A 72,089-nucleotide genomic window follows, 5' to 3' on the forward strand; every position below is an offset into this window, starting at 1 on the left:
ACACACGGCCCGTTCACACACACACACACACACACACACACACACACAATGTAGACAAACACACACGGCCCGTTCACTTACTCACACACACACACACACACACACACACACACACACACGCAAACACAAACACACACACACACACACCCACTCAAGTGTCCCCTGGGAGGGGGACTGCGTCTGTACAGGCCTCTGTGACTCACTCCAGCTAAAATAAACTGGGCAGCTGTGAGAACAAGGCCTGGGAACCATGAAATGTGGGGGTGGTGGAGGGGAGGGGAAGGAGGATGGGGAGGGCACTGGGGGGCTCGCAATCTCCAGCGTAGGGGACCACTCTCATTGGCCTTCCTCTGGTGGGCAACAGTGGACCGGAGGACCACGAAGCTGAAGGGAGGGGCGGGTTGCGAGGGGGGGGTTAATCGGGGGTCTGTAGAGGAAAGAAGGTCACCAGGGCTCCCACAACCCTATAATGCATCAGCGGGAACCTCAGCCCCCCCCCCCGGTCCAGTCCAGCATGTTTCCTATTAAACAAGTGTCCAGACCGGCAGCATGTTATGGAGGGCCACAAGAAGACAGACTAGGAAAAACAAAGGGGATAATCATTGTTTCAGCGCTCAGGATTCACATCCTGCTGACTCGCGCTCTGGAGTCAATCACTGTAGAGCGATCGGGTTCAACAGCCGACCCTCGATGAGTGGCCCTGAGTCATGGCCTGAGGGGGTACGCCTAACTCCTGAGGCCCTGGGCTTCTCACGCTGGGCCCACTGGGTGTCTACGGACCCCAGTCACCTCACCTGGCGGACATATTAGTTCCTCGGTGTGGAAAAAAACGTCTGGGATCTTTGGGGAGACCATGACGACTCAATCGCAATGCATTCTCAACGCTACCCGGATGGGGAAATGGAACCCCGTCGTGAATAGAGTCGTCGTGGTTACGAAAGATTCTAGAAGGTTTTCCCCAATATGGACGCCGGGTGACTCAGGTGTAAAGGGGTAGTGCGTATACTGTAGTGTGCTCAGGGTGAACCCTGCCTGACCTAAAAGGTGCGGCCAGGGAGGCCACCCAGTCTCAAGCTCGGTTGACGAGCATTAACAAGTGATACTAGAAACACAGCGAGGTCCACGGACCCATCGTGTCTCCTCTCTACCTCTCATTTCTAATCTGTTAGCCCATGTGCTCAGCAAGCAGCTCCCAGGCCTCTTATCTCTGCAGCTCTGACCTTTTATTTACATGCTCTTTAGCTTTCGGATTCAGACGGACGTGTTCCCTCGCACTCGTCTATTGAAATGTTCTTCTGTTTGTTTTAGAGACAGTCCAGACAAAGTAAAGATATGTGGTTGTGGAGCCTGATATGGGGGGCTGTGTTGGCTGCACTTATAAATACAGATATAAAAGCACATTTTGTTAAGCACGGAGCTCCAACTGCAAGGAGACTGGGGACAAAGAGAGCCTCCTGTTAAATGTAATATATGTAGTACGCTCAATGCAGATGCTATGCAGGCTGTAAGTGCTTCCTCAATGGAAAGTTTGTAACTGTCAAACAAACTTTCAAAACAGTAGAAATCGTATTTAATGAATGTAATTCTTACCCTACTCGCTGTGTGTGTGTGTGTGTGTGTGTGTGTGTGTGTGTGTGTGTGTGTGTGTGTGTGTGTGTGTGTGTGTGTGTGTGTGTGTGTGTGTGTGTGTGTATATATATATATATATATAGCTATATATAAACATATACAATTATGTTAAAACTCTCTTTGACACAATACAAGATAAAAAACAAAAGTTATGAAAAAGTGTGCAGGTTTATAGCAACAAACAAACCATAAAAAATCGTTTGTGCATTTCAACATGGTCCATTTACAATACGTCATCAAAAACAACAACAAAATACACACACACACACACACACACACACCCACCCATCCTCAACATCTTCAGAGTACCCACTCCATCTCTGCCATGGAAAGGATGCTGTATAGCTGTGATCACCATGAGGCAAAACTTTTGCCATGTCATCTCCTGCCTCGGGTAGCCGGGATCAGCTTCCTACACACGTTTTTTATGTCCATCTGTTGTACTCGCACACTAGCACTTATCACTCCATAAAAACAGTGAGCGGTGTTCGCTTATGTTCAAGGAGGAAAGACTTACAGACTGAGGGACAGAGACGGAGAGAGGGAGAGACAGAAACAGAGAGACAGAGAGAGAGAAAAAGAGAAACAGAGACAGAGAGAAAGAGACAGAGAGAGAAACAGAGACAGAGAGAAAGAGACAGAGAGAGAGAAAGAGACAGAGAAAGAGACAGAGAGAGAAACAGAGAGAGAGAGAAAGAGACAGAGAGAAAGAGACAGAGAGAGAGAAACAGAGACAGAGAGAAAGAGACAGAGAAAGAACAGAGAGAGAAACAGAGAGAAAGACAGAGAGAGAAACAGAGAGACAGAAAGAAAGAGACAGAGAGAGAGAAACAGAGTGACAGAGAGAAAGAGACAGAGAGAGAGAAACAGAGACAGAGAGAAAGAGACAGAGAGAAAGAGACAGAGAGAGAAACAGAGAGAAAGACAGAGAGAGAAACAGAGAGACAGAAAGAAAGAGAGAGAGAGAGAAACAGAGTGACAGAGAGAAAGAGACAGAGACAGAGAGAAAGAGACAGAGAGCCAGAGAGTCAGAGAGACAGCCAGAGTCAAAGAGACAGCCAGAGACAGAGAGAGAGCCAGAGGAAGAGGGACTGCCAGAGACAGAGCACCTGATTTGTATTTACCCCTGCAGACGGTGGGGGTCTCCACGTCAAGGCAGGCCATGGAGGACGGTGGCGGTTTGCTTGGCGGCCAGACCTGCAGTCCCATGGATCGACGCGATGCCGGTAAGAAAGGAAAAAGAAAACTTAACAAAGTATCGCTGATAAAAAAGAAACAGGAAAAGGTCCCGGTTAGGAGTCACAGAAGTTTGTACGCAGTTATCTCCCCTTTCTCTCTCTCTCTCCCAATCCGTCTCTATATCTCTCTCCGGCTCTGTGTGTGTGTGTATGACTGGTGGAAACGTGCGCGCTGCACACAGCCGCTGTGGCTCCAGCCTGTAGTCATCAAGGAGGAGGGAGCGCAGAGGCGAGTGTTAACCCTCCCAAGTTCAGCATGCCGGGGGTTCGTCCCGGTGCTCTTCAAGAAACAATACCAACATGACCTGAGGAAATGTTTGTACATCGAGAACCTCTAGCTTGCTGTTGTTCATCAAGAGGAGGTCACACTGACACGTTGTAAAAGGAAAAACAGGCTGGTTGTAATTTTGAGTCGTATATCTGTATGATACCAGAACATGAAAGCCTACTTTAGAAACATAAAAGTATTGGAACCAACTCTTAATAATAGGACTCATAAACTTTAATTATGTGCAGGTTTTACTTTCTGTATATTAAGCTATTAATAATCCCCGTAACAGCCTAAAGTGATCAGAGTAGGAACATATGTAGAGCTTTGTATAAACCGCTTTGCTCAGCAGACAATAGAAAAGCACTTACAGGAAATGAGGTAACCGGAAATGACACTAATGACTGTGATATGGATATGTGTCATACTGGGCTGCTTTGTAGAACAATGCCCAAAACAAACTTTACAAAAAATAGTTTGTTTTGTAAAGGCTGTGAATAGATAAGGTGCAAGGTTGAAATGCAAGTCACATTTTTGGTAGGCCGGGCTGCTCTTAGAGACAGACACAATGTTTTATTGCAGGTTAGATTAGGCAGATTATATTAACAGATAACATATAATAGGGAGAAGACTGCGTCTCATGTGTGTCCAAACTATTTGACTCCTAATAAAAGGTAATTTGTACTGTTGGTGTGGATAAGGAAGAGGCGCTTTTGTATTGAAACTGAATAATTTACAGAACTGTCCGCATTGGTATTTGGAATGGGCTTTTCTCCAACCGAATACTTTGTTATCCATTATCAGCAGACAACGCATAATTGACAGCTTTTTCAGAATGATACTTTCAAGTACTGTCATGACATAATTAAAGAAATATTTATATGTTTTTTTCATTCTTTTTGATAATTCAAGAAGCAGCTTATTCCACTTGACTGGTCACCTTTGGGAAGGTTTGTGGCAGGTGAGCGATCTTCTTGAATGACCTACCACTTGAGTTCGGAGTTGGCAGTTTACGTGTTTTTTTGTTATATCTTAATCCTGGCACCTATTCCAAGAATGCAAACTGAATCCCATGTTTCCTTTTGGGAATAATGCAGGAGTGGAATGATATGATATGATGGATTTGACTTTCGTCTAGAAATTCAACTGCTACAAATATTTAAATGGCAAATCTAGATTTATTACATAACCATCACACAGCTTGTTTTTAGGGAAATGTCATGCAGACATACATCACTGGAAACCATTGACAGCCACAAGGCCTGAATGTGCATATTTTGATATTTAGTAATTTAGCAGACACTTTTTGGACACAGTGCATTTCAGATACACGTGATGAAAGAGCAGGTAGGGCATGAACATGTTTAAACATTCCTCAAGGTTTTTCCACACTAGAGTTTGTGTCAAGGACCATTCAGCAGGGAGCCAAACATTTTTACCACTGACTAGACTATGCTGGCACCATATAGATGCTTTAGATGTTCAATCCATACTGTACAGCCATCTGGCACACGACATTTAAATCAAACAAAATCGGTTTTAGTTTTAGTTCCCAAATTGTCAGAACAAACATGAGGGTTGAAAATGTAATGACACATGTTTGATCAATGCAATCTAGCGACATCCATACTGTATCAAGCTCCTCTCCTGAGAGGGGATTCCGGAATACTTTGGCAGTGTGATGTGTGATAGTGACCTGGTCAGTTGCATGTCCAGGATTACTGCATCTCAGAGACTGACATGCCTGGGAAAGTGCTGCAGATCCTGGCTTGCCTTGTGAGAACCAAATCAGATAGAGATGCGAGATGTTTTCCTTAATGTTCCATAAACGACGATAACAGAATGCCTTTATTCCACTGATATGCATCCAAGTAACTGTGTGCATGGTAGTGGTACTACAAAAAAATACTACGATGGTCCACAAAGGGATGGTAAACAAAGCCCTCCTTCCCGTCCTCCTAATTCACTAATGACTTAAGCAACTACTTAAACTTTGGTTATGTGTCCTGGCACAGCGCTATATAATTCCCATCTCATTCCTCACTTCTTTCCACAAACAAATTGGGAACTCAGGGTTTGTTTTGCCAGTGTGAGAGTGGCCTTGGTCTGAAATAGATGTTGCATGTATAAACCAGCAGGGTAAATGTTTTGTTTTCGGTCACTTCAGAAGGGTGCGGTTTAGGTTCCCTATTTTAATGCCTACGCTGTTAGAGTGGTGATGGACATGAACTTGGCTTGAGGGTTGGTGCCCTTAACCCAAGTTGAGGCGGTGGTCCTCACAACCAACCAAATCCTGTCTAATGTTTGGCTGATGGGGCCCCTTCTATGTGAAGCCTCACCAATACCATTGTAAATAATGGTCAATGGTTATTATTGATCAAGCGTACGCTTGATCAGTTCAAACCTCATATTGCGGTATGTTACGAGAATACAATATCACTGAATATATCACTGAATATTACATAATGAATATTATCGTGCAAAACAGAGCGAAACATGTTAATATGTAAAATAAACAACCATTTTATATAATATGATAAACGATAAGTCAGTGAGTGTGAGTGTAGAGTTCAAGAGAGGCTTAGCTCATTGCAAAACCACTGGTGATACGCGGAAGGTGATAAGAAAATGGCTGCAAATGATGAGTCATGCGAGACATTTAGACCAGACGCCTGATAGCAATCTCTGGCCAAAACATGCTAAGGCGCTTACGGCAGTGACAAGGGTGGGTGCTCAACACTCCAGTCCTGCACACTGAAAGTAGCAGAAGTTTTGCTAGTATTAGTTCTAGTAGTAGTGGTAGGTAGTTGTAGTCAAAGTATTAAGGGTAATAGTAGCGGTGTTCGTAAAAGTAGTGGAAGTATTACTACTATTGGTTGTAGTAGTTGTTTTTGATGCAGTAGTGGTTATAGTTGTAGCAGTAGTAGAGAAAAGAACTAGAAGTTAAAGTAGTAGTAGTTGCTGTTGTAGCAGTGGTAGTAGATGTGAATGTTGTAGTTGTCTGGTAGTAAGCAGTAGAAGAGGTGGTATTAATAGGGCTTTGTGAAGATTCCAAGTTCCGCTTAATATGTTGGAAAGAGACCTTTCTACTAATAGCGGATTAGATTAGGGCGGAATTCCCCCTTAGTAGGTTCATGGATTCTGAGAAAACCTCACCCACGACGTCTTACTCATCCTGCACTCATCCAACTACCCTCTCTATGAAAGCCAAGCTGCTTAACGCAGTTGTTGCACCTCATCCATGCTGTTTGATTCCAGATCTCTTTATGAATCTTCATGAAGAGTCAGATCGGGCTTAGAAAGGAGTACATTGTATGAGCGTACAACATAGATAAGCAATGAATAGTTTTCGGTAATGGCTGCACAGCCTGAACAGAAGACAGAGACTTAACATAGGAAGCGATTCACTATGAAGTCACTCAGCCACTATGGATAGCACCATGATATGTGCGAATGCAATGCGCACATATTTGTTGTCGTACAGTAACAAACGTTCAAAATCTTGTGCTACCTAAACCCATACCCTAACAAACGTGATAATAACATAGTGGAAATATTGCTATAAATATATTCTAAATAGTATATACAACAATTACTCACCATAAAGAACGGTTGGTTCTTTTTTAATGAATTCACCATACAGTTATGTAGAGCAGAATATTTGTAACCAGACTCCATAAATGTCAGCCAACTGTAATGCTTGTAGCCTGTGGTTTATTTATTTTCCATGTATAATTCCAAAGACCCTTTTCAGTTTGCTGTTATGTCACTTTTAAGCCGCCTACATTGAGGTGTGCTTGATAGTCATTATTTAGAGGTTTAATGTAAAAGTTAGGAAAATATTTAGAATGTTTGAAATAGCAATTCAATCATGTTTACTCATGACTATTGTTTTACTTATTAAGGAGGTCTCGACCTACCTTTTGAAACGATTGCATGCTTTTGCATAAAAGTAAATCACAATAAGATAAAATTAAAAAATGTGTGCATCTTTCGAAGGGTAAATAGATATTGCATGGAGTCAATAGCCTACTAATAACCTTACAGAATCAATAGGTGTTCAGGCTTTGCCAGTAATTCTCTATTTGCAAATTTTGGTGTAACTTTATATAAATCTATGAAATACAAACAGTGCTCATTCTATGAACTCAATATATACGTTTCCCCCTCTGAGGGACAGGGAGGCTCACCAAATCATATGCCAGCATGTGCTGTAAACAAAATACATCATACTTTTCCTTCCTGGTTTGCTTCCTGTGTTGTTTGTCTTCAAAGACGTCTGAGACTCAATGTTTATGTTGGAGGAGAACAGAGTGAAAATGACCGCTGAAAAGTCACAGTGTCAACTCGGCGAAAAGTTAAACAGTGAGAGCTTGACCGCAATCACATCAACCCAATCAGATTCTTTATTGCAGATAGTTTTCCCCAGCAGCCAAAATCAACAAGTTTTTTATTTTGCCCTTTAGAGAATGTTTCAGAATACCGAAAGGGCTTTGCATCGAACACGTGCATGGAACAGAAAAGCACAAACAGTTACCCACATTTTTGTGAAGTATCCTTGGCTGGAAGTATAAGGTCAAACTCAACATCTTAACAGCAAAGTTGGATTCCTTGCAGACTCTATGAACGTCTCCAGATTTAGCCCAGTGAAAAGAAAAGACCATTCGATTCTGAATCCCTAAATCGTGATCAGCTCCGCTAAGCTTACTTGTGTTTTAGTCTTTTTTTAAACCAAGACCCTAAACCCTCTCCCCATTTCCATTGGGGTTTAGTCCCCCAGATTTATCTTCCATTCTGCCTAAGGCACACAAATGTGGTTGAAGTCGTCATGCTGCAGAATTTGGGATGTGTGTGGATTGGACGCCGCTCGACCCACAACAATGGCGTATATTCTTAAAGGCGGTTAAGACAGTCAAAGTGATTGACGAATTTTGGCTGACGAGCCACTGGCTGCTGTATCCAAGCAAGACGTGCCATTGGAGAACATCATGACAGCCCAATGAATAATTATTATAAATACAAAACAGAAGTACAGCTTTTCCCAAGTATTAGGCAGGAGGTTCAAGGACATTGGTTGGGAGGTTATACATCAATGGAATGACATGCTTTTTGGAATTGCACTGGCATGCAGTTTTTGGGGATTGTTTTAACATAGAATTGGTACATAATCAATTGGGTTCCACAATGGTATGCTCATAAAATCGAAAAGTACTTTTAACAAAGAACAGAGGCTTTGTTTTAAATATTTATAAGAGGCCGATTTATATTCCGATTGCTTTCACTCTGTCACTTATCATATTTGTGAGGCTCTGCTACTCACACATTTATTAATATTTTTTTATTTTATTAGAGAAAATAGTTGACCGAGAAGTTTCTGAAGAGATGAGACAAGGCCATCCTATAGAAAATGCTAATAATGCGGAAATCGCACAGCCAAAACAATGTTCTTGATAAACCCTTTCAAACATGGCTCCTTAAACAAATGCAATGTATACCTACTGCTTAATCTGAAAAGGGTTGCGTGTGGTTTTGCACTGAAATTGCCTGCTACAAATTTTTGCAAAGGGGAGCTGCTCATACCCTCAAGACTGTGCTCCTGGTTCCTGATTCAGCGGCCTCCCAAGCCTATCTGAGCTAAGCAGGGCTCTGCAGATGGTGGGAAAGCCAGTTGGAAGTCCCTGCTGGCCTAGGGGCTCTTTGAAGCTATGCTTCACACAGCTGCCATGGGAGGGGGACCCTGCAAAGGCTAATGCCTTAAGAACAGCCCTGTCTTATTAGCAAAACGCACGCACGCACACATAAACACGCTTGCATGCACGCACATGCGCACAAACACATGTCGTCTAATGTAAACCAACATGTAAACAGACTGATGGCCACAGATGTGATGCACACATGCATTTGATTGTAATTGGTCTACTTGGCTTACTGTAAAGCGGTCTGGCCGTTCATATGGCTTGTATTCCAGCATACACTGCAGTGTAATGGACTGCAACTGACATGTGCTGCCAAAAATGATAATGTAATCCCTGTTTGGTAGCACTTGACAACGTTAGCCTATTGTTCAGCCCTAAATGCCCTATTGAAAGCCGCTATGCACTTCTAATGTTGTTTCATTTGGGATTCATCGTATTTGAGTCAGTTGTTGAAATTCAACCCATGGCTTGAGCAGCCTTGTCGAAGTGATATCCCAACACTTTTAATAGTGACATTTTTTTTTGTATAGCAATGACAGCCATCAAACAGGCCAACTCACAGCAGTATATAAAAGGCAGTTCGAAAGGAACTGGGTAATGAAAAACACAACAATTCAAACGTCAACAATTTAAGCCCCCCCCCTCAGAGAAGGAGCATAAATCTATGCCTTAGCTGTTGTTATCCATGTCACCGCCACCGGGAACACATAAGAAAACAGTGCGATGCAGTTATAGTCGGGGAATGTAAAAAAAGTGCCTCACACTTCCCCGCTGAAATGCCCTGATTGCAACCACCGTGACTTTCCCCTATGTCTAATAAACCCTATGGGGACCATTACTAAGACCTTCACACGTAACAACTCCAGCCCCCCTCCCCCCCTCCCCCTCTCTCTCTCTCTCTGTGTTCGGACCCAGCCAGCGCTGCACTCGGCAGGGGGGCTGTAGAGCAGGAGGAGGAGGAGGGGGCGGCCACAGCCCAAAATAACCTCTTGTGTTTGCTCTATTGGCACACTGCTGCGACGCAGCTTTGGGAGCCAGAGAGGGGGAGAGAGAGTGTTTTCAGGATGGCTGCTGCTGCTGCCGCTGCCGGAGTGGAGCAGAGCGGAGCAGGGTTAGGGGTTAGGAGACTGCACTCTATGGTGTAGAGATAACTGTGTTGAAAAGGAGGAAGGGAGGGAGGAAAGGAAGGAAAGGGAGGGAGGAAGGAAGGAAGGGATTAGGAACAAAAAAAAAAAGGCTGCGCACGAAGCGAGAAAGAAAATGAGTTTGAACGGGACAGTACAGCAGTACTTATGGTCCCCTTCTTTTTTGTGAAATATTATTAATATGATATGGAGGCTAATTCGCAACTTTTAAGTGACAGTTATGTGATAATGTAGCATGTTTCAGGGTGTAATATAAGAAGCAATTGAGCGGGAGAATAGTAATAAAGTGGGTCAGTAAAGGAGTTTGCAGCTTCATGTTCAAGGAGGGAATTCAGCAAGACCGTTCCCTCCTCAATACCCTCTAATCCATTTTCCTCCACTTTACCTACTTCCTGAATCCGATGGAAAAAAAACCCTAGTTACGGTAAATGGACTGCTATTTTATAAGCTAATACAACATCAAATGGACCAAATGCGTTTTTGACACTAGGATATGAAACGTCTTAGGGCCTGTCACGCAGTCATTATTTTAGCCGCTCCAGAAGAGAAAAAAGGGGAAAAAAAGAGAAAACGATGGCAAGGACATTAAACCCCATCATTTTTCAGTGACATCGGATACACTCGTCTTCCAGGGCCGCGTCTGCAGTGGTTTGGGGGAAACGCTGAGCTGTGTTGCCTTTAGCGTAATCCAATCACCTTGCAAGTGGCCACGCTGACGCGAAGGGATAGACCTTTTTCCTCCTCTTCAGTATAGAAAACTCTAACGTGCCCAATGTATATGTGAACTTATTCCTCTGTTGATATTTCCTTAAAATACACTTAAAGGGATTATAAACCGAGCCGTGGTGGGCAGTGGTTGGTGAGGCTGGCATGTTATTAGAAGAATGACATGCACTGGATGGTGGCATTCTAACCCCCTCCACCATTTTGACGGAGCTGGTCCATTGGATTGCGTGGCAGGGAGGTGAATAAACAAGCATGGACTTGGAGCGGGCTGAGGCTTGGTGATGTATTCCAAGTCTCTGGTACATGAACACATAATAACACAGAATTGTTCAGGCCTTATTGTGCAAGTTTTAGTCCGCTGCTATTTGGTGACGATTGATGTACAAAAGCACAATAAAAACAGACTTTTACAGATGGAGAGATGTGGTTGGTTTTACGACCAGCTGTAACACTTGATGAAGAGAGCTCACGGTTTGAGGGTCTTCATTCATGAGAAAGAGGGGTTGACTTGACACTATGAGAGGAAGCTTCTCTGCTGCTCAACAACACACATAACTTATATTAGGCGTGGAAACAATTGTAAACTACCTTCTAATCTAGATCGTCAACTTTTATTCAACTTCAAACCCCGTAGAATGTCTGTGCTTTCCAGAGGATTTGAGGCAACTTGACTCACGGTTTCAAAAAGGACATAATTTATGTATGCCATTACTGGAATGTTTGCTTATTATTTATGATAGGCTGGAGAATGATGATCTTCAAATCGTGCTTCTCTCTGGTTGAAATTTGTACCCTAAAGACTGCCGTTCTCCTCTCTACCTGTGATGGGCCTACTGTTCGCAGTTGAGGATTGTTTGTCTGTCTGATTGCCTCCTGGCTGTCTTACTATGGCACTTGTGATGCAGGAAAATCTTCTCAACGAATCAGACAGTTAATTGATATCTTATATTGCCGTAACTGACTAACTCAAAGCTCCAGAACCCTCTTAAACACACTTCCAAACCCTAGCTATGACTCCTTTTACAAGATCAATCAAATTGGCATGTTTGCTAAAGGTCATCCTTAACGTGAATATGTTGGATAGAAATTTCGAGATAATCCCAGCAAGGCAATTGCTTTAAATGTTTTCTTTTGTTCTTTTATACGATGATGAAAATGTGACCTACCGATTGTCAAACTTCTCTTTCCTTCAGTCAGTCTGACCACGTCCCGCTGGGGCAAAACAAAAAATACACGAATAGCATCAGTCAGAGATTAACAGGTAAGCATAACAGTTGTAACTTAAGTTTCCAGGCCTCACAGCAGACAGACAGAACAGTTGGCTGTGAAAACAAAAGCCGGGAACACAGCCATAAATCTCATGCGTTGGCTAGTATAATTGCCCATACTCTGAGGATTTTCAAAATAGAAGTGACCAGTATAGAGTCTAACGTTGTCGCCTCACAATTTCAACACATCAGGAAGAAAAATGACAAAATCGATGAACAAGCAAACATTGTGGCACAATAGTAGGCAAGCACGTGCTTGTCAGATTTATCCTTTTTTAGGACAAAGCAAATGCCTGCTACCTGCCACTAATTTCCACTACATGCCATATCCATGTAGGCAACAAGTTCAGTTTCTTTCTTTCTGTTTCCTTCTGGTCCTTCTATCCACATAGTTGTCATATACCACGGATTGATTTACTTCCTGCTTGCACTATGGGAAACAAGTTAGGCTGATTGCAGACATTTCCTTCCTCCATCGTTCACAGAAATGCCTGGAATGGGTGCCATATTTACTCAGCCCCGCAGGGGTACCGTCTGCATCCCACACCCACACTGCATGTGCATCACAGGCCACGCGGGTTAAAGGTTGCCGTCCGGCGTGAAGGGAATCTTACCAACGTCACACAGCTCTGCCTGTGACAGTTGTAAGGGAGCTGCTAAAACTTTCGCCTCACTATATCTTTATAAATGAGCTAACAAGGGACACACCGGAAACAGGGGGTACCCATGACATGCGAGCCTACACAGCAACCAGTTTTTTCGTGTGGTTCACACTTGACATGTTCCTCTAGTAAAATTCGGGAGGAAACATGGTTTATATTATAGGCTACGTCCTGCGTCAGAATTATGTAATCGAAGCTTAGCATCAAATTTTAAATTATATGAGGTTGTTGATCCTCATTCTCATGTCTCACGCGGAAACGTTTGAGTTGAATCCAGAACACAAATAATAACAAGTCATTTCGCAGGAGGAAACCGGGGATGCAATGCAATTACGTGATTTCACAAGTAGATACGTTTTCCCTTAGTCCTCGCTCGACTTCTACCAAAGTTTACTGCGCCACTTACCATGTATTTATATAATTAATGGTCATTCACGCCGGTAAATCATAGGAGTTACGTCTGGCTCCATATGACGTCATTCGAAGCCAGGTGACATAATTTCACAGGTAGGTAGGCCTATTACCTACTAGGTAATTATGTCAATTATTCACGAGCAAACAATGCCATATTGTAGTTGGTTCACTATTTTGGAACCAATGGCCGACTAACATGTTCTATAGAGACTGAAAGTGCTTTTCAAAAGGAATATAAGAAGTCTTTAAGACCAACGTAAACTTGGAGACACAGCCTAGTTCATTTAATTATAACATAGGCTACTTAAAAATAAAAAATATCAAAACTGATAAATAGGTCTGAAGATGAACTTCTAAACTAAACTAAACTGTAAGTGACCTGTATAAATATATACACAACACTGCCATCTAGTGCACTTTCAGCCCACTTTCCCAGCTTCTCAAAAAGGTAAATGTTTGCTTAGTCAGACTTCATGGTAGGTGTGGGTTCCAATTACACATACACTTTGCCCCCTCATGTGGGCAGATGTTTGTACCTCATCGCTGTCCAACAATTACATTAGCCAAAGTAGTGGCGAAGTAAGCTCTACAAGTAGTCCTTTATAAATAATGACCGAAGTAGTGTGTATCTGGGCACAAGTTGTGTGTAAAAGACAAAAGCCTTAAGTTATTATTAAATATATTTGTACTATTAATGAGTGAAAGGTTCAGCGTGTGAATGCTTTAAAGGATTGCCATGTGTTGTTATTCCATACGTGTGACGGCTGAGCCAATCAAACATCTCAAGTATTCCAGAGGGAGAACCTTGAGGTTAATATGGACCAATGCTGTCTCAGTATTTAGGTCACTATAAATGAAGCCTCTAGTGTTTGAATAGAGCTTGGTTTGAAAAGAGCATTTCACAAGCACATCTACACACCTCTAGGTTTTCCATCAGGCACAAACGACACACACACACACACACACACACACACACACACACACACACACACACACACACACACACACACACACACACACACACACACACACACACACACACACACACACACACACACACACACACAGGTTGTCCTTTTGATATATGGAACAATCCTGAAATGTGGTCAGCTTTATTGTCAATTCCAAAATATGTGTAATCGAGGAATCGAAATTGTGTTACAAAACGGTATATCTAAATAAAGTAAATGGTCCAGGGTTCTTGGAGGCAAATGGGAGGGGGTTTCAGAGTTCAGAGTTCGTTGGGGCAGAGGGAAGGGAAGGAAGAGAGGGGAGAGGGTTGAGCTTCCTGACAGCCTGGTAGACAAAAACTGATTACCAGTCTTGTGGAGCCGGCCTGGAGGCTGCGGTACCGTCTCCCAGATAGCAGGAGGCTGAAGAGGCTGTGTGCAACGTTGCTGTTTGAGGTGTGGCTGGGAGGGGAGTGACCCCAGCTTTGAGGGTGAGGCGGGTTCCATTATTTTCCACTATTCTATATAGGCCTATGGAACCTTTTTATTGCACATTTGTGAATTAAAAAATGTACTGACTCAATGTTGCCTGCTGTCGGGATTTTACACAGGGCACATACATAGCGTTGTTGATACTATTCATGTTATTATGGTTTTACTAATATTGAACATCAGTTTTACATCAAAGCCACAAGGTGGCAGCAGTCACTTCTGTCTTATTAAAGCCCATATTTCAACTTGAAGACCCCTGTGATGAACGTGTAGATAAATAATGTAGGAACTCGATTTGCGTGAAAGAATAAATCATAAATGTGCACTTAAAAAGTTTTTGAAAGAAATTGTGAGTAAATTACTTAAAAGTGACGCAACGACAGGTAAACATCATATCTTCGTAATGGAGTCAGACAGTGAAGAGATTGCAGTAGGGGCTAATGTCAGCTCTTACGATGGGCCATTGCCATACAATTATGAGCCGCCTAGGCGAGAGAGAGATCAGGCAGAGGTAATGGGAAGGGTCAATGGACAGAGGAGAGAGATAGAGTTGTGGTGGGAGGAGAATCGGTGGAGAATTGGGCAGGTGTCTTGGTGAGTGTCCACGGGCTATAGCTAATGGTGGCTAACGTTGTCTTCATGTTTATCCCATTGCACTATTTGTAATATTTTTAGCAATATTGCTGTCGGCTGTTGTTTTTTAAGCATCCATGTAGATAGTCACCAGCAACATGTGCCCTAATTTTTTTATTTGAGATCCCAGATGTTAAATGAATGCTGTAGGTCAGGGCTATTCAATTGGCGGCCCCCGGGCCGGACCCGGCCCGCAAAGGAATCTTTACTAGCCCTTTTAGTAAAAACTTTTTACATTTTTTATTTTTAAAAAAATAAATAAAGAAAATCTCCCACTACGCTCTTCTTCGTGTTCTTTTGCATTGCTCCTCTCAACTGCTTGGCGCGCTCAGCCTCGAAGTTCGCGCCTAAAGTTGTTTTGATGATCGTTCCGCCTGGTTGAATCAGCACAATGTCGCTTTCTGCTCTGAAAAAGTGAAAAAAAAGAAGCTTTTTTTTTTGTTCTGTTTTAATTTTAGGAAGACAAGTGCAGATTGCACCATGTCTCTCTTTTTTTTCATAATTCACACACAGCAAATGCCAAAGTGTTAAGAGTTTTGATTACCAGAGTAGAATTGTATACAGTTTGGTGTTGAATAGGCACTAAGTACATTTTTCGGGGTGTACCAGAAACGCTCTTGGGTGTTGTCTCTAAGTATAATGCTGGTGTAGAGTAATTAAAAGGCCCACTATGCAAGATCGGGCATTTCTTCGCTGTTTTCTTGGTTTGGCACACACTTTTCTCTACACAGCAACCCCTACAGCTTCGTAGTAGATATTTTACATCACTGTCGTAAAAACTTGTTGACGACCCTTCCCCATGCACTTCTACGCTAGCCATGTGCATTTGTTTTCAAAGAAGCCGGCGAATGCGTGGAGCCATGTCCAAAGTAGATGATCATGAAGTGTAGACAAGGTTATACATTTTTAAAACTGTGTATTTGTATTGCAATAAACATAAATCCATCCTTTTTTATAGTTGACTGGGAGAATTTATACCCTGGATTATAATTGTTTTATTTTAGGTTGAACAGAACAATCAGTGTAAGTGTGTTGCCCAACATAATAATCTAAATAAACAAGAACCTGGATTTGGGGATTCAGCCTGTATCTGGGGGACGAGACAGACGAACAGCAAAACACCCATGGAAACAAAGGAAAGGAAACATACAGGGCTCACAACAAAACGGTCGAGAAAGCACATTTTTACAGGGCTCACAACAAAATGGTTCAGCAAAAACATTTGTACAGAGACTATCAACATCAAGAATACCACAAAGACAAAGTTCACCAAAGGGTACTTTCTATTTCAAAAGCAACACGGCCAAGTCGGCGTCTGATTTGCAGTCTTTTTCTTTCAGTTCACGCTATTCCTGAAAAGCTTGCCCAACGTTTACTCGTGTCTGGCCTCTCTGTTGGTCAGTCTCCCTTTTATCTTCTTCTGTTCCTCCGACATTGGGTTTCTCTGTTCTTCTAGTTACTTTTGTTTATATGTTTATATCGAGCCGGTTCCATGTTTGGGGGTCTGTGCCGTATAGCAATTCGTTACTTCGCGAGACCTGAGACTCTCGCGAGAGTGGGCGGCGGGAAACCTATTCCCTTTCTCCGCCAAGATGCGCAAGGGGGAGTCGAAACAACGAACAATCGAACAAAAATGTATAATAGAACCATCGCAATGACTCTTAGCCTGTTATATTAAGGTAAATCAAGCCAAAAAAGTTGCATAGTTCCCCTTTCACTCGTTTCTGGTCTCTTTTCTGGTCCAACTTCTTTTTATTCTTCTTTTGTTCCACCGACAGTCGCCTCTTGGGTCCCTTATCAGTCGATTGATCCATGATGAATGCAACAATTGCCTCGCAACTGGCTGTTTATATCTAGCCGGTGCCATGTTTGGGGGTGTGTCTGTGCCGTCAAGCATTTTCGAAACTACAATCTGACTACATTTTCGAGGCGCGATTGGATACTTCCGCTGCGTCACATCCGGATGTGTTGGTCCGAACAGAGCGAGTTGCTATGCGCTTTTTCCTTGGAGAGGCGAAATGGGGCAATGACACACCCACCAAACGACCCAGAAATGGTTGCAGAACAATCGGAATAACTCTCAACCTGCATAATTAATGTAATTTTGGCAAAAAAAGTTGCATAGTGGGCCTTTAAGATGACGCAATATGACGATTTTTGCGTAGAAGTAAATAGGAAGCGTAAGAGGGGAGGATTCTCGTAAGACTACAAGTACTAGGGGGTGGGACCCACTGATCTAGATCAGCGGGAGTGGCCAGCGAAGCTGTGCATCGTGGTGCATCCGTGGGAGTTGTTGTCTTCAATCCACAAGCGCCAAAAAGTCACTTTCTGCCTTTTCTCGGTCAAGACGGCACCAAATTAGAATTTAATTTTATTATTCGACTACATAGAGGACCCAATTTCAATACATTTTCATGCCTCCACCGGTGAAATGCGCTTTTAACTTTAAGTATAAATTATATAAGAACATAATATAATTTATATTCACAAAGGTGCCAAATGTTAAAATACTTGGCCTTCCTGTGACAAAAGAAATGCTTGCATTCCGATGAACCCCCGAAGCCCCATGTTAATGACCTCTTACAGAGACCCCCTATGGTTCCTTGTCTGTGGTCTTAGAATGTGTATTCTGTAGGCTTGAATTAGAATTAAGGTAACTAATTCATACCCCGGTTAAAATCAGACACTACCAGCTTTAGGATTATGACTGTATATGCCACAGACAAACAAAGTGGCATTAACTATTACAAATATATATATATTACTTATATATATATTACTTATATAATATTCCTTTCACAGGGCTCATCTCTTAAACCCATGTGGTAAGTCATGGTGATTTAAGAAAAGGTTAATAAACAAGGCGATGAATGGATTTTATTCAAAGACCTCACTTCATATAACTGCAATGCATAATATGTAAAATTCATGTAACTAATGTTTAATATGTAACTCTTTGTATCTAATGCTTAAATGTATGAATGTATCTTTCCATGTGGGAAGTAAAGTTAAATGGTAGTGGGGGGGGGGGGGGGGGGTAGGGTCCTACTCCTTGTGTGTGGGGTAGGCCCAATAGATTAGAAGCTCTGATTAGTCTAGAAAATCACAGCTTTAGTTACCGCTGAGATCCCGAGCCGAATAGCTCAGTTCTTTTGCAAACAAACTCAGGTGATGTTGTTAGTATCTGTGGTGACAATAAAGCCTTGATCATTCAAACCTAGTCCTTCTCGACCTCTCGTCATTTGTTAGAGTATTAGATTGTGGGTTTTATCCACGATACTCTCAGGCTCGTGTGGTGTATGGGCCACAAGAGTTGCAAACTCTGATAACATGGGCACCTGTCTGGTCATTCCTGGGCTGCTCTGTGTATACCGGGCTGCTCATTATTATTAAAACAATATTTTTTTCCATAAATTTGTTATCCCAATATTACTGGGGTTTTTGGGAGGGGGGGCTTTGAAGAGGCTCAGCACTTTTCAGGGGGAGCTAACTACAGGGCTACAACTCAATAACAAGTAGGTAACAGTAATTTAAGCAGTAAAATTATGCTTTAAGACACATATCTTCAGCAAGAAAGGCTCCACTTTGAGGGTGAACATGGGAAATATAATGCTGTCATGTTATCGTTTTCATATTCTTCTTTGAAACCAGATAAATAGTAACATTCTAAGCATCTAAATAATAACAGGTTAACAAAGGAGTGAGAATTGTGAGTATATGTTTGACAACCGACAATGGCTGATACATCACAAATGCTAGCCTGTAATCTGTATTTCTACATATATATTATACTATATTTCTAATAACCAAACAGACAAAAAATAATGTTTTTGGACAGGAGGAGCTCACTGAGCACTCATCCTCGGCCATCTAGCGGCCAATATTGGTCAACAATTTTTAAACAGACTAACCAATCTTACAACTGCAGCGGCAGACAGATAGACAGACAGACAGACAGACAGACAGACAGACAGACAGACAGACAGACAGACAGACAGACAGACAGACAGACAGACATACAGACAGACAGACAGACAGACAGACAGACAGACAGACAGACAGACAGACAGACGCAAACACACACACACACACACACACACACACACACACACACACACACACACACACACACACACACACACACACACACACACACACACACACACACACACACACACACAAACACACGAGAGAGATATAGAGACACACACACAAGAGAGAGAGATATATACACACGCAGCAAAATTGTAACACTATTCCAGATACGTTCTCTTTCTACAAAGCAAAAAGTAACATTTGCCGTATCGTTCAATTTTGAGAGTTACTACACTCTGATAGAGATAATATTTGTGACAATACAACACTGAAAAGTGTTACTGAAGTTATACACTTTGATGAAAATAACACTGATGAGTGTTATTAGTAACATTTGACCCTAGGGTTTTTCTAATGAACGCTACTATTGTGTTCATCAGAATTAACCCCTGATGAGTGCTATACCTAGCCTGGCACCGCCCACCTACCTAATTCCTCTAAATTTTCATTTCACTTCAGTACTAGGTCTGGGTCTGCTTAATATCAAATGTTTTTTACACTACTTCTAAAAAAAAAAAAAATTGTTTTAAATGTTTATGGTTGTTGCCGTCGGAAAAAGAGAAACGGCTATTTAATTAATTTGGGCATCGGAGTAATAACGCGGCTCTCTCGCGCGAGGCGTCGCTCTCTTGCTTTTGAACCATCCAGAGCCGGTGAACTACCCCCGTCCATATTTTTCTCACACTCGCGCCCGCTTTCATTCATTCTTTTTTAACACTCACTCGCGGTAAAACGATTTCTCACTGTCAAATACTCATCAATCCTAAAATTATGGGCTTGTACACAATGTCTGTGTCAAGAAAATATGTGTTTGCCCTACGGTGTTTGCAGATGCATTGATTGAAATAAAACTTATTACCGCTGCATCAGCTGTTCTTTCCCAAATCATTTAGGCCTACCCTAAACCGAGATTATGTCTTGGAAGGCTGGGATATAGCCTACTTTGCTCGAGTTGATTATTGTCATTATTATTATTTGAACGCATGGCATAGCCTACTACAGCAGTGTTTCCCATACATAGAACAATATTTGGCGCAGAGCCACAGAATCGACATCGAGCACCAAAAAATGTATGTTGCTTTTATTTATTTATTTATTTATTTTTACGCCATTTTGAAACATAAATATCGTTCTCTTCATTCATATCCGCATTGCACTCTTTCTCCCTGTCATTCTCGTTCACACACGCACACGCACACAGAGACAAGCGCGCATAGGCTAAATGCCAATGGTGCGCGGCCGGGTACACTACAACTTATTGGATAAACCAGCGTATCACTGATATATGCACACTGACGGATTCGCCCGCTCCTCCTCTCAACGCGCCTACAAAGGAAAACCCGAAACAGCGGGATATCTACGATCGCAAGTCCCGTCAGGACTTCACCTCTAATGTTGTTGCCACTTTCTGTCATTCATTCCTTTCAACTCATCATTTCAATCCGATACATTTTGTGGCATGAATAAAAGCTCCCAAAATTGTCTTTCATCCATCCATGGGACAAGATGCTCAGGACAATCGATCATACAGGATGAAACGACGCAACATACTGTCTGGGCCAAGTACATCAAGTGCTGGCAGCTCCACATCCCAAATCCCATCAGCACACCTGGTCTACCTTGATGTTTGTATCCTCTGCAATAAGGGCATCAATGTTGTAATGCTTGAAAAATACCCTTGTAAGTTACCTGTATTCTATGTTCTCATGAATAGTTTGAAAGGTCTTTCTTTTTTTTCAAAATAAAACTTTTTCAAATAAATATATTTGGCTATAACCCAGACAGAGGCCGGAAGTTGTATCGTGCACCTGACAATCGACGAACAAAGTTTCTTGACAACAAGAACAACAAGGCCCAGCTCATTCTGCTCCTTGCTGAGACCTTCCAAAGAGGTAGGATCAGTGTTCAACTATGTTCTGATGATGCTGACGCCTCCATCGTGTCTGCAGCCCTAAATGAGGCAACAGAGTCCTCTGTTGAGGTGAGGGCTGAGGACAAATTCGTCCTGGTTATGCTGGTCCATCATAAGGCAAACCACCCGGTCTTCCTCACGACAGCTAAAGATACATCTTATGATGTCGGAAAGATTCGAGAGGCACTCCTGGAGAGGTACCGTCATACCTTATATTCCTACATAGCTTCTCTGGCTGTGATACCGTATCAGCAATTTCTGGGTTTAGCAAACCAACTTTGCTCAGCAAGCTCAGAGCGGGCCATGGATGTGTTCAGTGACATCAGAGCCAAGATAAGTGACAATGCCAAAGCTGCCTATGAACTGTGCAAGATCATATTCCGCGGAAATCCATTGGAAGATTTGGAAGACTGAAGATTTGATATCTTTGATAGCAAGCGGGCCGCAGCTGGGAGCATCAAGCCTGAGAAACTGCCTCCTATTACAGGAGCTGCAGCACAGCACTCTCTGCGGGCATATCTCCGGACCAGAGATTGGCTACTGCTACAAAGTCCATCACTGGACGTCCTTGAGTATGGATGGAAACAAGGAAAACAAGGTTATGCGCCAGTCCCTACAACAGATCCCTTTGCATCGGACCACCTTCTGAAGTTAGTCAGCTGCAACTGTGCAGGTGACTGTGGCACTCTCAGATGCTGCTGTAAAAAGCAAGGAATAGATTCAGCACCCCTAAAAACCCCTAGTTAGCCATCTCAAAAGCACTTTTTGGTATATATTTTTTTCACTATTTTTAACCAGGCCCTCTGGGCACCCCGACTTTGATTGGCTCTCAAGGCGATTCCCAGAGGATTTGGCCGTGGATAAATTGGGAAATGTTACTCGACACATATACGAATACATGGTCAAAAAAGCTATTGGTAATAAATTATTTCAGGAAATGCCCAAAAAAATACATAACTTTCCCTAACTACTTATCATGTCCAGCAGACACTTAAAATAGTCAAAAATAAGAATGTCTGCAGGAGAAAAGCAAAACAACAATATATCCATGTCTTACAGTAATACAAATGTATTAAAAATAAATGAATCGTTAACCCTTGGTTTTACAGAGAATGTACATTCAGATGAATAAACATTGTTTTTAAGAGAGATGTTTAACAATCTGCACTTCCTAAAATTCAAACATTGCAAATTATCCTACAAACGGCAGCAATCCATAACAATCAATGTTAAAGGGAAAGAACCAATTATTTGACAGGGCCTAATTTTTGAAATACCCAGTCCTATGGTGCATAGGACTGGGGCATTCTTCTCCCCTTCATTTACTGCATGCATTACCATGTATTGGCTTAACAATAGATGCAATTCAAAGCTTGGGCAAGTCAATGATAAACTGCAGTAGCCCCTACTTAAATTTAGTTAAACACTCCACAGAGTACCCAAAAACAAGTCAAAGATGAAAGCTTTTACAGAAAATCGTACAAATACGAATAAGATCAAATCTATTTTAAAAAGGTAGAATTAGATTAACTGTTTCTAAACCCACCAGGATGTTAAATATCAATGTTGAGAGCATGCTGGTTACTGATTCTACCTTTAACACGGCCACGTATCTTTGATGTTTTTTGGCCAACATCTTAGTGATATTTTTGAAACTCTTAAGCTGGGTCAAAAAGTTATGTTTTGCCTCTCGTAGGCTCTCCCAGGACTTTGCCTATGTCTATGTTGTACACAGTGGTCTGTACAAAGGTGTACATGTTTTGTAGCATCTTATTGTACAAGATACCAAATACAAAGTGTGCCTTAAAGAGTTTGTCAAAAGCGCCAAGAGAACTGGTTAATATTGTTGACATTTCAATGATAATTATTAGAGCTGTCAAGCGATTAAAATATTTAATCGTGATTAATCGCATTAATGTCATAGTTAACTCACATTAATCGCGATTAATCGCAAATTAGTTTTCTATGCTAAATATCCCTTGATTTCTGTGTCCCACTAATTCTTTACTCGTTACTCGACACATATACGAATACATGGTCAAAAAAGCTATTGGTAATAAATTATTTCAGGAAATGCCCAAAAAAATACATAACTTTCCCTAACTACTTATCATGTCCAGCAGACACTTAAAATAGTCAAAAATAAGAATGTCTGCAGGAGAAAAGCAAAACAACAATATATCCATGTCTTACAGTAATACAAATGTATTAAAAATAAATGAATCGTTAACCCTTGGTTTTACAGAGAATGTACATTCAGATGAATAAACATTGTTTTTAAGAGAGATGTTTAACAATCTGCACTTCCTAAAATTCAAACATTGCAAATTATCCTACAAACGGCAGCAATCCATAACAATCAATGTTAAAGGGAAAGAACCAATTATTTGACAGGGCCTAATTTTTGAAATACCCAGTCCTATGGTGCATAGGACTGGTGCATTCTTCTCCCCTTCATTTACTGCATGCATTACCATGTATTGGCTTAACAATAGATGCAATTCAAAGCTTGGGCAAGTCAATGATAAACTGCAGTAGCCCCTACTTAAATTTAGTTAAACACTCCACAGAGTACCCAAAAACAAGTCAAAGATGAAAGCTTTTACAGAAAATCGTACAAATACGAATAAGATCAAATCTATTTTAAAAAGGTAGAATTAGATTAACTGTTTCTAAACCCACCAGGATGTTAAATATCAATGTTGAGAGCATGCTGGTTACTGATTCTACCTTTAACACGGCCACGTATCTTTGATGTTTTTTGGCCAACATCTTAGTGATATTTTTGAAACTCTTAAGCTGGGTCAAAAAGTTATGTTTTGCCTCTCGTAGGCTCTCCCAGGACTTTGCCTATGTCTATGTTGTACACAGTGGTCTGTACAAAGGTGTACATGTTTTGTAGCATCTTATTGTACAAGATACCAAATACAAAGTGTGCCTTAAAGAGTTTGTCAAAAGCGCCAAGAGAACTGGTTAATATTGTTGACATTTCAATGATAATTATTAGAGCTGTCAAGCGATTAAAATATTTAATCGTGATTAATCGCATTAATGTCATAGTTAACTCACATTAATCGCGATTAATCGCAAATTAGTTTTCTATGCTAAATATCCCTTGATTTCTGTGTCCCACTAATTCTTTGGGAATTAATGGGATAATAATAATATATTATTATTATTATTATAATATAATAATAATAATAATATTCAATATGGGTATTTATATAATATTATATCTAATATCACGGCCAAAAGCTATGTGCACCTCGGATGATATTATGAATCATAAAGACTGCGTCTGACGTCTCTGGTTCTTCCACAACAAGTAAAGACTCGCAATGGGGGATATCTCGGACACAGTTGAGAAGAATTGGGGGAAAGGAACTTTGGCCTTGACTCTGAAGTCCATGTACCACAACATGGAGGAGAAAGGCATTGTACTCCGGGAGCTGAGCCGCTGGAGCTGCCAGCTTCGGCGGCAGTCCGGCGTGGGAAGCTAGGCGGCAGTCCGGACGCTAAGCTCCGGGAATACTATCCCTTTCTCCTCCATGTCTCCTCCTCCGGACTGCCGCCAAAGTGGCTGTGCTTCCAGGCTGCCGCTGAGTTCCCCCCACCGGAGCGGCTTGTCTGCTGGTCCACAAAATCTTGGCTATGCTCTGATTGGAGGGAAGTGAGGAAGTGGGAGGTCATATTCAAGTGTGCCCCCTACAGGGGGCGCCGAAACGGACTCGCTTGTTGGTAACTGTAGGCGAGGTACTTTCAGAAATGTATATCTCAATCAAAAAAATCAAGTACAGATCTTTTTCAAAGTTTGTATGCGTGTGGGAGCACGAGAGGCCCAAAACAACACCCCAAATCCCAAGAAAAGTGTTGTTTTCATAATATGTCCCCTTTAAACCATTTTTCAACTCCACAAACTGGATTTTTTTCATCTATATAATGGTCATTTATAATAATAATTACATAGAGTTCAAACAAACCATTCCAAAAACTATGAAGCAACATCTTCTCCAAACTGCAAGATGAAGTCTTGCTCAACCTGCAAAAGATAAATGGGTAATACTTTACAATAAGGTACACAAAAACGTAGGTAGTTACTGAGGAACAAATGAGTAACGAAAGATGAAGAACCAGGGCCCTAACTGGGCCCTATCGGGGGCCTAAGTGACAGTTACTCAGTAACTACTGGGGAGTTACTGGTAAACAGACTTGGGGACTACTGTTTTCCTTACTGAGCAACGAATGATGAACGACTGGGACCCTACCTGGGGCCCTAATTGGGGCCCTAACTGGGACCCTAAGTGACAGCTATTCAGTAACTACTGAGGAGTTACTGGTAAACACAATAGGGGATACTGTACTAATTATTCATTCTGTGAATTAGCAAACTGACCAATTTATTATGAAAGCAACTGAATTTTCCTGGGATTTCACAATTAGTTATTAAATTAACAGGGCACAGGCGGGATGATTGTCATATTTTATTAAAGATATTCAGAATACGCAATGCATACAATTGCCATACATTAATATAAACATTTAGGGTTTATTGTGCGGCTTAAGTTATGTTGAAGGCTTAAAGGCAATTCTCCGCCCCTGCAGTGCACGCTATGAACCTGCCGCCCTTGGTTTCATGCGCTGTTGAGGGCTGGCGAGAGATGGGCGGGGGGGGAGGGGGAGATGTCCTTCATTATTTGTTTGATGAAGGACATCTGCATGATGCAATAGATTTCATGGAGCCAATAATCAGAGCTTATGCCAGAAACAACACATCCAACACTGCCAGGGCTACAACTCAATAACAAGTTGGTAACAGTAATTTAAGCAGTAAAGTGCTGCTTAAGACAAATTTCTTCAGCAAGAAAGGCTCCACTTTGAGGGGGAAGATGGGAAAGATATTGCTTTCATGTTATCTTTTTCATATTCTTCTTTGAAGCCAGATAAATAGTAACATTCTAAACATCAACATCTACATAATAAAAGGTTTACAAAGGAATGAGTATTGTGAGAATGTTGGACAAATGACAATGGCTGATACATCACAAATGCTGGCCTGTAATCTGTATTTCTACATCTATATTTCTAATAAGTAAACAGACAAAAACACACAGACACACATATATAATGTTTTTGGACATGAGGAGCTCACTTAGCACTCATCCTCTGCCATCTAGCGGCCAATTTTGGTCAACAAGTACCAGCTTCTCAGCTTCAAAATTTAAAATAGACTAACAAATCGTAGAAACTGAGCAGCATAGATGACAATTTCTGTAATTAATTCTATATTGAGTTCAGTTCTTTCCTGTTGTAAATTGGGCACCATCTCCATAGCTGCGCTCAATGTTATGTTAGACGTTGCTGAACCCAAAAGCAGGCAGAGACGATGTTGAAGGGACAACAAAAAGGCTTTATGAACAAGGTGGGAAGCAGGTAGTGGAAGAGGGAGGCGGGGGAAGAGTGAGGTGGGCGAGCTGGAGAGAGTGATCTGAGTAACATGGTAGTGCATAGTACGATCTGTCGCCGACAGCAGGGAATCCAAGGGTTTATGAAGGGGGTTGATTGGGGATGAAGACCAGGTGAGCATGATTGTAGATGAGGGCCAGGTGTGAGGTGAGACAGACAGGGGGAGTGGCAGACCAGGAGGAGGAAAACACAGCAGACTGCTGTGACCACAACACTCAAGCTGATAATCCGCAATCTGTTGGCCTCTCTTCACAAAGTCCAGCTGGACTAACAAGTCCACTTTTAATGTTTTTGTTGGTCCAAATGGATAAAAATGTATCATGTTGAATAACTGTCAAGCCAACAACATATTACAAAAGTGCTAATAAAACTGAGGGGTTCTATAGAGAACCTCATGGCCAATTTAAAATGGGAACGACAACAGTGGAAGTGTTCAGAATGCTCTAGGCTGAATCCGAATACTTAGTACATACTATTTCTGTTCAGTGTCTACTACTTGACGGTACTACACTTGACAGTGTAGTACGGTCTACAGCTATGCGTAGAACACCTCTGAACGCTTCCGAACATCGCCGAAACTCCACCGAATGTTTGGAGATGACGTATCTCCCCTCAGATGCCGGCAAAATTACCTTGATAAGTTAACTGTTTTCCGTCTTGTAGTCGTTGCTATTAAATTAAAAATGTCTCTTTTTACTTAATTACTTACTTTACTATTTTACTCTTTTTAATGTCTCTTTTTTTCGCCGCTTTCTACGACGTCTTTCTGGTGGTGTCGGGTCAGCCATCTCTTCTTCGTTCGTTACCAGACTCTGGTTGCATTGTGGGATAGCGTAGTGAAGTCCGTGGTTTACTTTGGCGGTAGTACGCCTTCGGAAACGTCTTCTGTACTACACAATGCGTACTGAGTATTCGGACCCGCTATATTTTTCGCGTACTACAAAATGCATACTATATAGTAGTCAAGTATGAGTATTCAGATTCAGCCTTAGTCTTGTTAGGTTGGTTGCATTGGAGGAAAGGTCTGGTGTTCTCAGATGTTTTTCACTTTGGCGGGAGAGGCCAAGGTAACTGCAGTACACAATGGGAGAAGTGGACATGCCCAACCCGGTATCACGCGATTTCGTGCTCATGCACACGAACGTTAATCTATTGAATCGTGTCCCAGAGCACGATTATCAGACTTTTTTTTTATCTCCGATGTTTCCGTGCTACACAGAACGAAATGTAAACCAATGCATTTTGAATGGGAGCGTTTTTCAGACGAGAGAGAGAGAGTGTGCGCACACAGTACAGTGCACCCTCTAGTTATATATACGTTAATATTTACGATTTTTTTAAGCAGACCTCCTCAAAAACTGAAACGAACATGCTCCACAATTATCGAGCTCCACAGAACAAAACGAGAGAGAGAGAAAGAGAGAGAGGGAGGGAGAGAGAGAGAAAGGCTTCAGGAGGGGTGTGTGCAGATACAATGCTCTACTTATGTTTGTGTCAAAACAATAAATGCATCAAAGGGTAAATGTAGTGTACTATTTCGTTCAAAAAATAGAACAAAATTTAAACCATTGCCTTTCAATTGGAATATTGACGATGAGACGATCTAGTTGTGGGCCAGCAGAGTCTGAATTTGTGCTCCTCCCAGACTGAGGAGCACAGGGGAGACATTCCCTCCAGGCCCGATGCACTCTCGGGGGCAACACCCTTCACCTTGACCGGCAGTGGGTCTGCTTATAGGTCGGAATATGGTTGGAATGAAGCGGCCACCGATTCTTGACAGGCTTGGTACTTTATTCTTACACACAACTCGACTCACTCGTTCATTACTTCACTAAACTGACGAGCACGCTATTGCTCGCTCTCCTCGCTCGTCCACTCACTTACTGACGTCACACACACAAACACACACACACACACACACACACACACACACACACACACACACACACACACACACACACACACACACACACACACACACACACACACACACACACACACACACACACAGCACACGAGAGAGAAAGAGAGAGAGAGAGAGAGAGAGAGAGAGAGAGAGAGAGAGAGAGAGAGAGAGAGAGAGAGAGAGAGAGAGAGAGTCTATTTCTGACAGAGGAGTTGCCCTCTGCATTCAAAAGGGCATCATTTGGGCTCTGGGACTCTGGCAAACAGCCAGATGTCACTCAGATAAATGGCTGTTCTTTTCCTTGCTGGCTTCATGGGGGTCCAGTGAGGTCCCATCCCCCCCATCCCCCCTTACTGCTAGTAACATGATCAGCAGCATACATCTGAACCCCAACACTCGCCATTCTCTGAACCCCCAGATCAGCTGACCTTTGCTCACATTGTGAAGGACACACAACCCCATCAACTCCCTAAAGAAGAAAACAAAACCTCCAGAGTCTTGTTTATGTTTAAAGAAGCACATACTGTCATATCGACCGCTCATTACAAGTACAATGTACAAAGTAGCAATGTCTGCTAAATAATTCAATGAAATTTAGTTTTTCTTGTTTGCGCACTCATAGTTGGTCTACTGTGTAAACATTTCCTTCTCCTAAATGGCTGGTTCTCATTCTGCTCCTCTCTGCTGACTCTCTGGCCACTCGCTTCTGGGACTTTTATTTATTAAGGAACAAATAGTAAGGGACCATGCCCATATCCTAGTTTATGTCTTTCTGCCATCGGATATGTCAATCCATGAAGAACGATATTTAACAAATACACCTCTATCAAACACACATTATTATTTGTATATGAAATGTAAACCGGATTATGTGTTTTCAGACACATATATTAAACAGCAGCCTTGTACATAAAAAGAAACCACGGGTCCTGTACGCACACATCAATGCATCATGTCCTGCTTACTCATATAGACATGTCACCTGGTCTGCTCAAACTCTTTAAACAGTACGAACAGCTAAGTCGTGTTCAAAAGTCTTGCCGATCCAATCAATTCAAAGGCAGTGGCTTGGTTCAAATGCATCAGTACAGACTCACTAATGTTGCTTTTATTATATGAGCTGTCTGCTCCACATTTACAGGCTATTTTCACTATTCTTTGGACTGTACTATATATACGCTGCCACCAAAAAAGAACCGTGTGGTTTCAACTTTCAAGTGGACATGAAACAACAATGCGGACGACAACAAAACAAAGCAAAAAAACAGAAACAAGGTTAAAAAAGCAACAGCAAAACACAAGGGGGAGTACACACACAGCTTCCGGTGAGGTCGAGATGAAAGAATCGGTTTAATTAGTAGCCACCTACACTCTGTTTATGATCTGCATAATGTCCCCATAAGGTTACCACTATTGTATTTGAACAGCCAATCAGAGGCCACATTTGCTTTTCCATGACCGTACCGGTAGAAACAGAAGGGCTCTCCAGAATCAGCATAACAATAAGCCGGCGGGAAAAATCACATTATGAGAACACACAAAAAAAGGTAGGGAAGTTAAGTGCCCACTGAATATTATGAAGATGCTTGATTACACCCAAAAATATGAGCAAATTTAGGGATTCTGCGTTGTATGTCGATGAAATAGGAAAAAATGTGGATACAATGCTATTGTCATAGGTACATTGCTTTAGAGTTTTTGGGATGAGATTCATTGCTTTGAGTCATGACCTATTGACTGATAGAGAACTACTAATAAAACAATCTACAGACACCATTCCTTTGGAAGTAGATTACTTTGGTTGATTACTTTTGATTGTGTTGTGCTGCCAACATTGACCAGCAATGTGGTTTGTACAAAATCTTAACTGTTAAAAGAGAAGAAAAGAATGGCAAGAAAGATTGAAAGATGCTGCATAACAATTGCCTCCTGATAAATATGACAACATACAAATCGATGCGCCATTGAATAATTCAGAAGAATGTCTGCATACAGTATCATATCTAGGTGCAGGACCAATGAAAACTGTTTCTAGGCAGGTGTCAACACAAGGGAATGGACGGAAAGACAGACAGACGGATAGAGTGGCTATGGAGAAGCACTCACTTCTAATTGGGCGGGTTTTATTTACCCCTCTCAGAAGAGTTGGGGAACTTTCATCCCTGTATAATTAGCTGGGTGGGATGGGTGAGTCCCAGTTGAGACCACCCCTACCTTTGCTGGTGTGAAGTGCCTCACCCCTCCTCGGGTGGAGATATAGGTCGAGAGAGAGAGGTCTGGAAGGGATTTGAAGGCATTATGTCACGTCTACTAATGTCTGTCTGCCTTGGTAAGGCTTTTCCCCCATGGTAGTGTGATATTAGTAGTGAGTTTCTTCTGTTAATATTATACGATGTTTCAGTATTAGATTTAATTTTTGTTGGTAGCCTGGAGCAGACAGAAACAAACTCTTTCATTTTTTTCCTTACAAATTGATTCAAACACAGAGATTCATAGAGATCGAGACGGACATCATTGTTTATCATTCTCTTTCTGATGTATTTAAAAACGATCTGTTTGCATTGATCAAATGTATTTATGATTTAACATTCAACATATTATTTTTATCAAAGGAGCTATGACAAAATAGAAGGAACACAATCATTTTTAAATTCCCAATGATAATAAATGCTAAAGTAACAGAGAGTGACAAGTCAAGTTCACGGGCCTTTGTAAAATGGATATATTTTCACAATTGTAAACATAGTTTTTCTGAAATCCTAAATCCCAGAATCTTTAAATCCCCTGAGCCCTACCCAACGTCTTTATACAAACAGAAAACTACCAGTACCCGTTGGGAAAAGGAGTAGAGCTTGTTAAAAAGATACCTTCCAGGTCCAGTTTAGTTTTCGGAGTGCAGTAGATACCACTATATTGTAATTCAAGAAAAAACCGCCACATACACTATATAATATTATTCACCATGCATCAACCTTACTCAAAGACGCCCAATATGATATAATATTTCATGAATAACATTATACTTCTGCCTCAAATGTAGAAAAAAGCCAAATGCTCTGCATTAATAAATGACAAAAGACTGATGAATGATCATCAAAGGATGCAGCAAAATGTAGGAAACATCCATGCAAGTATTGATAGAGTATGGCCTCCTCAACTGGGTCTTTCTGTTGGAGGTGTTATCTCCTGCGGTGTAAACCCTGTCATGAAGACACAGAGCACAATGCTGTATATGGTCAGGCTTCCCTCGCTCATGGTCACCAGGCTGCTTTCTCTCTGTTGCCATGACAACAGCCCCTGCACTGTTCTCTCTCCTTCTGCACAGAATACGGAGGGAGAGAGAATTACAACTAACAACTGCCCACTGTATTACAGTCTCTTCCATTATACATCATCACTGATAGCGTTTTTGTGATTGTTTTCTTTTGTCCATGTTATTTGGAGAGAGAGAGGGAGGGAGAGAGAGGGAGAGAGAGAGAGAGAGAGAGAGAGAGAGAGAGAGAGAGGGGGGGGGGGGGGAGAGAGAGAGAGGTTAGGATACATAGTAGGAATGTAGTAAAGAAAGCAATTTCAAGACTTCGAGGCTAAGATGTTAGATTAGATTAGATTTTTATTTAACATGGACATGACAATATCATTGGACGAAACCAGATGCATTGTTTTCAGTGTATTAGCATAAATTCTAGTTTTCAACACCTGTCCACAGGAGGCTTTTAAAAAACAAACAAACAAACAAACAAACAAAAAACAATAATAATAAAAATAAAATAAACAAAACAGAAACAAAATGAAATACTAACCCTATAATATACATAAGCAAAGGCAGCATGATCAGACAATTAACCAGTTGTAAATTATTTTGTGAGCACTGTTGATTTGATTTGAGCCGTTGTTTAAGTTCTCTGTTAAAAGTGTTGCTGTTAGTCTCTAGTTTTAGACTAGTGGGCAAGAGGTTCCATAGTTTTGCCCCCTTTGCAGAGAAAACAGACTGACCGAAAGATGTCTTGTACATGGGAACAAGACAATCACCATTCATGGAGGCTCGTGGAGGCCCGACGAGAGCTCTGATGTCTGATGGCCAATTCAGACAACAGTGGTCACACATGATTATTTACACACTTCAAAAACTATTTAAGATTACTAAAATTAATAAAGTTATCAAAGGTGAAAAGGTTGTGTTTTTTTAGAATGCCACATGGATGCCATCTCATGGGTTTCCGGTCCATGACTTTTATAGTTAGAGACTGAGCAGTCACCACTTCTTACAAAATCAGAACTTTCTCAACCTCAAGTGAATACAATTGTAAAAAAGAATCCATTTATTCCTCACATCTCAAATTATGGGTTGCTCACAAGATGTTCTCTCTATGTTTTCTTTCTCCTACCAAACATGATTGTTATTATTCCGAATTGCACATGATTCATTGCCATGCTCCCATTTTATCTCTCATTGTGAAGTGTCTATGGCCCAGGAAATCTTTGCATTGTCATTATCATTAAGGTAATGGAGTAATCACAATAGGTCAGGGGTCAAATACTTAAGAGAGAGTTAAACATTTAATGGGACAGTAACATTTTGTAAGACCTTTTTCTGACTATATTACTGATATAACAATGATAGAAAAAGTATGTCTTTCTGTTCTGTCAAAGTGACCTGGTAAATGGCTCGGGTGGCGGTCACTCGTCAGCCCGGGCCTGAGATCCACTACAAGCTTTTTAACTGCAGCAACTTTAAGATACGTTATTGGAGCTGGAATTACCGCGGCTGCTGGCACCAGACTTGCCCTCCAATAGGTACTTTCCAAAAGATTTAAAGTACACTCATTCCAATTACAGGGCCTCGAAAGAGTCCCGGACCGTTATTTTTCGTTAAATGGATTTTATTTTTCGTCACATGAATACTGTGATTTGTGGGGACAAAATTGTTAATGGTTATGCATGATTAGGACCTTTGAAGCACACAGAAAAATCTATGCTTTGACCAACCTGATCATTAATTTCAACTGCTACATAGTGCTATCTTGCATGCTAATTTTGGCATCCTAAATAAAAATATATCTTGTCTGCTAACCGACAAGCCACAAACATGTGCCCCAAAATGGGCCAATTGGGACGTAGCTCTTTACAGAATATATCCTTACAGTGCAATTATGTCTGAGGTGTCTGACTGAATTTTTCTCCAATTAATTTTAAATTATTGTGATCATTGAAATGAACCAAAAGTATCTTGTATTCTGCCATTTTTATATTATTCATTTAAATGCATTTCATATTTGAAATTTAATGAATTTATTACATTGCAGACAACCAATATTGTTTAATCATGTACATATTGTGTACCTTGATGAAACACGCCCTTGTTTTGGTACATTTGACCGTGAACAATCAATGTTGGCCTTTTCTAGCTTCAATTGACCAGTCCAGAATTTACATTAAAAGATTAGCTACGGCATGTTTCTTATGAAATATGTTTGACTTGAAAGAAAATTTGAAAGAAAGTGCTGTCCTGTGAGACCTATTTGCAGGGGCAAACTTTTAAAGAGAAGAGAGGAAAAACACAACTTTGGTGTCAGCCATGAGTCAATACAAACAGCTTTCAAGTGTTAGGAAGATCAAACACAAAAACAAGTCTGATTTCTCAAGTGGGCAGATGGCTAGCCTAATTTTGCTAATCATCATTTTAGATAAAAGCACGTTTTTTTCTAAAAATACACTGCCAGCCAGCTTTTAACAAATCCATGCTTGTCAAGGTTCTGTGTCCTATTTAAAACACTAAACAATAACAGCACAATTATCATTTTACAATGTAAGTTCAACATGGTTCATTGCATAACATGAATGCTAACATTAGGTAGTTTGATTGCAAAACAAAACATTTATGGAGGGCTTATCCATTTCTGTATGGCAAATTAACAAAAAAATATAATACACAATTGATCTTTCAGTCAAATGCTACATGACCGGGTCTTTCAAATAGTGTTTATTGTGTGTTATTAGTCATGGTGTGAACACACAGGGTATGGGTTACAGTATAGCGAATTTAACAGAGTTTTGATCACCATGATAGATTAAAAATATAATACAAACCTTTCTAACATTTTGACAAAGTTTACCTTTTACACATCTGCAGCCCTTGCGCTTTCTTAATGATAACATTTTCACCGTTTTTTAGAAAATTGTATAAAAGGGACAAGAGCTATAAGCTTCGCCATGCCATCTCACATGCAACAATTGTATTTTCATGAATCACATCTGAATACGTTTTTTGTTCATTTTTTAAATTCAAAATACAATTGTTGGGGTTATTGTGAGTGTAGACATTCTCTATGTTCCTTCACTCAATATCATGACAGTTAAAAAAATCGGAGAGCTGGACATATATAGGCTATATTCTATAACTTTGACCACGTGGTGGGATTTGATGTGTTTGTGTGAAACCATATTTTTCCAATATCTGTTGGTTTAATTTTATCCCTGCAGGCATATTTTGTAAATGAAGTCATTTACAAAATATTATAACTAACAATTGCCCATTGTATAAGATTGTATTCGATTGAACATCATCACAGCTAATGTTTTTATTGATTGTTTATGTCCATGTTATTTGCCTGTCTATGTCATGGGTTGTTTATGAATCTGCAAAAGGTGCCAAACCTAAATGAGATTTCCTCAATACAGGTTAAATCAAACAATAAAATAAAAGCCATTTGGCGTTATATATGCTATATAGCATATATAATACGATAATGTTGGTCTTGTCCCAACTTCACTACTCTACTTTGAAATGTTTTACTGAAATCTGACAATTCAATAAAAATAATTTTAGGTTGTATACTAATGCGTTTGTATGTATACGGGTTATACTTTCTGAAAAGGTGTGTTGTGTGCAGAAACAGAGGCCCACTGTTTTGGTAATGTTTCTGGGTCAATTATGTTGATAATATAGCCTCAATCTCTTTCACGCGTGCGTGAGCATTTAATTCTCTTTCTCTTTCTGTCTGTGTATCTGGGTATGTGTGCGTCTCTCTCTCTCTCTCTCTCTCTCTCTCTCTCTCTCTCTCTCTCTCTCTCTCTCTCTCTCTCTCTCTCTCTCTCTCTCTCTCTCTCTCTCTCTCTCTCTCTCTCTCTCTCTCTCTCTCTCTCTCTCTCTCTCTCTCTCTCTCTCTCTCTCTCGCTCTCTCTCCCCCCCCCTCTCTTGCGCTCTCTCTCTCTCTCCTGCATCCTTGTATTGGCTCTCCCTCAATAACTGGGGTCTCCACTGTCTACCACTCTCCCTGAGCAGCTCTGTAACATCCTCATTGCCTAGAGTGAAGCAGCCAAACCCCCAATCAGCAAGGAAGTCAGTGATGGTTTCATTAAAAGTATTTCGCCAATTATCTATTTCGCGTCTTTTATTAGGAGCGCGCGCAGAAGTTCGGGGAACCTTTACGCTATTTCTCACTGATGGCCGTGTTTCAACTCTCTAGATTGCTTCATCTTCGTCCTCAACGTTTTTCATCTGCTCTAATTCAGATCCAAGAGAAGAGATAGGCGAGGATACACCATGAGGGGAACGGAATTGCTATTTGGTTACTTTCTGGTGAAAGTTTTCGTGTGCGACGCCGAAGGCGAGCCCGGCGGACAGACCCTCGACGGACTGATCATGGAGTCGGAGTTTAACGACTCGAAGGAGGATGAAAACGAGATGACCGAGAGCCCACACACGGAAGATAAGTGTCTCGGTTATTACGATGTCATGGGCCAGTGGGACCCGCCGTTTGTGTGCATGACGGGGAGCTACCTGTACTGCTGCGGGACCTGTGGCTTTAGGTTCTGCTGTGCGTTCAAGAGCTCAAGACTGGACCAAAGTACTTGCAAAAACTATGACACCCCTCCATGGATGATGACTGGCAGACCCCCGCCAAAGAAAGCTGACCCGGCGGTGACACAGGATAGTTCAAAGGATAAAACTAATTTGATTGTGTACATCATATGTGGGCTCGTTGCTATATTGGCGCTCGCTGGGATTTTCACAAGGCTTGCTATAGAGAAGACCCGTCGACCACCGAGAGATCATATGCAAAGGTAGGGAGGCCTATGGAGCGGTAGTGAATCCCCCCCCCCCCCCTCGTCACACACATAGACACACGCACACGCATGCACACGCACGCACGCACGCACATACGCACGCACGCACGAACACACACACACACACACACACACACACACACACACACACACACACACACACACACACACACACACACACACACACACACACACACACACACACACACACACACACACACAAACACACACACACACACACACACACACAAACACGCCTGCCTTTATGTCTCTCCAGCAGTAATTGTTTGTATAGCAGACAGGTCATAGCGTCAATGCATGATTGTTCAGATAAATATAAATATAAAAAAGATAAAGATAAATATGGCAGAATGTGATAAATGGCCAGCTAGCATTTGCTTTTTCAAGTAAACCTAAGTGGTAATATACATGTGTTCGGGACTGGTTTGACTCAAGGGTTTGCCCATGCAAACAGGAAAAAGAGATATTGACTTTGAATTTGACGGTTCAGCTCAGATATGTTTAAGGATGAGAATCGGCAGTTGTCTCACGATACGAAAGGGTATCATGATATACAGGTCGGTCATTGTCCGGCTTTTTTTTCTTTCTTTTTTTCAAATGAACATGGCCAAATACAGCCGAACATAATTAATGCTAATTGAATATTGGTGATTACTACAGAGCGCCTTCTGTAGGATGTTACCATTCCTTTTCGATTGTCAACCTGACAATTCAAGTATGGCGATAGCAAAGAATCCAGATACTCATATTAATCTTTCGGCAATTTGTGTATTCACCATGTAAACGGCAAGATAAAGCGTACACGACAGTGTGTTTCTTGGTTAAGTCAAACTCAACCTCTTATTACAACCCAAATAATCCATAATCGATGAATTATAAAGTTTATGTTTGGATCAGGGGTCACAGAGTGTGCTGTGTGTCCCGTAGGGTCCTGGCCCAGGTCATCCGCCACCCGGCCCCAGCCGACCCCAGTGATGTTATGGGCCTTTACGGCCAGCACTATGAGAACTTAGCAACAAGAACCACGGTGAACCACCTCCGTAAGTACCGGTTCATAACACACAATGTAATGAAAGAGTGGAAGAAGCTTGTATTACGTTCCTCGAATCCTGATATATATCGCAATGTGTAAATGGTGAGAAATTGATGTATTTTCATATTTTCCACTTTAAGGTCAGAATTGTGAGTGGAACAGATGAAGATCTATGACATGGGGACAATACACTTGGAAACGGAAACAAATAGTTTACTGCAAAAAAAACCTTGTTTTCAATACATCCTCAACTCCTTCTAACGCGCAGCAATAATCACACTTTCACACAAGAATAATTACCCGAACACTGTGGTCAATTTTCACAACAATAATCATGTTTTTGTTTTTTCGAAAGTTTGAAGTGCTGTTATCACACGACGTTCAATTAAACTGAAGAGTGCTTGCTAATAAGACAGGAACGCAATTAAACATAAAAGCGCTCTCTTTACTGCTGTGCCCTCTTTCAGAATAATTACCAGTTCATTACCGACTCCACTCACGTGATGACAAGCATAACAGCTTGTTAGGCATAAGTAGTAGCAGTTCAGGTAATAACCCAGAAAGAGTCACCGTTACCATATCCAACGACTCATTATGTTGCTGATCTTAGAAGGCTGCTATTCTCCAGCAGCAACGCTGTTTGCTGTGTAGATGTTAATCACATGTAAAAAACATGCTTTTTCCAGGGTACACACTCATTGTGACTTCATCGTGTGGAATTGTATCGTTTTTACTATGCAGGAACTATACATTCATGTTTTACTACAGATCAGCAACAGATTACCTCATTTTGGCCTTGACTTGTGAAGACACAAGAGTTAGGTTTCAATCATGAACCACCACCACCGGATTGCGAGCTGAGCATGTTCTAGTTTCTCCTGCCAGTGTTGGTCGTGTCAAATATAGCCTCCATGCCTCCACTTCCACTGAAACACGACAGTGACACAGATAGACAGATTCTGCTGCCCTGCTGCTGCTGCTCTATGAGCCTGCTGTAGCCGTATAGGACACGTTGCCAACTGTACGTGCTCACTCAGGGCTGACGTGAATGTGTGACCATGGGATTCACTGTATGGAGACCAATTGAATGGTTTCGACATGGCTGACACGGCTTGTACATGCCCATGATTGGGATTGTGAAAGGCAAGCAGTCCCACCCACCATCTGTGCATTGACTGGCATTGACTTGGAGTGTTTCTATGCATAAAGCGCAATATTTGTAGCTGCCCAGCATCAAACTTCCCACTGTTTTCAAACACTACTTATTTTACAAATAGGATATTTAAACAATAATTTTAATTTGAGATCAGATGAGTTTAACTATCCATCAAACATCTGTGTGGAAATTCTCACAAATGTCACACATCGATTTTGAAAAGGCTTATAAGGCCTAATTAGTTGTTGACCAAATGACTACAATTGGAGATATCCATTTGATCTCATTTGAATTGAACAACATTTTTCCTTGTTTTCTTCTGAATATTGATCAATTTGTTGCTTCTCTCTGTCCTTAAATCCTGATCAAGTAGGACAAATAAAATAAAGTATTTAAACTAAGTATACTTAGCTTTAGAAACCATCAATCTGTCATGACGTACAGACTAATTAAGGCTCTTTTACACAGTGACAGAGAAGTATGGGACCAAAAACAACAAGACAAAGAAAGCAGGAAAGACAAAGGGAGATTAAACAATTCACTTGAAAGTAGGCTGGCAGTAAATAAGCACGCCCTTCTCCATTTATTTTGGGGCACGCAGATCCCAAAATACTCTCTTAAATCTTTTATGAGATCCAGAGAGGTATCTGTGTCTGGTGTGTTAACGTACTTATTTCTCGATACAGACGGTGGGGGAGTCTTTAACCTTACAAATGACCTACTTTCTGTTGGCAGGTGGTGAAAAAATGTGACTTTGACAATGGCTGAAGTGAGACCCTGCAAACGTTAAATAATATGTGATTCATTATACATTTTAATTGGTGTGAGTTATCTTTATTTTGATGTCTGCTACCAAGCTGACTGCTGTCGTCATAATAGTTTCTTCTTTCTTTCTTTCTTTCTTTCTTTCTTTCTTTCTTTCTTTCTTTCTTTCTTTCTTTCTTTCTTTCTTTCTTTCTTTCTTTCTTTCTTCTCTGTCTTCTTTCAAGACCCTTGTAAGGCTATTGCTTCACCAATATAGTAGTATAGTATAGCAAAGCATAGTATAGTATAGTAGAGTAAAGTATAGTATAGTATAGTATAGTATAGTATAGTATAGTATAGTATAGTATGGTACAGTATAGCCTCCTATTTATAGAACTATGAGTATAAACTTTGGTAAGGTTAAGTGGACAAAGGCTCCTTGGATCAGAACCAGAATTTGAGATTATTGCTTTCCGTGATGTGATATAACAAGTAAAACAAGATATATGGCTAAACATAGGCGAGATCAAGACGGTGTATTGATCCTTGTGTATTGACCGCTCTGAGCTTGATTAGCCATAGCAGACAGAGTGCTAGGAGTAAGGGGAGGAGGAATCTAGTAAGAAATTCAATCATTCCAAGGGTAATCACCCACAAATTGTTACTGAGTTCCATACGTGTTTTGTCCTGAGATGCACAAAGTTAAACTATAGAAACTCTTTGCATAGTTAGTATTACAAATCTCAAATAACCTCATATGTATATCAAGTATACAGGGAGGCGGGGGGATGGGGGGTATTTGACTCCCAGCCAAAAGGTTCAGAGTTTAAATCCCAATATCCATAGTATACATGTGGGCGTCCTTGAGAAAGATACCTAATCCCTATATGCCTGTTCTGGGCCAATATCTAGAAAAATATCACTTTCGCTTTTCATTGAAGCAACTGGAAAGTAACTGAATAGTAAGCAGGTAAGCAGAGAAGTAAAGTTACTGTATAAACCTCGGGCTCCAGGCTGAGGAAGCATCTGTTGAACGTCCTCCTTTGCAATTCTTTAATGAACCATCATCAATACTGTGTTGGTCTTTCTTATAAGTGAATTAGCACAGCGCTTCCATTTCTCAAAGACCAGAGGGAAATAGTGTCCTAATTAACCTAATTTCTTTATTAAGCAACTGTTTTGATCATGGACTTGCTGGCCAAGGGATAATAGAGTCCGCAAAACTAAAAGTTGGACTCACTCATCCGTCTCACAGTGATTCAGGATTTTTGCCATTATCTCATCTCATCTCATCTCATCGTCATCCGGGGTCGGGTCGCGGGGGGAGCAGCTCAAGCAGGGGGCCCCAGACTTCCCTTTCCCGGGCCACATTGACCAGCTCTGACGGGGGGGGATCCCGAGGCGTTCCCAGGCCAGTATATAATCTCTCCACCTAGTCCTGGGTCCTCCCCGAGGTCTCCTCCCCACTGGACGTGCCTGAAACACCTCCCAAGGGAGGCGCCCAGTGGGCATCCTTACCAGATGCCCGAACCACCTCAGCTGACTCCTTTCTAAGTAAAGGAGCAGCGGCTCTAATCCGAGTTCCTCACGGATGGCTGAGCTACTCACCCTATCCCTAAGGGAGACGCCAGCCACCCTTCTGAGAAAACTCATCTCGGCCGCTTGTACCCGCGATCTCGTCCTTTCGGTCATCACCCAGCCCTCGTGACCATAGGTGAGGATAGGAACGAAGATCGACCGGTAGATCGAGAGCTTTGCCTTGCGGCTCAGCTCTCTTTTCGTAACAACGGTGCGGTAAAGCGAACGCAATACCGCCCCCGCTGCTCAGATTCTCCGGCCAATCTCACGCTCCATAGTACCCTCTCTCGCGAACAAGACCCCGAGGTACTTGAACTCCTTCACTTTGGCTAAGGACTCATTTCCTACCCGGAGTAAGCAATCCACCGGTTTCCTGCTAAGAGTCATGGCCTCAGATTTAGCGGTGCTGATCCTCATCCCAGCCGCTTGACACTCGGCCGCCAGCCGATCCAGTGAGTGCTGAAGGTCACAGGCCGATGATCCAATGAGGACCACATCATCTGCAAAAAGCAGTGACGAGATCCTCAGACCACCGAACTGCAACCCCTCCCCACCACGACTACGCCTCGATATCCTGTCCATGTATATCACAAACAGGATTGGTGACAAGGCGCAGCCCTGGCGGAGACCAGCACCCACTGAGAACGAAACTGACTGGCTGCCGAGAACGCGAACACAGCTCTCGCTTTGGGAGTACAGAGATTGGATGGCCCTGAGGATAGACCCCCTTACCCCATACTCCCGCAGCACCTCCCACAGTTTCTCCCGGGGGTCCCGGTCATACGCCTTCTCCAGATCCACAAAACACATGTAGACCGGATGGGCATACTCCCAGGCCCCCTCCAGGATCCTTGCGAGAGTGAAGAGCTGGTCCGTAGTTCCACGTCCGGGGCGAAAACCGCATTGTTCCTCTTCAATCTGAGGTTCGACGATCGGCCGAACCCTCCTTTCCAGCACTTTTTGCCATTAGTGAGTTCTTAATTATCTATTATTATGCGTTAATATTATTATTATTTTAATTAATATTTTCCAGACTAAAAACATCTGAGGCCTATTTGGTTGTAGAAATCGTTCTTCACCAGGATTAAAAATATATGATTACTATGTATTCATACCAATGCTGCACTCTCAACAGGGTACATTATGCGCTGAATTCTGCATCTACTAGTCTTTCAATGCAAGACACAAGTGAAGTAGGCCTTCCCAATCTGTGACAGACTAAAACAAGATCTACCGGGATAAAATAAGAACATCACAATGTTTAAAGGCCTTCAAGTCCCCCCATGCCAGGACGAACAACTAAGAGATCAACTATAAATAACCAAGTATATAAAAGCTACAAACAAATGCTGTTTAAAATAGGTTTGCTCATGGTGACGTAATTCCATTAATAACAGCGTAAAGTTAAATGTTAAAAAAACAAAGACTGTTAGTGCCTTAACCCCCATGCCTCCTGTAGTTCAACCAATCAGTGGGTAGAGGGCTGGGAACATCTGTGTGTGGTGACGTGCCAATACGCAGGCAGGGTGGCAGTCTATTTGCTGTGCACCCCTCAATTAAGCAGATGTGTACTGTAAGATAAGTACAGTGTTTCAGACCAGCCAGTTTGGGTCTTCCTGGAAGACTCACCACTCATAAAGTGACCCTACACACTTGAATCCCTTATTATTATGCTTTTATCGCAATTTCTGTGTGCTTTTCATCCGTTTAGAGGGGAGTATATCCCAGGAATTTGATGATATCAATTAATTATCGGTGGCCTTGTGGGCGATGTTGATTTTGTGAAATGGACCAAACATTTGATGATAGAAAGTATTGCGTGAGCATCACTAGTTGACACAAGGCCATGCTAATTTATCATGCAGAGTGCTTAATTATGCCAAATAAATGAATCCTGACCTGAAAACACAAAATTTCAGTTTTACATGAATACTTAACAAGTCAGTTGCTTTAATTGAGTTTGTGTTACATAAGGAATAAACCATGAAAGGGTATCCCGTTAGTTTCATACTCTGCTTGTGAGAGTAGATGAGGAAACATTATTTTTCCATCCTAAATTATTTCATTATTATAAATCATTATTTTCCATAAACTGGATTCCCCGGACTGCTTTATTCTGCTTATTCCACAATAATAATACAGATATTGGTTACTTTTATTCATAGTAAACGCTATTGTTCTTTATTGACAGCTGACATTTATGTATTGTTTCACGGCGCACATTGATTCTGCGTTGTCAAGGAAACATCTGTTCAAGAGTTGTATGGCACTGTTGTTTTTAATGACAGATTTGTAGTGCTTTGATTCAGAACTGTTAAAGGGCAGTTTTTAACAGCTGTCGAAAAAGAATGAACCCCCCCCCCCCATTGAATGTTATTGACCAATCAGGGTATCACATAGTTAACAATGCTTGGGTGTAAAAGTCCAATTACTAACAGAAGGTTTGTCTTGAAAACCAACACATCCTCCAGAGTTTAACAACGTGGAGCCAGGGTCGGCGCTGCTGGCCCATCCCTACCCAGCGCTGGGGCAGAGGGCCGGCCCCTATGAGGAGGAGCGGCCTGGCTCCGACATGAGCTCGTACGCCACCCTGAAGGCTGTGGGTAAGAAAGACATGCTGCAGTTACATCATGCAATCGGACCGTTACATCCACTACTTTGGCTGATGATGGGAACGCTCTGTGGGATACAATCAGTGGGCCTTAACTGCATTGTACGCATTGTATTTGTTTATTTGGCTCATTCATGGGACTGATTTCAAAATGTATTTGTGCTGCACATACCTTTACCAACTTGAAATGCAGCACTTGTATTCTGTGGTCCATATAACTAACATAATGAGGGCAATCATTAAAAAATCTGCATTGAAATTTGAAATCTTAACACAGGTATATTCATATATTTGGAAAGCATGCTTCTAATGAACAAAATCAACTATAAACCTGTTTTTGTATGTATATCTTTTTTCAAATTGACTAAAAACGGCACTATGCAACTTTTCTACTGCAGCTTTGACTTCATCGCGTATCTGAATATCGTATCTAGATATATACTGTGAGGCCTACTACGTTTCTCAAGAATGAAACACGCCCATCCATGAGTCACTCCATTCAGAGAATTTGTCTGTAATCGTTTTATTCTGGCCCACTTTTCAGAAAAAATTAAAGAGCTAAAACTGTAGCTACAACTCAAGCCACCAGAGGTTGCTAATGGGAAAAAACATTCATACTGCAGGTTTAAAAGACAATTAACGATTATGCTTCATCCTTCACCCTTTCAAGCGGAGAAGAGCAACGAGAGCCATTACACCAATCGGCACCTGTTGGAGAGGGCCACCAAGGGCAACCTCCCCATGGAGCCGGTGGACATGGAGGAACCAGAACCCAGTAACCCCTACAGCCCCCTCAAACGCTCCTCCACCACCAGCACGTCCGCCCCGACCGGACACAAGGGCCGGAGCTCCAAGACCCACAGCTCCTGCTCCTCCCTCGGAGCCCACTACGGTACCACCACCACCACCACCAGCAGCAACGTCAGCAGTCCGTCCACTGCCCACCCAGACGTGCTGAAGGGCTGGGATGGGAGGCACTCCGGACACCGGTACGCCCACGCCCAAAAGAAACACTCGCACAGCGCGGAGAAGGAGCTGCTCAACATGCGCTACAACATGCCCCCGCAGCCCTACTTTGTCACCAACAGCAAGACCGAAGTGACCGTCTAAAAGGATTTGGTTCTTTGTCCGCTTGGCAACGCAGAGGGTAGTGGGGCTGTTTTTTGGCGGTAAAACACGGCGAGGGAAGAACGTCGGATGGCCTTTTGGGAAGGCTTTGAACATTTTTGACTTGGAGACATTGTCGCTATGGAGCCGAAGAGAATGGCCGCCGATTGACACAGACGTTTGCTTTGCTGGATGCGAAGATTTAGAAACTGGTGCATAGAACCACACTCCTCAATGGTCTACTTAACGCCGCAATTCTGTTTGTGTAACCCAACCAATAATCACTCAACCAAACTTCCTTAAATAAAATAAACTTTTATTCGAGTGGGGTGAATGCTCAAGCCAAGGATGACTTTGTTTTATCTCAAGTAAATAGGTAGACATATTATAGAGCACAAGTAAAGTGTAATGTTACTGGTTTATCAAGAGATTCTCATATTTACACTATATTGTGTTGTTTATAATAAATAACCATATTTGTATTGTTATTCAAAATTAATAAAACTTCCAGATTGAGAACAGATGGCTGGACATATCTCTTTTGAAACTTAGCAGTAGAACTACACATATAATACAACATATTAATAACCAATATATATGATCCCTTTCTGTGTTGGGTCCGAGCAACATAACACAAAAAACACACATGGATATAATGACTGCTACACACTTTAAATGTCAGCAATCCATTGACCACCGTTCTTTACTCCATGCTCAAATGGACATGAATAGAAAAGGGAGGTAGATGAGGATCAAAGATGATGAACGTATAGTGTACAGATGGAGAGAAAGTGGCATTCAATCCCACCTCTTTTCTCATTGGAAACCCAATCAAATTATTAGCATTTTTATGTGCTGTGTGCTATAGCTTTATTAGGACTGTAATAATTACAAGATCTAACAATTTCATACACCTTAAAGAAAATACACAAGAGAACACTTAGAAAATACATTTCATTAAGCAGTGAAATGCATAACCAATCAGATACAATTACTTTGAAGAGAAAGTTATTAGAATTTTAGCTGCTGAAGAATATGTTCAATATCCCAGTTTAACTTACGACGGAGCATGAAGGTGTGTGTAGAGACAAACAGGCGTGCAGAGCATCTGTACCGTAGGATTAAGAGTTACACATTTTATCAGGCTTAACTTTAATCCACAACGGTGCAATCCACTCTTATATTTATTGTATGCTAATCAGAAATGGAAGCGGTACAAACAGGAATATGGATACTTCTTTTGCCCATGTGCCAGAGTTTGGTTATGGTTCCCTGTTTTCTACAAAGTTTGGAGCAAATTGCTCGACAAACTAAAAAAGCCATAGGGAAATATAAAGACAGCTTTGCATACTGAGCTAATTAGCGTAAATCCAGACTGACAGACTTCCATGTGTTCTTTGGCATACGATACATGTACGCATTATTTCAGCACAACACAAACTTGGAGTGCACTTCTAAATCCCTTTGATTTGCCATCTCGAGAGAACTTGGGCAAATGTATGGAGGAGAGGAGGAGAACCAGGAGAAAAGGAACAACAAAGACTCTAAACCACAGGGGGTCGGCTCTAAATATGGCTTTCAAAAAAACCTAAAACCTAAAATCTCCATCACTGTGCAGGCGTTTGCATCCAAACCAATCATATACATTCATATTTGGTTATATTTATTTCCCTATAGAAAGACTTATTATCCTATTGGTAGCCAATTCCCCTGATGCTAATTAAATACTACAAAGGAATATAGTCAGTTAATTCAGGAAAATTACTGTTTGCCAACACCCCACACAGTTGCAGAGATAAGCGGTTGGCACCTTTGTTTTTCTCATCCAAATTCAGAACCATTGGCAAGGACACAAGTAGAATATAGTTTTGCGCATTTTGTTTTTCTGAGCGTCATTGAAGTTTTTTTCTCAGCCAAACGGATGCATGCAATATGACGTTAGTGTCTTTGGTGACTCTCCAAAGCGTCCTATATCCGAGACGGAGCTCGATTCAAGGACTGGATATTCTAAGAGGCTTGTGTTGACCGTTGTATGCTTGACTGAATCAATGCTATTGAAGATACCGATTCCAAATTACAAATGAGTATTCCTATAACTTATTAGTAACTTATTATTAGTTTTCCCCCCCCATCACCTTTGGGTTCACCACTTCCATTCAATTCAAAGATTCAACCATGCCGCTAGGCTATATTGTATTTAAAAAAGCAATATTGTGAAGCATTGGGCCGCTACTATGGACAGCTGAATAAAGGAACTTTCTCCAGTTTCCTGCAGTACATGCAGATAATTACTGCATGATTACATCATTAATAATGTATACAAATGTTGTCTAAAATAGAAACTGATATCCTCTACTCTAACTATACATAGCCTTCCCTTTATCCTGTTGATTATTGCCCATGTACAAACTATGAGCTAACCTCTGCTGGTTTATAAAACTAGTCGTCATAGCAAAGATTGATCCGTAGACTTCTAGAATCTTCTCTTTTGTCACTCTTAAAGCCACTGTCTCCGTGCAGCACTAGCCAGCCCTGGCTTATCTCCCTAAGACCTGCGTAAGTGAAGGAGTGCATCGATTGGCTAGATCTCTAGCCAGCCAAGTGCTAATCATGAGTGGGCTCCAGAGGGGCCTCCAAGGGCCTGTGGTGTCTGGACATGTGAACTGTGTGTTTGCTATTTAAGGTCAAGGGTATAGAAGACACACTCAAGGGAGGGGAGAGGCATGCACAAAAAGCCACACAGGGCGGGTTAGCTTAGTTTGTGCCTTTGGTTGATTACATTGTGTTGTTTGCAATTGTTTGAGTGCGGTGCTCATTTGGCTTTGCTTGTTTCGTTTACCGACCACCTCTCATGATCACACACTCACACGCATGCACACACAGACACACAGACACAGACACAGACACAGTCACAGACACAGACACAGACACACACACACACACACGCACGCACGCACGCACGCACGCACGCACGCACGCACGCACGCACGCACGCACGCACGCACGCACACACACACACACACACACACACACACAAACGCACACACACATTTTTGTTTGGACTGCAGTACACAAGTGATGGGTAAAAAGACGTGCCTCATGATTAACTGAGTTAGAGAGGAGTTCTTTGAATCACCACTGATATTCTGATCCGAATGTCACCAAAATACTTTTGTTTAATCCTCTACATTTTCTGGGAACCTGCAATTTACAATTTCTTCACACATTACCATGTGGACAAACCAGCTTGTGTGAACCATGTGAGTATATCAGATGGATGTTGATTCACTTTGTGTCTTTTGTTTCCTTGGAGCATTTGCACTGCAAATGACCTTAAAGCTTGTTTACAAAAGCCTTGTTTAGTCACCTCATATTCATTTTTTCCTTTATTATCTCTTCTTTACCGATCTTCTGAAAGCATTGCAGCCTTCTTCAAAATCTCAAGAGACGGGAGATTTTAATTAGCAAATGATATTTTCCTCCCACTGTAGTCGCTCCCACTGGAAATTAAAATCAGCAACACAATAACCTAGTTCAGTCAAACAGAAGGACATATCTGCGACCTGAGCTGGTGAAAACTCCAACACTTTACGCTCCAGAGAAGTTGTTTGAAAATATAATTTTCCCATTACAAAGTCCATCCGTCAACTTCAACAATGTCTTTCTAAGCCCACTTGTAGTGTAGTTGCTATAGTGTAGTGTAGTGTAGTACAGTGAGTGTGTGGAGTTGTTTGCTAGCATACTCACCCACTACTGACTTCTCAATGTGTGGTAACTTAATGGCTGTCATTTAGGAAAAATAGGATGGCAATCATTAGGTGTTTCTTAGTTTTAACAAGTTAGTCTTATACTCCTTAAAACTCCCTCCCACTCACCTGTCCCTCGCCTCCCTCCCTCTTGCTCTCTGCCTCCTTCCCTCCCTGCCCCCCTTCCTCTCTCCCTCCCTCCTGCTCCCTCCCTCCCTCTCTCCCTCTCTCCCTCCCTCCCTCTTGCTCCTTGCCTCCCTCCTTGCTCTTCAAGGCAGGCAAAAGGCAACACAACATTAAGGCTAAATGTTTGTTTTAAACATTCTATTTTTATTAAAGTAGGAAAGTGACATGTTCTATGTCTCCATTTACCATCCGTCTAACATAGAGGTTATGTCGACAATATTCACAAAGAAAATGGCAAGAATCTTAATGTTCACTACATCAGGCCCTAATACACATGATTTTGTCTACACTGTTGAATTACACGTTATGGGTGATTATGGCACCACAAAAGTTACACAACTTGTACTAAAATCCATGGGGAAAATTGAATACTGTAAACCAAACAGGCTGTGTTTTAGGCCCAATCCCATTTCTACCCCTTACCCCTTCCCTTTACCCCTTCGAAACAAGAGGGAGGGGTAAGAGGTAGAAATGGGATTGGGCTTTAGTCTACTCTGATGAGATGAAGACAGGACAATAACAACCCAAAGTAACAGTAAACGTTCAAACCCTCCATATTTATATCTCCTGACTCAAGTGTGTCATTCTTATAGTTTTATGTCGCTTTCAGCTTTATAGTTTATTTTGGTCTCTGTATCGCTCAAGAAGGAGCTTCACGGCAGCTCAGATCTCTTGGTTTGTCCCTTTCCCTGACTCTGCTAGTGAGGAGATGATACGATCGCCTTTCAGTTGGAGATCAGACAAATGGAGAGAGAGAGAGAGCTCCACTGGGACTGCCAGCTTAAAGGCTCATCTCTCACACCCTCTCCTTCCACTGTGTGTGTGTGTGCGTGTGTGTGTGCGTGTGTGTGTGAGTGTTTGTCTGTGAGGTGTGTGGTGTGTTGTGTGTGTATGCATATTTGTGAGTGTGTGTGTGTGTGTGTGTGTGTGTGTGTGTGTGTGTGTGTGTGTGTAAGAGGACAAGATAGATACAGAAAGCGAAGAAGAGATTGTCTTTGTGTGTGTGTGCGCGTGTGTGTGTGTGTGTGTGTGTGTGTGTGTGTGTGTGTGTGTGTGTGTGTGTTTGTGTATTTGTGTGTGTGTGTGTAAGTGTTTGGCTTTGTGTGTGTGTGTGTATGCTGCATGAATGTTATATTTTTGTATGACAGTGGAAATGAGTTTACCGTCAATGTCATGTTGACTTAGCTCCCAGAGATCAAAAAACTCAAATATGTCATCTGGTCATTTCAAAGCAAATTAAACATCAGCCAATAAATCTGAAGTCAGTGGGCAGTACCAAAGATCTATCAGCAGTTTCCAAACTGGGCTGTGAAAGGACCAAAGAGGACTTATTGTTGGATTTAAATATAACCCATTTACTAATTAGTGCTATGATTCTGATGGTTAGAATGGGGTTAATTGGCTCGTTAGGGGTTTTGGATCTCAGCTGGTACAACACTGGGATACACTTCGGTCCAAAGCTGTTTTAAGCCTCAAAGGATGGATATCAATGATTCGTTTGCAGAAATGTACAATACTATTGTGTACTGGAGGGTGACCTCCAATGAATGACAAAGAAACGTGGAATACCTTTTTACCTTAGATAAATATTGCATCGTAGAGTTGTCATCAAAGATCATGACATGCCAGGAGGGTTACTTTGGTTAAAAGACCAAACGATTCAAGGACACGACAGCGAACATGGGAATTCCAAATTCCGTTGTGCAAAAAATCCCTTTGGGAGACCCATTGTGATTTCCAAGAGCACAATATGCTCACACTCTTTCCGTGGAACATGCTCACCAGCATGTGGTGAAGTCCATTGCTTTTGTCCAAACAGCGGCTGTCAGTTTAATCAAATAGAGTATATTGTTGTTCAATCAACACTGTCATTTTTTAGCAGGCTTTGTGTGCTTGTGCGTACATATGTGTGGGTTTGTGTATGTGTGTTTTGCATATGCATATTTATTTATGTTTGGGAGAGAGGGCAAACGTGGGGCAGACTGGAGCTGATCAAATTTGGATTGGACACAAAATCAGTTTGAGTGTGTGTGTGCCCCCCGGCCATTTTCTGCGGTCGCCTGTGAAGGGTGCTCACGCGTCCAAAAGCAAAAACACAAACAGTTATCCGCATCCAGTTCGAATATGATGAGCTCTTTTTGATGTCAGAATTATGGCTCTGATAAAATGTACTCAACGACAATTATTGGCCCGGAATAATGGTTGTAAGTTTTATTTTTAAAAACCTTTTAATGTTTTTTCCAAGACGAATGGATTGGGGCCTCACCTTATTCGTTGCAATGTTTTTTTATAATCGGATGACATGAATGCTACTTACATTATCAAGAACAACAAATACAACATTCTGTTCAAAAAACTCTACAAGCCGCTACCAACAACATTCTGACCCTTATTTTTCATACACGACTACTTTGCAAATCAATCGATTACACATTCATATTGAATACATTTTACGGTAATGATTATCCTTATTTTAAATTGTTATACAGTTTAAGCAAATATGGACATTAAGTAGGCTAATACCTATCAGTGTTACAGATATTCATGGTTATTGACCAATATAGGACACAGTTACACAATGCAGTTAAACAGTTATATGCCAAGCCAGCCAATGCACAACATACTTGTGACACTGCAGACCATGTAGGCATCAAAACATGATGCACTTGATAATATTCCAACAGATGGCCTTCTCGGTGCTCAGCCAGCTGAGCGTGACATTCATTTCATGGATGTCGTGGGCCTATTCACCATCTCTGAGCGAGTCCTTGGGCCAGTAAAAACTCCACCTTGTCAAAGATGCAGAACACTCACAAGTCTGAGGAAAGGAGAACAGTTAGGAACGTACTCCCTTAGTCCCAGTGGCACTGTGTTCCCTTTTGTTATTGACCCAGACTGCTATCTTACTTTCTTCCTCTTTCTTTCTGTGTCTCGACTCTTGTTAAATGTGGAGCAGGAGCCCTGCAGGGCCAAAGATGAACATCACAGCAACAACCTTCATCGCACAGGTTTGACCCTTATCGGCAGGTGTTTAGTACGAAATTTGTATTTGTAATGAAATTTCATATTTGTGTTCAATCTTTTTCAGTTTATAGTTTTTTAAGTACTAGTAATGGGGAAGAGGTAAATGACTTTATTTCATGTTTTATTTATCTGGGTGAAAACGGTGGGAGTCCGTCGGAATCTTCACCTTTAGCAAACTCCAAAAAAAATCAAGCCTAAAGTGTTACTATCATGTTTGAAAATCAAATGGGAGCAAGTGGCCTTGCCAGGCTGAAAGCACCTGCGGCGGCTGGCCTAGATAGCGATGTCCTTCTCCCTCAGAAGGAGAGCTGTTAATGTGGTTGAAATGGATAGGGGGTGGAATCGACCTGGATAAAGTTAGGCAGGAAAATTGACCAGCCACGGTTTGGACTGGAAAGGCTCCCCGGGGGGCTAGGGAAATGTTCAGGGGGTGGTCTGAAATGGAAACGACTCCCTTGCATTTCAATTTGTTGAGAGATTCGTGTTTCATCTTGGCCTGCAAGGTAACGTGGAGGTTTACTATGCACAAGGAATGTTAGTGGAATTATCACAGCCTCTTAGAATTAAAAAAATACAAAAATAATTAAACATTCAAATAAGGCTTCATATTTAATTATAAGCTCATACACATTTGCAGTCTATGTGTTCTGCCTTCTATTGAGGAGTCAAATTTGAACACAGCATGAACAGACATTTGGACGCAATAATAATTAAACAAATGTGTGTTAGCCCATTATTTAACCCTTTCTTTTTAGTCCATAATAGCATAATCAACATTCTGCTGTCAGTCGCACCCTTTTCTCCCTTTTATCGCAAGCCAGGCTGCCATGACAGCCCCTGCCCAAATTACAGTATAATGACACTCACATAGTATTCAATGTCCCGCAGGGTTTCCTGTAATTTACGTGCCTGAATGACAAATATTCTTTTGCTCCGACTTGATGAATTCACAATAAAAGGGCTTCAGACAAATGAAGAGTGTTACAACATGAGCTGAGTTATGCCAAACGCTAAATGCATGAATGCACTGTTCAAGTTTGAGTTAGCTGTTAATGATCTTCTGCCATTTTACACTTTTGTCTGCTGTGTTTCATTTTGGATGTCATCAAGGGCATAACAGAATGGGTTTAGGTCTCTTACTCAAAGTAACCACCAGGTGGACTGCAAACATAAGGGTTCGAAGCCAATGCCCTCTGGCAGGGAGTCTAACAGTCCTAACCAACAGTAGACCGTCCTCCCCCCAATCTTTCAATCTTCCAATCTTTTAGGGGATTATCTGTGATTATTATGAAGGAACTTCCTCTAGGAATGGATCAGGATCTGACAACTAATGCCTCTCAGACAACCACACACACACACCCACCCACACGCACACACACACACACACACACAAACACACACACACACACACCCACACACACACACACACACACACACACACACACACACACACACACACACACACACACACACACACACACACACACACACACACACACACACACCACATACAAACCCACACACACAAACCAACACACACAAACTAACACACACACACCCACACCCATAGAAACTCACACACACGCACACACCCACACTCACACACACAAGCCTGTTCCAAACCGAACAGGGAGCGAAGAAACTTAATTGGATCACCAGCTGTGTTGATTTTCTGCGGTCACAACGATCACAATCAATAACCCCGAGCCACTGGCTGGGGCTCTGGTGCTTTCCGGACGTCAAGACCAATCCAACGCCGGCCTGTCTTCCCTCTGAAAGCCCTCTGTGAGATGAGTAGGGGAATGAGACTGGGTATTAATAGCCCCCCTGTCCGTGATATAGAAGGAGTTCGGCTGGGTTCCATGGCTGAACACACCGATCTGAATACTGAGTACTGACATACAATGGATTGATCTATTTAAATTAAGTCCAAGTTAAGGTCTTACATTATCCCAGCTCGAGGGCCGGTTGCACTCCTACTCCCCCCCCCCCCCCCCCCCCCCCCCCCAGCCCTGCACAAGCTACTTGTTTGAAATATGGCAGTAAGGATGCAGTTTCAAGAGTCCTGGACGTCGTGAAGTTACAACTGAACATCCCACCGGGGAGGGAATCAAGTGTTGGATGACAAACGATTATGCTTTGTGGAAGAAAAAAAAAAACAGTGAGGCAAAGGTTTCCAATTCAGCCTACGCAATGCACTGCTCCAGTTGAAGAAGCGACGTTATTCTCACTTCATAGTTCTGCTGGGACAAAGAAAACACTTTAGTTCAATTAAAGTCCTCCTCTCCAGCTCTTAACTGCGAGCAGAGGAGCGGTACGTCTCCTCCATCTGCCTTTTGTGTGGCCGTCGTTGAGGAGCTGGGGTGTTTGAAAACGAAAAGAAACTCCCTGCTTCCAACGTTGTTCACTTTACTCTGCTCCACTCTACACACACACACACAGAGACACACACACACATGCACAGACACACACACACACACACACACACACACACACACACACACTCACTCACACACACACACACGCACGCACGCACACACACACACACACACACACACACACACACACACACACACACACACACACACACACACACACACACACACACACACACACACCAGGCAAGGTATACATTACATTGCGTTTATAAGGTTGACACTTTTAAACTGAGCGACTTAGAATAAGATAATTAAACCTTCAAGATCCTACCCAGAAATTGCAAGGCTCATCTGGGTACATTCAATCCAATAAGCAACGTGCGCCATCATAGAAATAAGAGACGGAGTAAGGCTGTGTAGAAATGATGGCGCCAGGAATATGGTGCTGGAACTTATGCATGCACAAACGGCAAGAGTATGAATCTTAAATCTGATCTGAAATCCAATTTTAGATCACAGTCTTTAATTTTTTTATAAACTTTGGGAAAGATGTATTGTTTTATAGATGTTCCTCTGGTATCATATATCCGTCCCTACAGCCTACAACTAAACAAACATATAATATAGCTCTAAGTGGAGAGAATATTATCTTTTACATATTGTAAATCTATCTCATCTGCATTTCCAGGAGGTTCCCCCCGGTCTGCTACCCAGCTCTACACCTGGGGACCTTAATCTGAAACCATTCCACTTCAAGGGACTTCTGAGTGGACCATTGTACCATCTTGGTTAGAGAATATACGTATTGTATACAACACCTATGTATTATACTATACATTAATATAGTGCAATGTACAAGTTGTCAATAATGAGCCCTATTTTCCATTGTCCTTCCCGAGTGGGCTTGTCATAATCGTACAAAAAACGAATCAAGAACGTCACTAGAATTTCGGTCTTGTAAGAGCTCAGGACACATCACTTGTCGAGTTCATAGTAGTGCATTGTTATTGTGGAGCCTTGGTGATTCGAGCCTTTACAACTCAACGATCTTCAGAGACCTACGTTCAGAGTGGATTACACTTCATAACCCCCAGCCTCAAATACCCCCAGAGAATAAAGTACTGCAGTGTTGAAAGATCCTTGCTTTGGTTTGTGCTACAGTGGAAGGCTGTCAGTTTACGGTTTCTTTGAGTTCTCTTCATGGGGCAATTGATAGAAAACTTGTTTGTGTTCTAAACAATGGTCTTACTGATGAGATCCGGCATGGTGAAGACTGTGGATAAGGCTTGGAAGATTGCCGGCATGCAACAGTATATTTGGTGTAGTCAAATTCCCTCCAGTGTCAATGTCCAAATACCTTCCTTAGAATAGACCAGCAGTGCTCTCTATTGGGGAGATACAAACATGATTTAAAACATCATCACCAATGATTCAGAAGTATGGATGAGGGATAAATCATAGCAGATGTCATCATCTGAAAACATGGAAAAGGGTAATGTTATTTTATGTATTACTATGAATATAGATGGATTCCTCAGCAGTTAGACATTCAAACGTTCTGTACTTAACACATGATTTGGAACTCAACCACTTGAAATGAACTGTACTGCTTTTTTTTTGCAGTTTACTAATTACTAATCTCACTTTGAAAACAAATAATAGCTGCAATATGCGTATGATTGTTTGTAGTAGAAAAGGCAAGGCAAGGCAAGGCAACTTTATTTATATAGCACTTTTCATACACAAGGCAGACTCAAAGTGCTTCACATATAAACATTGTCATAAAATAAAATAAAATAATAGATAAGTAAAAGAAAAACAAATGCAAAGAAATGGGTAAAATAGAAAAAGGCATTTTATAGAAAATAAAGGCAAAGTTAAAAAAGCTTTTTAGAAAGTGCAATGTATTTAAGATTTAGCAGAAAGCTATAGCAAACATAAAAGTCTTCAGTCTTGTTTTAAAGGTGCTCAGAGTTGGGGCAAGTCTTAAAGCTATCCGACAAAAAAAAAGAGTCGAAAATATATGAAAAATGCAGAAATAAAAGCAGATTACGTAAGTAAATAAACTGTTGAGGATGACGTTATAATGTTTGCATTGGTCAGTGCCGACAGGCCATTTCCTCTGCTGCCAAAGATGCAGTCAACTAGTCAACCATTAACAAACAAAATATATGGAATTTCAGTGGCCTACCAAGTGTACTGAGTTCATCTTATCTTATTGTGTATCGGTCAAATACTACAGTAAATGTACTCAGTGACAGGACATGGGCTTCAGTAAACAGCCAAGGCCATTTAAACCAGTTTTATTAGGCTTCTGACTACACACTATGTAAGTACATGACTAGAGTGAAAAATTCAAAAAGTATTTGAAGAATTTCTTGATTATGAACACAAAAGTGGCCAAGCTTGGCTTGCTCGTATTTTGAGGTGTAACGCTATACTGCATTATTTTTTGCGATGTCATTCTCATAGTTGTGTTTACCTTGCGCAGTTCCATCTATGTGTTGCAAAACGTCCCAGGTGCAAGGTACATTGCATTTTATCTACATACTATTTGTCGGATAGCTTTGTAGGCTATTACAGTGTGATCCTGGTTGTATTTATTGTGCACTTAAATGCAGTTTTAACGCAGCATTCCAAATTTAATTCCATGCAGACATGCTCTGTAAAATATGTAAATCAAATAGTGATTAAAACATATACATTCTATGCGTCATGAAACTTATTTTTATACGACTTTAAAATAGAACATCAATTATGTTTGGGTGCTCAATTCACTGAGAAAAATCGACCATAGTTTTATAGACAGTAATGGGTTAATCCAATACTCAGTGGGTCTGGCCAAAAAAAAAGTTCTGGCTGGCTGGATTTTTTCCTTTCTGCATAAAAACAATTGCCCAACGGTCGGCTGTCCAGTATTTCTCTTCTCATCTAACCTAATTCATGATCACTTCATCTTAAGGTAGGACTGAATGACTCAATATGTTTAAAAATAGTGGGATCTCATTGCAAGGCTTCACAAAGTTTTATCTTAAATTCTATCCCCAGCTGGTATGCAATCTACTGTGCTCTTGGTGTTGTGGTTGCTGGGCACATCTCTGGTGTCTCCAGAGCCTGACCCAGGAGCCGAGAAGCTGACAGAGGAGCCCATTCCCTGCTCCAAGGGCTGCACCTGTCTGCACGATGACTACAGCCTGGAGCTCAACATGTACTGCAGTTCGCGGAACTTCACTCAGGTCCCGGCCAACATGCCCGTGTCGGCGTTCTCCCTCTGGCTAGACGGCAACCTGTTCCCCTCCCTCGCAGCGGGCTCCTTCAGTCACCTCTCCAACCTGGAGTTTTTGAATCTTCAGAACGGCCAGCTGGTCACGCTTGACCCTCAGGTGTTCCGAGGGCTGAGGGCGCTCGCTCACATTCACCTGGAACGCAACCGTCTCAGGACATTACCTGGCACCATCTTCCAGAACACCCCCAACCTGGCCTCGCTCAGTCTCCACAACAACCAGCTGTCGCGCGTTGAGGAGCGCTTGTTTGCCGGCTTGTCCCAAATGTGGCTCCTCAACCTGGGTTGGAACTCCATCGCGGTGCTGCCCGAGGCTGTGTTCCAGGAGCTGCATGGGCTGAGGGAACTAGTGCTGACGGGGAACAGACTGGCCTACATACAGCCACAGCTGTTCCAAAGTCTCACCGAGCTAAAAGAGTTGGACCTCACCGGGAATTTCCTCAAGGTCATCAAGGCCAACGTGTTCACCAAACTTTCCAAGCTACAGAAGCTCTACCTGGCTCAGAACCAGATAGCCACGGTGATGCCGAGAGCCTTTGTGGGAATGAAGGCCCTCCGATGGTTGGATCTGACCAACAACAGACTCACGGCTATCCACGATGACACGTTCTCGGGGCTCTACAATCTCCACGTCCTGCGCATTGCCAACAACTCCCTAGCTGGGATCAGGCCCAGGACCTTCCGCGACCTGCAGTATCTGGAAGAGCTGCGCCTCAGCCACAACCGAATCCGCGTTCTTGGGGACAGGATCTTTGAAGGTCTCAGCCACCTGGAGGTCCTGGAGCTCGAGCACAACCAGGTGCAGGAGGGGCAAGCCAACGCTTTCAGCGGCCTCACCCACGTGGCTGTCATCAACCTGTCCGGGAGCTGTTTCCAAAGTCTGCCCGACCAAATATTCAAAGGCCTGCCGAAGCTCCACAGCCTCCACCTGGACAGAGGCTGTCTGTCGAGGGTCACGACCCAGTCTTTCACGGGGCTCTCTGGGCTGCGACGTCTGTTTTTGCAGCACAACAACATCTCTACAGTCGAACGCCATGGCTTTGCAGACCTCGTGGGGCTGCTGGGGCTAGACATCAGTTTCAATAAGCTGGAGACGCTCATGAGCTCGGCATTCTTTGGCCTCAAGAATCTGGAGTATCTGCTGTTGTCCAATAACCTTTTCAGGCATATTTTGCAAGATGGCACGAAGCAGCTTCTGCCCAAGGTGCGGTATCTTGACCTGAGAGACAATGCTCTGACTGCCATGGTTCCCGATTTCCCGGAGAACATGGAGAAACTTTTGCTGTCAGGAAACCAGTGGAAATGTGACTGCAATGCTCTTCCCCTGCGAAACTACAGTCTGAGAAGCCCGTTGGTGGTCCCTCGGCAAGTTGAGACCCATGCAGAAGGTGAGGAGCCAGACCGAACGGTCACCATCTACAACAGCATCACGTGCAGCAGCCCACCCAGTGTGCTCGGCCAGGACCTGAGGGATGTCGCAGATGAACTGTTTGTCCACTGTTAAACTCGCAGGCAAAAGACAATCTAACAAGAAATCAAAGAATGTAACGGTTGATTATTGCTTTGAAGGTAAGTTGTCGTTGGGTTAGTGTTGTTTACTAGTTTGAATACCAGAGATTTGTTTGATTTAATTCAAGAAGCTATATGGGGTTAATGTCTTGTATCAGCAATATGACTCCATGTCAAGATCACAAACACAAACTCTAGTATGGTCCACATGTTGGTAGCCTATGACCAAAGAGCATTGAACTGTTTTTGATTTAAATTGTAACCTTTATTTGAACAAGTCACATCTTTTGTCTGTTAAAATAAATGTTGGCTAAATCCAATTAAAGTTTTTAATTGACTGTATTTACAAAAGTATGGTTTTATTTTATTGGGTGAATTAAGGGTGACTGGGACTGAGATAGGCACGACACAATACATTTCTTTGACTCTTAGGATGCAACATAACCATATGATAAGGTAATATGGTTCTATCATATCCCTAGGATGTGTAGCCTACTCTTTTTTTGTAACATGGTTCAAAAACAAATACTATTTTTGGGTGATTGGGACAGCAAGTTTAGTTGCTTGGGTCAGCATAATTTATCATTGATTCAGCATCGCATATGCCAGGCATGTAACCTTGTGAGGCAAATAGACTCGCCAGAATGCGACCCCGCGAGAATCAATAACGGCAGGCAACTTATGTGTGTTTTATTCGATCCCCCAGCGGTTTGCGCCAATCGGCATCCTTTGAGGAACTTTGTTATCTACATGACACATGATAAGACAGATGGGTCATCCAACCTTCCAAGTATTCTTTGAAAGTGCCTGCCCGTATCCAAACATTTTTCCAAGGATGACTTCTCGAATGGTTCTGTGTAAGAAGCCATCTGGTGCATCAGGTTACCAGGCCAAGACTATGAGCCTTAACTTGGGTGTGTTCCATGCCTCCACTATCTCCCTGTACTTTTCAATCGCACCCTTCATCCTTTCCTAACCAACCATCCACTATTGTCTGTTTTTTATGCTGTTTTGTCCTCGCCCTTTTCCTGTCTCTCTGACTCTCTATCCGTATCATTGGGGCCGGGGGCTGTACTGGACTTATCCACTGTGACCGACAAGTCGATGGCCAGTAAACCACTGATTAGTGCACTTCCACTCTGCAATGGATTAATCAGGGTTGGTGAGGAGGGGATTTAGAGGTCTAGCCTTAACTAAGTGCCAGGTTGTTCTGGGAGAGTGTGTTGATGGTGTCCCAAAACACTGCTCAAATCATTCAACCCACTCAGTAACAGTTGTAAATATATTGTTGTGAGGTACTGCACATAAGAATGCCACACTGGCAGTGGTGGAGACAGTTAGTCATCGGCAACTTAAAAAAATAGAAGGTCTGTCGAAGAGGTTACTACAGGCCTATAATTCGGCCAGGTAACATTTCAATGTCTGCAGCTTCATGATTTTCCAATATTTAGCTAACGGTCGCTACAAATGACATGTTAGTTTTACTGTTTCCATTATCACTGTTGTTACTTTTTGCTTCTGTCAAATCAGCTTCGGCCTTTAAGCATCTGACGCATAACCTATAGCTATATATAACTACATTAGTAGTTATGACTGCATAAAAAATAGTAACATATACACAATTTATAACCCTAACCCCTATGCATAACACATGCAAGGGATATACATTACAATGCCTTTAAAAACGGCCCCAATCGCCCAAAACCATTGGACAATGTGAAAATGACTAAACATTAAATGATCAAAGCTGTTATTGATTTTGGCATATAATATTCATGGTTCCATCAAAGGTTTGGGCAATCTATTTGCTATGACATTTACAGGGCTGCCAAGTTTCAGGAAAAGTTTATGCAAAGGGATATAAACTTCTAAAAAGTCTTGAGGAACAGTGGGCCTCATAGGGCATGGGGGTTAAGGATCGATTCAAATCAGCCCCTTTTTCAGCCACAGTGTGTATGTTTGTTTGTGTGTCCACTGCTTCCTCCACAGGCTTCGACTGCCTCCTCCACTGTTTCCTCCACAGTCTTCTCCAGTGCCTCCTCAGGTCCCCCCTCTACTTTCTTCTCCAGTCCCTCCTCCACTGTCTTCTCCAGTGCCTCCTCAGGTCCCTCCTCCAATGTCTTCTCCAGTGCCTCCCCCACTGTCTCCTCTGACCCTCCTAATCCCTTCAGTGACCCATCGATCTCCATCGCTCGAAAGTCCCAGCCAGTCCGATCGCTGGAAACACCTATCTGGTCAGATCGGTCGAAAATGTATAATATATAATAATAATGACATTATTATTCTTTTTTTTATTTTCCCATACAGGAATATAAGACTGTCTAACTAACAGGTACAACTATTTTTCTAATCCAGAACTAATGTTTTCGGTTAAAGGTTGGGTAGGTGATTTGCGAAACGCCAGCAGATTTTGAAAATACACAACTCAAATGGTCCTACCCCCTCTCCATCAACGCTGACTCTGACTCCACCCATTCCAAGTACCTGGACGCGCAATCATGCACGAGCGCGAACAGAGATGCGCGAGAGCGAGCCAGGCTAGCGTAGGTTTTCGTTTAACAACGTGGCACTACATTCAGCTGTAAGTTGCACCCAGTACCGCGGGAAGTAGGGGTGCTGGGGGTGCTGCAACACCCCCTGTCCGAGGCCCTGTCTTATCACAGAAAACGATCATTTCTAAAAACTCCGGCCAAAGTGGAGATTTCTGAAAACGCCGGTTATGTGTTGTCGGGTCAACGGGGAGAAACGGGATTTTAGGTTCTGAAGCGTCACATTATACACCAGGAAATGCTTAACGTCATGTGAGCGCCCGCTGTACCGTATTGGTCCGAATATAAACACAAACCCCATTGTAAGACGACCTATATTTGGAAAAAAGATTTGAAGACCAGATCCGGTTTTTATGAATAAAAAAATTGTATTCATTGAAATAATATACGAAAATAAAAAGGCATCGAATAAAACACTGCAAAGCCACTAAACAGTAGTGCAAATAGGCCGTACTGATGTGTACACCAAAGACTATTCCTGACACTCCTCTGCCCCGCTGTGTTCGCTCTGGCTGTGGTCGCTCCGCACTGTTTCGGCCCGTGGCAAAGCGAGTCATCCTCGCTGCTGTCCAAGGCATTTTGAGACGCAGCATTTATTTAATGCTCATATGACCTAGTGCTGAAAAAAGGTTATGTGAAAAAGTGTGAGGGTAGCGGTGGTGCGCTAAACTTGTTCTGTGAGCAGCTGGATGTGAACGATCGATTTTCAACTGTGCGCGCATGCACTGGTGTAATTGAGCTGCGCTGCTATACATCTTTTTTTTATCAATGTAACGAGTTGCGAGTCTAGTGCAGGCTGAGTTATTTTTTTCCCAGCACCCCCTGCTGAGAATACGTTCTCGCTGCTATGGTTGCACCAGATGTTATAAACATTAAACGGTCACATAAATCTATTTTTAGAAAATGTATGTTTGTTTCATATAATTGTATTGGAAGTCCTGGTTTTCACTAGGGTTGCCGCGGTGTGGACATTTTCACACCGAGTAATACACTCGTCTCCACACCGGTATTACCGAGTATAAACGGTATAAACTTTGAAACTAGGTCAACTGCCACACAAGCATCGGTTTTTAGACCCTTCTCGTCCTTCAGTTGCCGCCAACGTTCGAAAGCAGCGCCTAGGATTATTCTTGATTTCAGTTTTTCTCTTTCAGCGTTTTTATTATCAATTACTCTCTGAAAAAGAGTTTTCCTTCTCTTTGCTGGTGGTGGTGGTGGTGGTGGGGATGGTGGCGTCTTGTCTGCCATGGAAATTGTCTTCTACTGCTAGGTCCAATTGTGGATCAACTAGTTCCAGTAGCTACCGCAGGATAACAACAAACAGGAGCTTGCTCTGGGTCACGAGCTCTGGGTCACGAGTACTGCACGAAGGGGTCGCGCGCGGGGCGCGGGGGAGGGGGAGTGCAGTACGACCGTTTGATTGACGTACTTACTGTCCAATGCAACTCGGTGGCAATGGAAATGATTGGCTGGAGTTTTTTGAGCCCTGCCCGTTCCACAGATGATTGACTTGTTTAATTTTCATGTCAGTACTTCTAACTCAGTGGCTGTAAGCGGGTTAAGATAAGGATTTCAAGTAATTTTGCAAAAATGGCCAAAAAAGCGAATCACCTACCCAACCTTTAAGCAAGTCGGCGAGAGCTCATGGGGACATTTTTATGGAAAATATAACATGTTCAAATGTCGAGTAGAAAGACATAAAAAGACCCGCTGCGGCAAAAGAAGATACAATTCCCACTTCGATCACATCGTTATTCCCCAAAGATCACAATTATCAGTTTGACAACCCATAATCAACGGTAGCTTATACTTTTCATTAACCAATAATTGGGATTTATTGAAAGAGTTCTGGATATATTGAGGTTTAATGATTGGAACAAATAAATTGAGCCAAGACGGTATCAACAAGATGACTAAAAGCCCTGTTTATTCCAAAGTCATCCCAATAAACCCTGAATTAACCAAAAAAACGAAAAGATACACATATTTTAGGTTGTCCTATCAAAAAAATAAATAAAAAGATTCTTTAAACACACATATGGTTTGCATAAATTTGCATGTGTGTAGTGCTACTAATTGTTTCGAAAACGGCATCATGCGTTGCCACTTGTCACGGCGAGTTGCCAAGGCAACAAAATATAACTTCCTGCTTACAACATGAGCAGCGTTCGCATTGGACCATTATAATATGTCCATAGGACCAGTCCAGAACTTCCATCACATAAACAAGTAGGCTAAAGTCAGTACAGGATGCCACTTTCGCCCTCGTAGAATATAGGCTTCTCTGCACAATGGCTGCTAATCATTCGTCTTATTGGAACAACTTTTTTGAATCTCTTCAATCAGATATTCCGTGCATTGACTCGGATTCCTCCTCCTCAATAACAGTTAAGTAAATAATTGTACATCGAGATCGGTCGAGGGTTTGGGTCAAGCAAACATTATACTGAGTCATTTAAGCTGTCTATTATTTTTTTAAACGATCTTCCCTCTGCAGTCCGAAAATGAAGATGTGATGATATTTCGTCAACCGACAACACTTCCTCCGATAGAAGACATATTGTTGGATGAGGTCAGTTCATTATCCAAGTGTGTTTTATGAAAAGTAAGTAACATTATTTTACATGGATATTAATTGGTGTGTGTTTGTGCGTGTGTGTGTGTGTGTGTGTGTGTGTGTGTGTGTGTGTGTGTGTGTGTGTGTGTGTGTGTGTGTGTGTGTGTGTGTGTGTGTGTGTTTGTGCAATTGTGTCTTCATAAGGAGTTGTCATCTCCTGCACGGATGGTCTGCTCAGCGGAATCTTTGTACGAGCAGAAATGGCTGTTTAAACAAAGTAGACCAGAAAGCATTGCTAAAGTTCAGCAGGTCACTACTCTTCTGACTACGGACTCTGAGGTTAGTACTGAGTTATTGGGTTAGCATATTATTAGCCTTCCTTGCACTCACATGAATTTATTAAAATGGATTCACTTTTTTTTGCATTGACAAAATGTTTTCCTCTGGCCTACTCAACTCCCTAATTTTCGTTCTCTACTCCAGAACAAGATACCGGATTTAAACTCCAATGTGAAGCCAAAATCACCACAGAAGAAAGACAACAATTGTGCTCCAGTCCTCTCATTTTCAGTAGGCCTGTGTTTATATTTGAAACACATCTGATATAATTATACTATGATAGAATTGTACTGTATCTAAATTTGACTATGAATACATAAAGGTGCATCTTTTGTCTTTGGTCAGTTGCTTGACGGGTGGGACTTGGACAGCGTCCTCCATAACCTGAGGCAGAATGGACCAGCTTCCAGGGAACAAGAGTTTTCCCATGTCATACAATCACTTAGAGGTAGCAGTCCGGCCCGGTCGAAGGACCAAACGCATCAAGCTAAGTTTACAATACATTGAAACATAAATTCCCAAATCCATTGGTCTGCTTCCCTTACAGAGGCGGACAACCAAAGCCCAGGGGACCGTATCATGGAGAGGCTGGTCTCCATCTCCAAGCAACAACAACAGTCGTCCCGGCTGACACCAGAACCGCTGGAACCTGAGCCTATCCAAAGTGCTACTCATCCCAGGTCACAGGTCTTTAGGATACCGCATTGCGTTCAATACTATCTAATGCTACACTCATCCATGAAAAAAAAGGCCAGGTCTAAAATGTCTTCTTTTTTTGTGTCGCACAGAGAGAGCACTGCAATGAGTGATACAAATGCAATGACAGTGTTGGAGATGAGTCGGCAGGAGTCTCGTCCCACTGTATACATCGATCTGCGCCACCAGCCCACCCCTTCAGGTAAAATCGGCTTAACTCAGGAGGTAGAGCAGGTTGACCTGTAGCCGGAAGGTTGCTAGTTCGATCCACGGCACGAGTGTCGATGTGTCCCTGAGCAAGATACTTAGGCCCAATCCCATTTCTACCCCTTACTCCTTCCCCTCATCCCTCCCCCTTGTTTTTAAGGGGTAAGGGGAAGGCGTAAGGGGTAGAAATGGGATTGGGCCTTAACCCTAACTGCTCCTGATGAGCTCGCTGTCACCTTGCATGGTTGACTCGGCCGTCGGTGTGTGAATGTGTGTATTAACCATTGCAACCAAGTCGCTTTGGATAAAAGTGTCTGCTAAATGCTCTAAAATGCAGGTAAAGCCTCTGGAAGGTGCCGGGAGGTTTTGGTAGAATGCAAGACAGAGGCTAAACTTGGCCGTCGCCAGGGAGAGCCACCGGAGAAGAGAGTCGGTCAGGGAGGGCAGCAAGACAGATCAAGGTTAAGGACCGGGTAGGTTTGATTTCTTTTTATTTCAATCTTTTTATGGAATTTTTCAACATATTTATTCACAAATCACAACGAGTAATACCACAGTGACAAGACAGACTAATATATATATACTTACAGATAACAATTAATAATGACATAAAACAACACACATCACATCAAATAAAAAGTGTAATGTGGGTATTAATAGAATGGGAGGGGGAGGGATTTCTTTCTATGTGGGACAGTGAACACAACGCTCTGTGGCGTTTTCTTCGAGTCCCATTATCTGTGTTCTGCTTCTTTCAGGGGAGAAAGCGGTATGAGCATGCTGCTTCGGGAAATGAGGGAGCAGAATAAATGTAGGAAAGATGAATTCAAAGAGCCAAGCTTAAAGTTAGAGAACGACACCAAAGAATTGACAGAGAAGACCTCGGAACCTGTGGATCCAACATGGAGGCCGGAGTCCCTCGTTTCACATACAGAAGATGGACAGTGCGGGGCCAAAAAGTCTAAAACAACTGAGATCTCTACAACAACTTCTATGACTCACACAAGCAAACCAATGAATCCGAAAAGGTATGAGATGCGGTCAAACCTATTCAACTGGTTTTAAAATCGGATTTCCCCATGCAAATGTATGAATGCATTACCCTTATAAACAACTCCAAACCGAGTGATTACAATAAACGCTGTGTTGAACTTTGTAGTGTGGAGAGAAGCCAGGCCTGCACTGCTGCCAAGTCACCCTCCCTTCAATGTGCCACAAACAAAGGTAACAGAACAGTAAACAAACAAGAACAAAAAACAAGCTAGAACAAGCTGTTTCCTTCCCCCCACTGGCTAAAGTGGGGCAGGATTGCGATAGTGTAGTTTGGCTATGATGTTCAACACCAACTAGAAAAGGTGTTGGGTTTCATCCCAAGATGAAACCCAACCTATCCCGACCTATATCAAAATTCACAGCAAGCCACTTTGGATGAAGAAATGGGTTAAAAACACTAAATAGTCAAATGGAATAGTAAAATAGTGATTGGTCATTTCAATTGAAAAGAGGTGAATGAATCATCGCCCCATTCCTTCTCCAGCCGACGTGCTCTTGCTGGTGTCCCCAGCCGTTGCTCCATGCTGCTGGGGCCTGGTGCTCTTTGAGTGTGTACAGAGGGGGTTCACTCTGAGAGGGGTTCAGCGGCTGCAGCTAATCCCCAAGGCAGCCAAAGCCTTAGGACTCACCAGCAGCCAGGTAAGAAAGGTTGATACAATCTACGCTATTGTGTTCGACTGCCTGCCTGAAGGTGGGTGGTCCCTTATCCTCAATGTACACAGGCTAACCTGTGCACAGCCTAATCTTTCGCAAGATGCCTAACTCCTCTACTGGCTCTGAATTCACAGTTAGTCACTCTGGATAGCAGCATCTCCCAAGATATTGAATAGTATGTCCAGTTTCAGAAGCCTTAATAGGGCTCGTCTTGAGAGGACTCAAGAGATAGTACTGTAAAATTGTAAATTACGTGAATTAAATTCACGTAATTCACGTTACTGAGGCTTTTTTTTACCACACATCGTCATTTAAGGAGAAACACGGTGGCAGTTTCAAACACAGCACAAGTCCTTTCACCACGAGTTTTTTAACAATGACCAGAAAGCCATTAATACCAATATAGCAAACATTCAGATGCTCCTCTGATCCCCAAATGGCAGCCATTAGTGCGATAGGATGTCCGGATATACAGTATGTACTGTGGACCAGCACATGCTTCAACTTGATCGTACTTGATTCTCTCCCCAGGTACTTTTATTTTGTAAATCTCCCACCGCAACCCTAGGTGGGAAGAAAACAACGCTATCTTCTGACTGTTTGGTGTTGCTGCTGAAGAGAGAGAATGCGACGCACCACTGTGCGAGTCTACCAGCAGGTATTAAAATGAGTGCTCGATAAAAAAATGTCTATACTAAATATCCCTTGATTTCTTTGTCTCATTCATTTTTCTCATTTTAATGCTCTTATCAACATGGAGAAGTGCATCGGCCTGCCTTGTGCAAATGTTTTTTTATGGATAACAACATTGGCATATACTGATCAAAACAGGACGATCCAAAAGCCTATAGTGCAATTGAACGATGAAAATACAAACATACTGCCTTGATCATAGCAGTCAGGCTACTGCTTCTTTGTTTTGAGCCAAAGAAAAAAAAAAAAAATAATAATAATAATAATATTAAAAAAAATGTGCGTTAATCGTGCGATAAAGAAATTAACGTTGTTAAAATTGGTTTGCGTTAACGCCGTTAATAACGCGTTAACTGACAGCACTAATTAAAATCCATTACTGATACATATCTCACAACGGTGCACACATAAATCTCTCTTAAAAAAACACTTTTGTTAGTTATTATTAACTAATAAAACTAGGGAGTATGTTTTGGAGACTGTTGAGACATATCATGAATTCCTTATGTCTAGGGACAGGAAAACGGATAGGCTGTGTATGATTAGATCATATTGTCTGATGGTCTTTGTTTTCCAGCACTGATGAGGGAGTGTGAAGCTCAAGACCTTCTGGGTGTCATCGGCTCTGTACTGAATGGTGTCCACGTGGTTGAGCCCAGTAGCTGCTTTCACGTCTCACCCTACACAGACCGCCTGCGCAACAACTTAGTTAAGCACTTTGAACCCACCCTCTTTGATTGGATGATTGAACGTCATCGATTCTTGATAATAGAATTGTGATCGGTTTTATCCACAGAAATTGATTGTGACCTTTTTTTTTCGAGTAGGTGTGTTGCATTGTGTTCATGTTCAATGTTCTTCTCCTTCAGGTCGGTGTAAACGCGGAGAACCTACAGCACCTGACGGGGTCCTGTCCAATATGACGGGTCCGTCTAACCCTAAGGCCGGGGAGGTGGTGATCCTGAGCCTGTGTGGTCACGACCTGCGCCAAGGACTGGCTCTCCTGCACCGAATCCTGAGAGGAGCTCCAGGCGGTGGGTTGGCGAATGCGGCGAGTTGGGGGGTATTTCGAGTGGAGGTGGTGGTGCTCAAAGGGGAAACCCCAAAATTAGAACACCACCCTACTATTCCGATCGGTGTCACCCTCCAGAAAGCCTGTATCGTGTATTTCATTTTTTTATCGAACATAAAACTATAGCTAAATCATACTAATTTAAATTGTAATTGGAGATAGTGATTATTTCATGCATTAAAGGTGACATATTATACCACCAGGTGTGAGTGTCATTAGCCGTTATAAGCCGGTTTGAAATTGGCCTTTTCTGACATCACAAGTAGGCCTGTCCACCTAGATGTATGACGGATAGATGAGCAACATTTGCTTCAGCCCACTGGGTAGGCTGGTAGACTGACCTATCCAGCATGCATCTATGTGGACACGCCCACTTGTGATGTCAGAAGAGGCTGATTTTCGAAATGCCTTGTAATGGCTAATTACACTCAAACCTAGTGGTATTAAAACCTTTACAATTATTTTTTGAGCATAACCTGCTCAGCAATAAGCAGGACATTTTGATTGATCACCGTGAGCAGATGATGGAGGTGGAGAAGGTGGTGCTGTTGACATTGATGAAGGCTGCGGTTGGGGTGGCAGCATCGGTGGTGGCGGTTTGGAGCTGCTGGACCTGACGTGGCTGCCTGCGCTGACGGCGAGGCAGGCCCGGGAGCTCAGCCCCTACGAGGTGGGGGAGCGGGGTTGGCCTGGCAGCCTGGACACCCTGGCCTCCGCCCCGGCCCTGGTGTGTGCCCTGCGTGGGGTGGATGCTTTCACGGCGCTACGGACCCTCCTGCCTCCCCACGGCGGCTGCGATGGAGACCCAGGGCGACTGAGTGTACTGATGTCCCCCACCCCGGAACTGGCCCTCAGACAGGCCCTCCTCTTCTTCCCTTAGGGTGAGACCATCCCCGGGTTTGTGTCCAACGGCTCTACCATGTATTCCTGAGATGTTGCTGGGTCTCATTGGGTTGCTGGAGTCAGATTTGTATATTTTTGTTCGCTATTGATGAAGCACATTTGTCTTTCCTTAATAAAACATATTGTTCACATTATGAATGATTCAAGTCCACTGATTTTGTGTTTTTTACTGGGACATATTTGTGTTTTCGTGGTAAGAAGCAAGACTTACGTAAAAACAATCTTATTATGAGCAGTTCAACCAACAATGTGAATAATGTCGGTAGATGTGCACTTAAGTACGGAAAAGAAGCAAGGGGAAGAGAACACTGGGTTTTTTACAGTTTTTCAGAGTATGGGTATTAAAGGTCCCATGGCATGCTACTTTATGGATGCTTTAATATAGATATTAGTGGACCCCTAACACAGTATTTGACGACCTTCCTGAAATTCATCATTGGTGCAGAATTACAGCCACTACGAGCCAGTCACACATTGAGCTTTCCCCAAACGCGCTGTTTCGTTGTCTGTAGCATTAATGCAAATGAGGAGGAGAGAGGCGGGTCAAGGAGGAGGGTGGGGATGTGGCCCTGAGCAGCTTGCGGACACGGTACCATGTGCTGTTTACAGCGGATGTATCGCAATGGCGAGGCGCACACAGCCTTTGGCCGAGTTCTGTAAATATTCTAGAACACTCCGGGTGCTCTGGCGGGAGTTTTGGAGCTCTATATCTAAATAATATCATACATAGATATCTATAACATACATATTATCACGGCCAAAAGCTGTTTGCGCCGCCAGACTATATTATGAATCTCAAACGACTGCGTCGGATACTCCGACGTCTCTGGTCCTTCCAAGTCCACATCAATCTGAAGTAGACTGAACCACGACATGGAGGAGAAAGGGATTGTTGCCCGCGATTGTTGACAGCGATTGTCTCCCGCCGGAGCCTCGCCGCAGCGGGAAGCGCTTAAGGCCAATTTCCACCGGAATCGGCACGGAAGCGGCACGGCAGCGAACCGGCTGCGTTCCATACGGCAATCGCCACTGGAAGCGGCACGGACACGTTCCGACTGATGGCTCAAGACGTGCATAATTATAATAAGCCTATATGAATTGTGAAAAATGATTATGATTAGAATGATTCATACAATATTACACACAAGTTATAATCAACCCCTACACATCAATATTATAACCCATTAAATACGGTATGATTTCTAGATGTCATGGCAACGTCCGCTCGTGACACAGGACTTGTGAGGCATCGACGCCGACTTTCATTTCTTCTTTGCCACTGATTAGCTATTGATACCATAGATAGACTGTATAATATTACAATAACCTGTGAATTGCATAGGGGTCGATGTGAGCTCATGAATATTAATGAGCAAAAGCAAACTGGCTGAGACACGGCTGCGAACCGGCAACTTTCAAAAATAGAAGAGGCAAGTATCGTAAACGCAGTGCCGGTTTGGGGGCGGTTCCGTGCCATGCCACTGCGGTTTCCAGTGGCATAGCCTACATAGACTTTAATGGTTTCTATTATTTCGGCGACTGGTTTGCTGCCGCTTCCATCGCCTCCTGCAGCGGGCAGCGCCGAGGCGGTGGTCCCTTGGCAGCGGGAAGCGGGGCTCAAGCAGGAGACAAACGAGGGCAACAATCCATTTCGCCTCCATCTCGTGGTTCATGTACTTCAGGGAGTCAAAGCCAAAGTTCCTTTTCCCCAATTACTTCTAAACCATGGCTGAGATAGCCCTTACTATGAATCTCGTTGTGGAAATACCAGAGATGAGAGTCTGACGTGTTAGGCGCCATAACACCAACAGCAGAACGGTTATCCAAATAAAAAGGAAGTGTATAACACTTGCCTTACAGTCCTGGAGCTCTATATCTAGATAATATAATATAATAAATATCATATGATGCATATTATCACAGCCAAAAGTTGTGTGCGCCTCCAGATGATATTATGAATCCCAAACGACTGCGTCGGGTTCTCCGACGTCTCTGGTTCTTCCACTTCCACATCAATCTGAAGTAGACTGAACCGGGCACTGCCAGCTGCCGGCTGCCCTCTACCCACAGCCCGCTGCCGGGCGGTGGTGCTTCGTGGCGGTGGTGCCTCGGGGCAGCGGGCGGCGAGCAGTGAGGCTCAACGATGGCTGAGATAACCCCAACTCTTGTTGGGGAAATACCAGAGCCTTCAAAGAACCAACGTTTTATGCACTATAACACCAATAGCAGAACGGTTATCCAAATAACAAAGAAGCACACAAAACTTGCGTTACAGTGTGTGTAATCACACACACACACACACACACACACACACACACACACACACACACACACACACACACACACACACACACACACACACACACACACACACACACACACACACACACACACACACACACGTCGCTTTCACGGTCGTAGCTCAT

General features: G+C 42.4%; 4 protein-coding genes across 12 annotated transcripts in view; 3 read left to right on the forward strand and 1 right to left on the reverse strand.

Annotated features, from left to right (window-relative positions):
* Positions 1 to 12,106, reverse strand: part of mrtfbb (myocardin related transcription factor Bb) — a 24,415-nt gene extending 12,309 nt beyond the window's left edge. Inside the window, exons 1-2 of one of the 7 annotated variants that reach the window (XM_030337777.1) lie at positions 11,869 to 12,106; positions 2,754 to 2,826 (exon numbers count right to left, since the gene is read on the reverse strand). In XM_030337777.1, coding sequence (XP_030193637.1) covers positions 2,754 to 2,793 — 40 coding nt within the window. In that variant the 5' untranslated portion in view covers positions 2,794 to 2,826; positions 11,869 to 12,106. Of the gene's footprint in view, positions 1 to 1,914; positions 2,042 to 2,738; positions 3,762 to 11,868 lie in introns of those variants that run through there. The other 6 variants (XM_030337770.1, XM_030337742.1, XM_030337750.1 and 3 more) reach the window with 6 other exon arrangements.
* Positions 12,107 to 35,725: 23,619 nt separating this feature from the next.
* shisa9b (shisa family member 9b) lies at positions 35,726 to 45,333 on the forward strand. Its single transcript, XM_030350411.1, has 4 exons — positions 35,726 to 36,561; positions 37,513 to 37,625; positions 43,568 to 43,699; positions 44,378 to 45,333. Exons 1-4 carry the CDS (start codon positions 36,041 to 36,043, stop codon positions 44,815 to 44,817), a joined length of 1,206 nt encoding a protein of 401 aa, XP_030206271.1. The 5' UTR covers positions 35,726 to 36,040; the 3' UTR covers positions 44,818 to 45,333.
* Positions 45,334 to 55,615: 10,282 nt separating this feature from the next.
* On the forward strand, positions 55,616 to 59,282 carry igfals (insulin-like growth factor binding protein, acid labile subunit). 3 transcript variants are annotated; one of them, XM_030342468.1, is made up of 2 exons: positions 55,616 to 55,640; positions 57,197 to 59,282. In XM_030342468.1, exons 1-2 carry the CDS (start codon positions 55,631 to 55,633, stop codon positions 58,933 to 58,935), a joined length of 1,749 nt encoding a protein of 582 aa, XP_030198328.1. In that variant the 5' UTR covers positions 55,616 to 55,630; the 3' UTR covers positions 58,936 to 59,282. The 3 variants fall into 3 exon arrangements, with proteins under 3 accessions (XP_030198328.1, XP_030198343.1, XP_030198335.1); XM_030342483.1 differs by lacking the exon at positions 55,616 to 55,640 and adding an exon at positions 56,336 to 56,477; XM_030342475.1 differs by lacking the exon at positions 55,616 to 55,640 and adding an exon at positions 56,916 to 57,110.
* Positions 59,283 to 63,017: 3,735 nt separating this feature from the next.
* LOC115532589 (uncharacterized) lies at positions 63,018 to 69,797 on the forward strand. Its single transcript, XM_030342457.1, has 15 exons — positions 63,018 to 63,876; positions 63,987 to 64,061; positions 64,251 to 64,385; positions 64,530 to 64,616; positions 64,731 to 64,833; positions 64,933 to 65,065; positions 65,174 to 65,283; positions 65,626 to 65,761; positions 66,047 to 66,316; positions 66,448 to 66,512; positions 66,826 to 66,980; positions 67,527 to 67,653; positions 68,266 to 68,397; positions 68,558 to 68,722; positions 69,282 to 69,797. The coding sequence occupies exons 1-15, from the start codon at positions 63,781 to 63,783 to the stop codon at positions 69,638 to 69,640; spliced, it is 2,148 nt and encodes a 715-aa protein (XP_030198317.1). The 5' UTR covers positions 63,018 to 63,780; the 3' UTR covers positions 69,641 to 69,797.
* Positions 69,798 to 72,089: the final 2,292 nt, after the last annotated feature.

Source organism: Gadus morhua, chromosome 2, assembly GCF_902167405.1.
Source record: "Gadus morhua chromosome 2, gadMor3.0, whole genome shotgun sequence".
NCBI classification, from domain to species: domain Eukaryota; kingdom Metazoa; phylum Chordata; class Actinopteri; order Gadiformes; family Gadidae; genus Gadus; species Gadus morhua.

What these genes read in the sequence shown, in the direction of transcription:
- shisa9b (XM_030350411.1), top strand. Translation starts at nt 36,041, where the DNA reads ATGAGGGGAACGGAATTGCTATTTGGTTACTTTCTGGTGAAAGTTTTC. An exon ending in AACCACGGTGAACCACCTCC is followed by an intron (nt 37,626 to 43,567) that starts GTAAGTACCGGT and finishes CACATCCTCCAG; the next exon opens with AGTTTAACAACGTGGAGCCA. An exon ending in CGCCACCCTGAAGGCTGTGG is followed by an intron (nt 43,700 to 44,377) that starts GTAAGAAAGACA and finishes CACCCTTTCAAG; the next exon opens with CGGAGAAGAGCAACGAGAGC.
- LOC115532589 (XM_030342457.1), top strand. Translation starts at nt 63,781, where the DNA reads ATGGCTGCTAATCATTCGTCTTATTGGAACAACTTTTTTGAATCTCTT. An exon ending in ATTCCTCCTCCTCAATAACA is followed by an intron (nt 63,877 to 63,986) that starts GTTAAGTAAATA and finishes TTCCCTCTGCAG; the next exon opens with TCCGAAAATGAAGATGTGAT. An exon ending in CTGTGCGAGTCTACCAGCAG is followed by an intron (nt 67,654 to 68,265) that starts GTATTAAAATGA and finishes TTTGTTTTCCAG; the next exon opens with CACTGATGAGGGAGTGTGAA.